General features: G+C 34.6%; 6 protein-coding genes, 2 long non-coding RNA genes and 1 pseudogene across 10 annotated transcripts; 5 read left to right on the forward strand and 4 right to left on the reverse strand.

Annotated features, from left to right (window-relative positions):
- Window positions 1–3362: 3362 nt before the first annotated feature.
- LOC143585846 (uncharacterized) lies at window positions 3363–6057 on the reverse strand. Its single transcript, XM_077067532.1, has 5 exons — window positions 5684–6057; window positions 4288–4420; window positions 3995–4194; window positions 3730–3903; window positions 3363–3630 (listed from the first exon to the last, which is right to left on the reverse strand). The coding sequence occupies exons 1-5, from the start codon at window positions 5882–5884 to the stop codon at window positions 3544–3546; spliced, it is 795 nt and encodes a 264-aa protein (XP_076923647.1). The 5' UTR covers window positions 5885–6057; the 3' UTR covers window positions 3363–3543.
- Window positions 6058–7987: 1930 nt separating this feature from the next.
- LOC143587864 (protein KINASE OF THE OUTER CHLOROPLAST MEMBRANE 1-like) lies at window positions 7988–11789 on the reverse strand. The gene is made up of 5 exons (XM_077069034.1): window positions 11664–11789; window positions 10657–11028; window positions 10479–10582; window positions 9930–10403; window positions 7988–9033 (listed from the first exon to the last, which is right to left on the reverse strand). Exons 2-5 carry the CDS (start codon window positions 11014–11016, stop codon window positions 8067–8069), a joined length of 1905 nt encoding a protein of 634 aa, XP_076925149.1. The 5' UTR covers window positions 11017–11028; window positions 11664–11789; the 3' UTR covers window positions 7988–8066.
- Window positions 11790–12846: 1057 nt separating this feature from the next.
- LOC143586658 (palmitoyl-monogalactosyldiacylglycerol delta-7 desaturase, chloroplastic-like) lies at window positions 12847–14215 on the reverse strand. Its single transcript, XM_077068151.1, has 5 exons — window positions 13904–14215; window positions 13663–13803; window positions 13430–13570; window positions 13227–13333; window positions 12847–13154 (listed from the first exon to the last, which is right to left on the reverse strand). The coding sequence occupies exons 1-5, from the start codon at window positions 14213–14215 to the stop codon at window positions 12941–12943; spliced, it is 915 nt and encodes a 304-aa protein (XP_076924266.1). The 3' UTR covers window positions 12847–12940.
- Window positions 14216–17217: 3002 nt separating this feature from the next.
- On the forward strand, window positions 17218–19133 carry LOC143585855 (uncharacterized). Of its 2 annotated transcripts, XR_013144608.1 has the most exons (4): window positions 17218–17450; window positions 17710–17850; window positions 18312–18793; window positions 18874–19133. It is a non-coding gene; the product is annotated as an uncharacterized LOC143585855 (long non-coding RNA). The 2 variants fall into 2 exon arrangements; XR_013144607.1 differs by having other exon boundaries at window positions 17218–17850.
- Window positions 19134–22009: 2876 nt separating this feature from the next.
- LOC143587875 (PTI1-like tyrosine-protein kinase At3g15890) lies at window positions 22010–24380 on the reverse strand. The gene is made up of 4 exons (XM_077069044.1): window positions 24011–24380; window positions 23557–23704; window positions 22743–23005; window positions 22010–22658 (listed from the first exon to the last, which is right to left on the reverse strand). Exons 1-4 carry the CDS (start codon window positions 24052–24054, stop codon window positions 22028–22030), a joined length of 1086 nt encoding a protein of 361 aa, XP_076925159.1. The 5' UTR covers window positions 24055–24380; the 3' UTR covers window positions 22010–22027.
- On the forward strand, window positions 23772–24105 carry LOC143587885 (uncharacterized). The gene is made up of 2 exons (XR_013144990.1): window positions 23772–23969; window positions 24001–24105. It is a non-coding gene; the product is annotated as an uncharacterized LOC143587885 (long non-coding RNA).
- Window positions 24381–29621: 5241 nt separating the features above from the next.
- LOC143587902 (palmitoyl-monogalactosyldiacylglycerol delta-7 desaturase, chloroplastic-like) lies at window positions 29622–31215 on the forward strand (annotated as a pseudogene). Its single transcript, XR_013144993.1, has 5 exons — window positions 29622–30086; window positions 30168–30308; window positions 30581–30721; window positions 30810–30916; window positions 30982–31215. The product of XR_013144993.1 is annotated as a palmitoyl-monogalactosyldiacylglycerol delta-7 desaturase, chloroplastic-like (transcript).
- Window positions 31216–36076: 4861 nt separating this feature from the next.
- Window positions 36077–38324, forward strand: LOC143587892 (palmitoyl-monogalactosyldiacylglycerol delta-7 desaturase, chloroplastic-like). Its single transcript, XM_077069057.1, has 5 exons — window positions 36077–36464; window positions 36546–36686; window positions 37489–37629; window positions 37740–37846; window positions 37912–38324. The coding sequence occupies exons 1-5, from the start codon at window positions 36177–36179 to the stop codon at window positions 38114–38116; spliced, it is 882 nt and encodes a 293-aa protein (XP_076925172.1). The 5' UTR covers window positions 36077–36176; the 3' UTR covers window positions 38117–38324.
- A 4043-nt stretch (window positions 38325–42367) lies between these two features.
- Window positions 42368–46202, forward strand: LOC143585864 (dynamin-related protein 5A-like). The gene is made up of 8 exons (XM_077067547.1): window positions 42368–42739; window positions 43572–43763; window positions 43838–44044; window positions 44119–44547; window positions 44636–44863; window positions 44934–45129; window positions 45219–45765; window positions 45855–46202. Exons 1-8 carry the CDS (start codon window positions 42368–42370, stop codon window positions 46039–46041), a joined length of 2358 nt encoding a protein of 785 aa, XP_076923662.1. The 3' UTR covers window positions 46042–46202.
- The last annotated feature ends 7521 nt before the right edge of the window (window positions 46203–53723 follow it).

Here is a 53723-nt window from a genome sequence, read left to right on the forward strand (position 1 = left end):
TTTGATTAAAGGATGAATTGATGTATTTTGATTACACTGACATAAATATGTTTTTATTAAAAATAGAATAATTGTATGAGCGAAAATTTTAGGCTGGGGATGAATCTTTAAATGACATGTGTCCCAAGTTAAATTTTTTATTAAAATAGGTATATTACACTAAAAAAGTAGATAAAATTAATATTAATAAATGACAGAATTACAAATTTTGTCATTTAAAAAAAATCAAATTACAGTTCGTGTCATTTTTTTAGTTTCCTTGCAGGCGGTGTACTTAAACTTTTTTTTCTACATGTTATGTCCTTTACGCTAACTGGTTAGAAAAACTCAGTTAAATACCCTCACGTGAGCCGCATTTGAGGGCGTTTTTTTCTTTTCGTCTGTACCTGCAAACAAAATCCCTTATTTGTTTAATTTGAACATTAAACGATTTATCTCTCTCTCTCTAACACACCACCACCTGACAACCACCCGATAGCCAACAAATTCGGCAGCATCTTCATCTCTCTACAAGAAAGCACCACCAAGGCCTTGGTACCGTCTCCGCTGCTTGTGACGACCACCGCCGGGTTAAATACCATATCAGACCCCATCTGTATATGCTCTCTCTCTCTCTGGCCAACAAATCTGTTAAGAAAGAAGGTGTCGGCGGTGTGGTGTTGCGGTGTTCCGAGGCGAAACCTAGATCTGGTGTTTCAATCGACAAACCCTAGATCCGGGCCGCCATATCCATCGTATGAACATTCCCACCCACATATCCACTTGCCTCAAAGTAGTTATGGGTTTGGTGGGTATGGTGAGGTTGAAGTAGTAGACAGAGAAGATGAAGTGGTTGCCGGAATTTAGTGACGGTAAGAAGCCGGCGGCGAAGATGGAGTTGTTGGATTTTATGAACTGGGTATCAATTGGTTTTGAGTTTTGTTGCTGTTTTGAGATTAATTTTGTGCTTGTTTGTTTGAAGAAGAACAATTGTTTGGACTAATTGTTTTCGGGTTTTTGATTTTATGAAATGGGTATTTGATTGTTTTGAGTTTTTACTGCTGTTTTGAGATTTATTTTGTGTTAATTTTGTGCTTGTTTGTGGTGGTGGTGGGTTGAATGGAATCTGTAACGAGGTGGCCGGAACTTATGGTGGCCGGAATTTATGGTGACGGTGGTGGCTTAGAGAGAAAGAAGAGAGAAGTGGAATGTATTATATATATATATATATATTTTTTTTTTCTTTTCTTTTTTTAAATTTAATGATACATTAAAATTACAATTATGCCCATCACATGTCTGGCACATGTCATACTTAACTGAGTTTTTCTAACCCAATTAGCGTAAAGGACATAACGTGTATAAAAAAATGTTTAAAGTACACCGCCTGCAAAGAAACTAAAAAAAAGACACGAACCGTAATTTAGCTTTTTTTAAAGAACAAAATTTGTAATTCTGTATTAATAAATAATATTAAGCACTACCTAATTATCTTTAATGTGGTTTGTCGACCCACATAACAACAAATGTAAATGAGAGGAATGTCGAAGTGTAAGAGAGGGATGAGTGAAGGTTTTGTATGAAAGGAAGGTCTTTAGATTTGTTACGGTCCTAGGAAATTTTTTTCTTTATTAGCTGTGTCATCGTGAATGAGAGAGGGATCTGTGAACCAACCAATAGCATATGGACTAAAACAATTGTTTTTTCATTATATTTTATTAAGAAAGAAAAAAATGGAAGGGAACACAAAACAAAAAGGTTTAAAACAAACGTATAAAACATGTTGTTTAGATCTTTCTAGAGTTTCTTCTATTTCACTAAACTTATCTACAAGGCAGATAAGATATTTTGACATTGTTTGCAACTTTGTATCAATCTCTGGCCATCATTTTGCCAATCATGTTTATTAAACGCTTTAAATAAAACTTGGATCAATAAATAATAAGTATCAGAAACTTTTAAAATCGATTTTTTTTTTGTTAGAATGACTAACACACACACCCATTAATTCTAGTTCTAAATCTACAAGCTTGCTCACTCTCAATCTCTCATCACTTAATAAGAAGCACCACTATGTACATACCGTGATATCATAAGACTAGAGTCCTTCGCTAATTAATAACTTGTCGGTTATCTATCGTATTTAACTGTGATACGAGATAATGAATTGAAATGAATGCTAGATAAACTTAAAATAGTAATATATATTACACTTAAGATACATGCTAGATTAACAAATAATCTCTAAACACTACCTATGAATATCTTTAATGTGGTCTACCTCCCCGACGAACACAAATGTTAATAAGAGAAACGGGCGAAGTGTAACATAGTAGAAAGTTCATGTCCGTGATGAGTGGATTACTAGTACCGAAAATCATCTTTACAATGGATGGTTTGGCGTTTTAATGATCGCTAACTTGTTGACCCAAACTTCGGTATTTTTTTACCGCGTTACTATTTGTGGACCGGATTCTGGATCTATACTTTATGGAAAGTAAATATTATTTCATGTGCCATTATTACTGTTTCTATGGATATAGTTTTGCATTTTTACTCAATACAAAAAGCAAGATACATTGATGAATGATCAGACAATAGCGGTCCTCATGAACTAATCGTTATACACTTTTTACTTAGTTAATTGGTGTAACTTGCTACACATGAACTAATCGTTATACACTTTTTACTTAGTTAATTGGTGTAACTTGCTACATTGGTTGTGGAGGAAATGGTTTCGAGGTTTGTTGGTTGTTTATGAAAGTTTACCGTTTGAAAAAAAAATGTGCTTGTAATTATCACACATTGACATTGGTGTTCAAAAACCTACATAACTTTATGATAGATGGAAAGCCAATTTCCATGCTAATTGAGCAAAGTAATAGCGCCCCAGTCATCGTATTTCCACCATCAAGTAAGCTTAGGTCAAATCAAAGCTCGTATTTCACGCTACTATTTTGGTAATCCATCATAATCTCATTTTCGGCATTAAAAAGGGTACATAGTTATATAGTTTAGTGAAAACGAATTTCCATATTTATAACTTCGAAATTAATTTATGTAAACTTGTAAGTCAAATAAATTTTAGGTAATTAGACACATGGCCCGACTAATGGCATCTTGCCAACCTTGACACTAGCCATCATCAAATTACTGGTGACCTAAGGTGTCTCACTATAAACAAAGTCCTTACCGTGTAGAACTACTATACTTACTACACAAAATAAATGGTTATATTAAATGCGCATAAACTTGCTTAACATGTCGTTATATGAAACGAGCGTTACATGTCTTTGTCAAAACACATTCAAGTTTTGCATAAATAGGCTCAAATGAAGCAACAAAACAAGCAAGCAAAGGCTTGGTAAACCGAAAAATCCAAATATTAAACTGAGGTCTTATACATTACCTTAATCAACCATTCTTCGACGTTTAGAACATATAACCTACTTGCCATTAACCTGGCAAATGCAAATCTCTTGAAACAAAAAAAAAATTTTAAAAAAGTTCAATAACAGATGTCTATCCACCATGCCAAACACAAACATAAACTTCACCTCTTTATTAGAAGATATCAGGATGGAATCGTCCGGGAATGGAGTTGTTTCCCTGGGCTTGTTTTAAATGCATTGTCAACGCATAGTTATTCACCTGCAAACATCAACAACATTCAAGCAACTTGAATATATATATGCATGTAATTCATTTTACTATTTAATAGAAAACATAAGTCAAGTTATAAGGGTTGACCTCAAGTGTCCTAATCTGCTCATGACATTGGGATAATAACTGTTTCAACTGCTGCACCTCTACTGTCCTCTCATCAAATTCTTTTTGGCGTTCATGTTGAATCGCTACAGCACGTTTTAATATTGCATTCTCCCTCAAAAGAACTTCAATCTGTTCCTTGAACATCATATTTTCCTGAAATTAATCGTACAACCATATTAGATAGTTGAAAAGAGTACACACTACACACACATGTATGCTTGTGTTGGGAAAATGGGAAACTTGCCTTTTGAAGGGTTTCTGCAGCATTACCAGCAGCACGTTCAGTTATGGATTTCTCCAAACTATTAAGTACCCGCATGGCACGAAGTCTAGCATCATCAATGCTGGTAGCACTTGTCATTTCTGTCACAAACAATTCAACCCAATCTGCACCATTTTTGGGTGAGTTTTCTGAAGGAACATTATCACTAGCAGTAACCTGGCCTATATAAGTCAGTGAAAGAACAGTATCCGTTAAATGAACAATAGCATACGAAAGCCAAAGTGTAAACCTGGAGATGAAATCAAACAAATTACCTTTATCTATTATTGTGACTGACTGCACTGGTGAACTTTTGATCCCGTTCACATATCCAAGAGAGAGCTCATTGAGACTCTTGATGGCAGAATCTAAATCATTCCCACTCCTTTCTAGTGCTTCTTCCAGAAGCTAAAAACACAGTTATGTCTTTCCAGTTAGAATATTAACATAGAATAATGGTGACGTAATAATAGACACTAAGCTTGACATAACAAAATGTAATTGCTGACTAATTCACAATCACATAAAACACTAAATTAATCAGACAAGATGACCCGCAGGCATAAACACTGTAAGTGACATATGTATACACCCAAATCACCATCACAAACAAACAATAATACAACCACGTCTAGATTCTATCATACACTTTTCTTTAATTGAGAAAAACACAACTTGCTTCAGAAATCAGGACTCCATCACATTCAAACATTGGCTAATCCAGGCTTAAAGTTGATAAACCATATTAAACAATTGCTGAATCTGCTTAAACGGTTAAACCTAACTATCCGTAACCAAAAAATAGCATACAGTAATGAACCATTCTAGACATGTACATAGAAGCGTTGTAACAGTAATTCAATCAATCTACATAATTTGAATTAACAATGAATCAACCGTATTGAATCAACCCAATCACAAGCAAAGGAAACAGAACCAGAACATAACAACCACATAAGTTGAACTAATTAGATAAGACATACGACTACAATATATTAAAAAACACAAATCACCATCACATAGAGTCTAAAAACACACAATTTGATTCAAGAGCGTAGGACTCCCATCACACATCTAAACATCATCTAATCCAAAGCCTAAACTTAATAAAACCAAATTAAACAATTGCTGAACCTAGGGTTTTAACCTAACTATCAATTACCTAAAACCAGAAAACAGTAATTGAGCAATTCCAATTCCATGAATAAATTTGCTGGATTCGTCAATCAATCTACATAATTTGATTTAATAATGAATCAACCGTATCGAATCAACCCAATCACAAGCAAATAAAATTGAACCAAAACATTAGGTTAACATACGATTACGATAGATTTAGAAACCCAAATCACCATCACAAACAAAAATAATAATACAATACTTTTCTCAATTGGTAACCAAATTAAATAATTACTTAACCTAGGGTTTTAACTTTTAACATAATTATAATAAACCAAAATAATATCATAAAGCCCACAACTTACAATCCACATTAATTAAATCAATCTAAACATATATAATTCCAATTCAATTCTAATAGTAATTACTAAACCAGTAAACCCATCAACCAATTACCAATCTACCTAATTTCAATTAATCACAAGCAATAAAAATGATACAAACTTAACAAATTCACAACAACTGAGTGTTAAAAACTAATAAAAACCCTACCTTCTTATCCATATTAGGGAAAACCAGCGTGAGCTTATCAACGAGAGACGGCGAAGGCGGCGAATTAGCGAAAGACGAGAACCGAACAGGAGAAGTCGAAGTGAAGCAGCGAAGTTTCTTGGAAGCCGGAGGCGAAGCAGAATTAGGCGAGGTTTGTAGGTCTTCAAAGAACGATCTCTTCCCACACACAATCGCAGACATCGTTTGTTCAAATCAATCAAATTCAAACCAAATAGATATCCGATTCGATGTGATTGGATTGGATTGAATTGGATCCGATTAGATCAGAAACATCCGCCCGAGAGAATTTTGAATTGAACCTAGGGTTAGGGTTTTGTATTGTTGAGAGCAGATGAAGATGAGATGATGATATTATTATTATTATTATTATTTTCTTGGTGGAGGAGGAAGTGGTGGGTTTTATAGGGTGAAGAGCGCGTGAAAAGCGTTTTAAAAATTGTGCTTTTTGACTAAGTGACACGTTGGATCCCTATGGGTTTTTTTTACTTTTGTTTTGTCATCATAACTATTTAGGGGAATTTATCTTATCGTATTGGTGTTTTCTTGGATCTATGATATTGATATGTTTGTCCACTTATGATGGTTTATTTTTGGGTTGGTTTGCATCGGTTTTTTATCTATTGTGGAGGTAGGATTTCGGTATGGTTTTGATGATCGGTTTTTTCACAAAAACTCTCAAAACTGAGTTTAGGTGAGCTTTTTATGCTTTCAATACAGAATACATAATACATACATAGAAATGAGTAATTAAAATTATTAGGGAAAACAAGTCGTATGGTCTAAGGACATGACGATTTTTTGAAAGCTTTTATGTTTTCTTATTATTGATTAGGCTGTGAGAAACTGTTCTAATATGATAGTTGATTAGGTAAAATTTTAGATCGTTTTATTATGGATAGTCTTATATTCACATGAGAATATATCTACAAGATCATTTAATGCGATTAAATTTATGTTTATATCTGACATGATTTACATTTTTATACTATTTGTTACTCGCGCGTGTACTATGATGTATTAACTTTCGCAAGTGTACTATAAATTAGCGAAGTTAAAATGTGTGTTATCTATATGATTCATACTTATTAGGGTTTAACATTTGGTGTTCTATCTTGCGATTATTAAATTTCTATAATATCAACTCAAAGCAACGTAAGATATGTGCGTTTTGTAAAACATGAGATATGGATACAATATTTCTCGGTTATATGTTTGAATTGGAATACTTTATGCATCAGAAAATGATTATAACAATGCAAGTTAAATAAAGATGAAATCTCTCTACGATTGTTCTTGTTGATTCTATATAGTACATTATTGATGGATATGAAAATTACCGCAATCACATTTTCTTTTAATCGTAAATATGAAACATTCGTTTTGTCTATACATGTAATATTGTTAATAAACTGGTTTTAAGTCACTGGCGAGCGAACATGATGTAGTCACTCATTAATTAAGTGGGCTAAAAGCTTCAACATGTTCTGTGAGTTGTCATGAACATCTAGAGCTATAACATAAAACATACCGCACTCTTATCTTTTGATAAGTTATAAGAATGTTGCATAACATCACTTGAATGAGTAGTTAGCCAATTTATTATAAATCAACCACGAATAATGATTGATCTTGTAATTATAAAGGTATTTTATATTATTGTCATCGATAATATACCATCCATGCATACCAAATCTATCTCTATGATTTAACTCCGCATGTTTAAATAAGGTTTTTTAACTAGTCATACTCATTGTCTAAAGTTCATACCTATAGTTATAGCTATCTTAAGGGGGGTGTTTTTGAAATCCTTATGTAAACTCCTTATAACATTTTAATAAGTTAACAAGTTACAAAAATGTAATTTATTAACTTTAATCTCTCACATCAAAACCAATCTCAAACACTCTATTTCTTTTCAAAAAGTTAATAAATTATAAATTGATGAAAATTAGCAATCCCAAACACCCCTTAAGACACACGATAATTTTTTATTGTTATAATTATTAATAAGAATATTTGTTATTTAGGTATTTATTATTATTATTATTATTATTATTATTAAACAAATACTATTATAACATAGCTCGCGAGCCTACTAGATATGATGCGAGGCTCGAAGGTTCTTGAATCTTTGACTTCTTTCACTAAGATTCAACATCTATTTGAAGATGGCAGTCAGGAGATGCATAACAGGGTCAAACAACTTTCTTGAAGGAACTAAATTATGTATGAACTTTGGATAAACTGGAAGACATTATTGAAATAAAACAAGTTGCTTATATTTACAATAAAAACAGCTTCCAAGTTGGCCATTAGCATTAGTTATAGTTACTTACATCAAACACAAGGTCCATTTAATCATCTAGCTATACACAGGAGCCACAGAACCGTCCCTCGCCAGCATATTCGCAACAGGCGACGGTAACCACTTCGCCTTTCCCCCACCGCTCTGCCCATCTTGACCCTGACCACTACCACCACCTCGTGCCCAACCCGCACAGCCTTTCTTCAGTCTAGCACCCACGCCATGACCCACCATGAACCCAAACTTCAAAGCCGTAAGCACACCGAATGCAATCATAACTGGCCTCACAGCCCAATGATGATCCTCAACATGCTGATACGTATCCACCAAAGTGGAACACGTATCGAACGAAACATGCTCAACTTCACCCGGATCAGCTAGATACGAATCACACTCGCCTTTAAAAACAAATTTCCCAGGAAAACGCACAACTAGACAACCGTTTGGAAGTATTTGTGTAATCTTACCAGTCGCCCATATTCCTTCTAGTTTATGTACCCATGGAAACCGAGGTGTGACCACATTCTCCTTTAGTTTCACAAACTGACCCACAGAAAACGGGTCTGCCATTTGGAGTTGAGAACAGTGTCCTTTCCATAGGGTCTCTAGTCCTAAAAACCCGACACTTACAGTTCCATCACGGTCTATCGAGTGTAGAATGCCAATTACCGAATGGCTTCGGCTTGGCTCTAGTAAGTGCACCCAGTCACCAGCGGCTAACCCAGAAGTGACCCGTTCTAGAGTGGTGATGTTAACCCTTAATGGGTTGTGGATTCTTTGGACTCGAACCAGAACAAACCCGTCTCGATCAGTGTCTTTTTCCAAACCGACTACGGTTCCTTCGGGTACAGCCATGTTTTTGCAATTGTTTGGGGCTTTTCGGGACCGAACAATATCGCCTACTTGCAGATGATCTTTTGATAGAAACCATGTGGAGTAACTGCTACCTTTAAGTGTTCTGTCTGATGATATTCTGTTTTCTAGACCAATCCACTCTCCATCATTAAACACCGCATCGCGTGAACTGCAAAATCAATTTCAATTATTTATAATGAATATGTTGTCCAACAACCAGCAGTAGTTGTTTTTCTGCTGTATACTTGTAATCATCATAACAGTTTTGACTGAAACGAGTAGGCCTGTAAACGAACCGAACGAACACAAACAAAGCAGAATCATGTTCGTCAACTTAACCAAACAAATGATCGAACACTAACAGTTAAACGAAGGAAGTTTTCTTGTTCGTGTTCGTTAAGAAAATGAGCATGTTCCGTGTTCGTTTACAACACAAACAAACAGTTCACAAACGTAAACGAATACAAAAGAACGAATATAATAAACGAACTTAGATGAACAGATATAATTGAGTGGACAACAAACGTAAACTTAAACGTGAACATCAACCTGTTTGGCTAAAAAATTGATAACTAAACAATATTGTAGTCAGTGATACATTAATTTCATAAAACTAGACTAAATTGTAGTGGACATAAATTAATTTATAATGAATATATAAACAAACGAACTTAAAGAAACATAAACTAATGAGCATAATTAACATAAACGAACTTTCACGAACATAAATGAAAGAACGAGACATTGTTCATGTTCGTTCATTTAACTAAATGAACAAAAAAAGTTGTTCGTGTTCATTTGTTTAGCAAATTTACAAACATAAATGAACTTCCCAGAGGACTCGGTTCAATGAACGTTTAGTTCGTTTACAAGCCTAGAAACGAGTCATCTTCGTACGGGTCAGGTTGAACCACAACATCTTTCACACTGAATAAAATGACTAAGAGGTGCTTTCAACCCGTTTCCCGCGTAGCTAGATTTGATGATTTCATTCATTTGAAGTAAAATATAATCAAACACAGGATTTAAATACAAAACATAATCAAACGCGCACATAGAACTTACCTTTCAAAAGCATGCAGAATATCTGCAATAAGCGGACGATTACGAAGTTCATACTCAAAACAGCCATTAAGAACATTTTCAACAGCAGGAGGTAGACCATTTGGAACCTGCGGTTTTTCTCGTTTCACCACAACAGAATTGTATATCTCACCAACCGATTTACCAAACCATGGTTGTACACCTGTCAACATCTCCAAAACACAGCACCCAAATCCCCAGCTATCAGTCTCAACACTAACAGGACCTCTAACTTCTGGCTCCCATTGTTCTGGAGCCATGTAATTAGGTGATCCAAGCTTCAGAGACATGTTCGGATCAGGCAACTGGACCCCACGAAGAAGAAACGGGATCCCAAAATCTCCAAGAACCACTTGATCATGTTCATCAAGAAGAAGATTAGTTGGTTTAATATTCAGCACCAAGACACCTAACATATGCACTTCATGAATTCCTTTAGCTAATCCCACTCCATACCTGCAATATATAATATAATCGTTAGTATTTAATAGTCTTGTATGTTAATCTTTATGAGCCTATTATAAAATCCACCTCAGCACATCAGGCAATGCAAGTTTTCCGCCTTTAAGCTTAGCCATTCGATCACCAACCGACCCCTCATAAAACTTCATGATGATACAAATTTGTGGAGATGCCTGAAAGTAACAGATTTGTGAATTAATCACATAACATGTTATAATATATGATACTAGTTAAATATATAAGTTGCTACCTTTCTAGAGATACCGTGCAACCAGCAAACACTTGGGAGTTTACGAAATCTAAGGAATAAATCCTCAAACTTTACCATAAACTTTGGTATATCTTCTTCTTTTATAGGATGTAGCATCTTAATGGCCACCTCATGGTACTCATCATAATCATGTGAAGATTGATGATGTGTAGCCAACCAAACATCCCCAAACAGTCCATGCCCGATCCTGTGCTTAAGTTTCAATAACGAAGCATTTATTTGAGGATTTGGTAGATTCGGTGTTGCTACAACGGTTCGAAGATGTTCAGGATCACCTTCATAGAGCATATAATCAAAAGAAGGCGGTGTCGGATCTGTTCCTACCTTTTCAGCCATTTGCTTTTAAAACTGCATACACAAAAAGAATACACAGCTGTCAATTAACTAATTAGACGAATTCCCATCGACCTAATAACCGTAAAGATAATATTCATCTTCTTAAATAGCTAAATCAAATAATTAGTAACCATAAATAATTTTCCATAATCACAAACCTAATAACATAATTAACATGTAAGAAGCCTTAAAAGGTAAAAGCTTCTATACTCTATACATCAGTTTCTCTCATCAAAGTCACACTAATCACAATTATAGCACATTAATATGTTATTAATCTCTTAATTCTTCACAGTTTAAGCAAAGTAAGCCATATGACACAAATCAATGATCACCTAACCTGATACTTATACACTGTAAACCCTAACCTACTCACTACTCAGCAAGCATGCACTACACAGTACACAATAAACAATTCGTACGGAATTAAACTGGTGTATCGATGATCTACCATCACATAATTACTATTTTTGAATATTTAGGGCTAACAGTAATAAAACATTCATCAACACAAAAGGAGAGTGTAATTAAACAGACAATCAAGTATAAAATCAGTTCAATTGAACATACAGGAGGAAGAAGATACAATTGATCGGTGTAAGAGTGTGTAATTGTTAAGTGAAGAAAGATCGATTGAAGTAACGTACAGTTTATATGATAATCGGAGGTGTAAAACGCCAAACGATCGAAGAATTTGTGAATATTGTTGCAGGAATGAAGAGTGTACGTTTGGGAGTCGTGAAAGTGAAGTCGGTTGCAGCAGGAGGTGGAAGTCATGGTGCACAAAAAAATATAATACATATATACTAAATCGTCAAAATTTGTGTATCGGTATCGAAAATAACTATCAGTATTGTGGGCCAAAAAACACTACCGCGATTTTCGAAGCATTTAAAGGTGACATATTGGTAACGAAAGTACTTTGTTCAATACTAGTATCAGATACTATTTGCTCATCCATACTGTGAAGGATGTTTAGACATTATTTTTTTGTCACGAATGTGATTTTGATGAGTTAATTCTCGTGTAGTTATTTTAATTTTAACCTAAAAGAACTTCGTTATGAAAATTGGTTAGGAATGTGTATAACTGGTTTTGATAGTGGTCAATATCGCAATCAAAGAAACTAGTTTTGTTTGTGGATTATGTATTTTTCTTCGAGATTCACTTATCTTGTGACAAAGTAAGAAATAAGAGGTTGTTTCTTGTTTTTACAGAGATTAAGTATGGTCTTATGGGTGTGACTATTTGTAAGATGTTTGGTTACGAGTAATTCTGTTTTTCATCAGAGACGAAACAACGAAACATACTGAGATTGACTTATATTTCACTTGCTATCATCGACAACTTGAACCATATGTTCCATTAGCCTTGCAAATTGTTTGAATTTTCATAAAAGCATAATTGGCTTCTCGGTTTATTTGACGCTTTCAATACTTATTTGTTAAATTGCGAGATTGAAGATGAGAGGAAAAAGAGTGGCATAATAAAACTAGATATAATCTTAATATTATATTGGGCTTTATATGTATTGGGTTATAATTTTTAACCACTTTAGCTAAGTTTACCACCATAGATAGCTTTCCTAATTATTGTCGTGTTTCATTTGTTTTCAGTGTAATTATCTTTCTCTAATAACAAAACCCTAGTCATATTCTACGTATATCATCGTCTATATACACCAACCACCAACTAATATCTATATAACATGTATATAAGTATAATTAATTATGTTCGGATTTAGTGAAAACATTTTCACTAAAACTTTTACAACGATTTATTTATTTAATGGCATGTTCACGCCTTCTGTTACAATAGTAATAATAAACAAGTAGAGAATCACACCGATAAGCCTATTATTTGTAAGCAAACACGAATAATCATAGGCAATCGCTTCATGTAACCTATTAAACCTATTGAATGATCATTTGAATTCGCAATAAGAAGCAAACGACACCTTATGCTTGTGAGCTTGAGTTGGTAATTTCACATTGGTGGCCAATCCCACTGATTTATGAAGGCAAATCATATACCAAGACATGTCAATTTGCCACCATTTTAATCCATGTCTAGCTGAGTACTCAAAAGCATGGTGATTGTTATGCCACCCATCTCCAAAGGTTGTTATTGCCATCCACCTACATGTATTCGACACGTCTCGTTTAAACCAACACTATATACGTTTTATGTATAAGAATTTTGAAATATACCAATTGTTTGTAGAAAAATCTTGTGTGTTCCAATCTCGTTCTCCCCATATATGGCCAGCTGAGTTCACTAGGAATGTAATGTGGAAAAACATTGTTGTCCTATCACCCTGCTTGCATTTGTGTATGTATAAAAAACTCTAGTGATACCTATATGACTTAATCTAATAACAAAAATATTATGTGACAAGTTATGTCGAGTTTACCATAATCCAAACGAGGTAGGAGAAACCACCCCAAGCATAAACGAGTGTCCCAAATCCAAGTATATGCAAGAAGTAAGTTCTTTTGATAAATCTATAGAACACTTGTTTTTTCAAATCTTCAACATTTTTATGCTCCCGATACTGGAAAAGTATATTTTCAACAACATTTATACATTAGTAGCATGAAGAAACTTAGATTGATACAAATGACATAAAGTTATATAAGCATCCACCTTCTCCATCATATGGCCACTGTCGAATAACCAACCCATGTGACTATACCAAAATCCGTGAATGGGACTATGTGGATCTTTCTCCGAATCAACATATTGATGATGATACCGATGGATGCTCACCCAAAATATTGGATCCCCCTAAATATATACAGAAAAGCAAGAAACCATTTGGGTAAAAGAAAGGACGAGTCACACCTGTATAGCTTAATGAAAATTGAGTAAAAGAAATAATACAAACCTGTATAGCTTGAACCCCTAAATAAGCACACATGTATTCAAGCAATTTGGGTACCTTGAAACTATGGTGCGCGAGAAGCCTATGGTAAGATATGCTTACACCCAACATTCCAGTTAATAGGTAAACCAAAAATGCAATCCAAAAAGCATCCCAACTGAATGTAAATGGTGCAAAGAGTGCCAAAACATGTAGAAACAAAATACCATATGCCATTTTAGCGTCTAAGGACCTCCATTTTCGTCCCACTAAGAGGTTTATATTCCTTGTTACCATCACATTATTCTTTGAAGCTTTTGCTTCAATTGACGACATTGTTTTATTGTATTAGATGCGATCTTAGAATGAGTGACTCTTGGCTCCTGCCTAGCAGATAATGTATATTACACACTTGCTATTAAGTGTGTGTTGCACGTATTTATATAGAGAGGAGTCCATGCATGAACTATGTACCTATACATATATCATTTGTACAAAAGTCCAATTTGGAGGATGAGCGAAGTTAAAGCATTTAACTCTTAGAGCGGAACATGTCGAATTAAAAGATTACATCAGATCATAGCAAACTACACGGACTATGACACGACTTTAAGTAATAACATAACCTAAGCTCAAACCAATTTTTTTATTACATAAACATGATTTAGGTTTTAAACTTAGTATATAAATTTTATTCTAAATATTAAAAATGTTTGTTTTTTTTAAATAATATGACCTTAAAAAACTAATTAACAATTAAATTTCATTCCGAACATAATAATTTATTTACAATTATTTACAAGTTTAAACAAATAAAAAACTTACGAACACTTTTTTTAATAAAATATATATTAAAACGTTTATAGAAAAACTAAATAGTACCGTGTTTTAGATTTTTAAAAATGGTTAAATGTTGTAAATTATTAAACAAAAATCAAAATATTTATGAAATGAATTGCTTAAGAAGAAAAAAGAAAAATAAATTGAATATGGCCCATATTTATTTGAGTATGGATTTGGGTTGCAACTTATGTCGACATGACAACTATGACAACTAGGTTGTGATGTTTATTGAAATATAATATATATTATTTATTTCACATGCAACTTATTCATAATTTGAGTTTTCAGTAAAAATAGTCTTAGAGGCCCTTTAGAAGATAATAGCTCGGGTCGCTTCTAACCTTTTTAGAATGTAACCTAGTCAGCATTTTTTTAATGCCCCCCCCTCCCGGCGGAATCCAATGTCCCCCCCCCCCCTCCCGGCGGAATCCGCCCAGAGTTCATAAAACATTTAAACAAATTTTAGGAGGGGCTGCAGGCTGCTCCATTAATATTACAACCCCGTGTTGATTTTTTTTTAAACAATCAATTTTATTCAACAAAGCAACATAGACTAGCAACAAGCTACACTATACATGAACAAATGTACATTAACACCCCATTATCACTTCTTTAAATACATCATGTTAATTTCCCAATCAGTTCCATCAAATATTACTCCTATTTATAACCAAAGGAAGGTACACCTTAACATACATACATACACAAAGCCTCCAAGCGTAATGCTTTTACTCTTTCATTTAATCAAATTTTAATGGGAAATATTTAAATTGTACTTCTAGGGCATCATGATTCATTTTCATGCAATATGCCGTATTAGAGTATTCTCAAACCTAATCTTTAAATTTTTGTGAAAAGATTTTATAAATTGATTATGATTGTTGAAACTTGAAAGAAAAAAGTTGGTGATATTTTGTACCCCGTTTATTATTGGAGCAATTACATATGCCCCGTGTTAACTTAACTAATAACATATATCCCAACAGTAAACTTTTACTTACATATATCTCATTCCTTAACCATAAATATTACATATTTACCCATTCAATTAAAATTATCATAAAAATAACTATTCCCCTTTATTATAATAAAACTATGATTTTATTTAAGAGAATTATGTGTATTGAATTCACATATTGACTCCATTAAACAAAGAAAAAGAAATCACAGACTTTGGCTTCAATCTTGGAACGGTTGAAATTACCCGTCAAGAAAACAAACTTGAAACTAATCAGTGATTCTAGAATCGGTTTCATGTGTTTGAGTACTGAATAGTTTTTGTTGTTGACCAATTATTAAAGTAACATCAATTAAGGGGGTGTTCTTATTTTTACCTCCTTACGACTTATCCAAAAGTCATAAGCTTGGTTTAAAAAAGTGCGCTCAAGGCGAGGTGAGGCGAGAAGCGACCCAAGGCGAGCACCTCAACGCTTTTGCCTACCCAAGGCGAAGCCTGTTAAAAAAGCGAGCGCTTTTTGCACTTTTGTGCGAAGCGAAAAAGCGAGGAGGCGAAGGCTTTATGTACAAAAAGCGACCAGTTAACCCATTTTCAACTTAACCTTTATAATTAGTCATTTCTAGACTTTTCACATGTAGTAATAAACTTTTGAAAGTTGAAACACTTTTGAGTAGTATTCTTTTGGAAACACTTTCGAGTAATTTGTTACTCGATAACTTGGTTTTATGCGACTTTGATATTTCGGGCAAGTAATATAGTACTCGAAAAATTGTTCTACGCTACTTTCGGAATTTTATGATATATATATGTTGATGTTTTAGATGTTTAATATATATTATAATTTGGTTTGTATATAATATGTGGCATATAAATAATTAAATATTTATTAAAATAAGGTCGCATTGTGTTCAAAAAGCGTTCGCTTTTATGCTTTTCGCTTTTCGCCTCGGCTTAAGACTTATTCACTTTTGTTCGCCTCACGCTTTTTTAAACCAAAATCATAAGTTAAAACTTTGTAAGTTATGGAACTTTTCAACTTAAATCTCACACACATTTTTAACTTTTCAACAAATAAGTTATAAGGAGTCAAAATTAAAACACTCGTTAAATCGGAATCATTAAATCCTAATTCCTCTGCCTCGTGAATGAAATTCAGTCGATGACGAAAGAGGATGATTCAGTAAAGGCTGGCGGCGGCGACATTGAGTATGAAATTCAACCGGTAAAGAAGGGTGATTCGTTGCTGTCTTGGAGGCTTGACGGTGGCCGCGTTAAGTATGTAATTCTTCTCTGGATGAACAATCAGTTTCGAATTTAGTTCGCTTAGATAGGTTTGTTTAATTTCATTCCTGTTTGGTTCGTAATTTGATAAGGTAATTTCAGGTTGGTTATTCAGAAAACAAATAAGCGATTTCACTTATTTGGGCTGCTCTGCTCTTCCTAGACCGATTAAACCTCAGAACCAAAAAAGGTAATATCTCTTTATGTGCATATTTTGTGTCTACAAAATCAGAAATTTTGTCTGTTAAATTTGCCAAATCAATAGTCTAGAATGAATAGATGGATAACGGGTATGGTAGAATTAAGCCAACATTGAGTGGTTTGTAATATTAATTAATAATATATATCTATACCAAAGAACCTCACAATCATTTCTAATTTTATGTTTTGATCTTGATTGCAGGTCTAGGGCTTTATTAGGCTTTCAGTTCTGAATATGATAAGTGGAACAATCGGTGTCCAAAGGGTTAAAATGGAAATAAAATTGAGGTATATCACTTGCCATCTTATTAATTCTTTAATATTGGTCTATATGATTGAACCAAAAGGAATGCAGCATCAAAATTATTCAATCTGTTACACATTCATTACAAACACAAGATATATAATATGATTATGAGACACACATTGATGCCAACATCTAACCTTAGCACTCACAACAGAAATGGGGTTGTTTGATGTTAGGTTCACTATGTTTTACGCCTTAAGTATGTAATTTTTTAATGCAAAGTTGTCATCTTTTTGATAGGTTTAGCTGAGAGGTTTATAAAGAACTACTACAAAGTTGTCATGGATTTGCCTTCAGTTTTTCTTTTTTGGTTGATAGAAGTACTGGCAGAAAAGGAATTTGTATAGGCAGACTAGCAACGTTGGCATAAATCCGAGATAGGTTAGTCCATAAGTATAGTTCAGTTTTCAAGTAGATGCATTGAATTGGGTAGGATTTCTCATTTTATGTCCATGAGTAGGCCTATAAACGGACCGAACCATACACAGATGGTACTTCTATCAACCAAACAAACATTCACTTTTCAACGTTGGCATGTTCATGTTAATTAATTTAACTTTAACCAAACACAAACATGTAATCGGACCTTTTTTTGGTCACATTCATTCATTAAGAAAAAGAAACGTGAATAAACGAACATAAATGAGCATGAATAAGCGAACATAAATGAGCGTGGACTAACGAAGATAAATAAAGGAACGTGAAAAAACGAACATACAAAACGTCGGTCCATGTTTGTTCATTTAATTAAATGAAAAATAATGTGATTGTGTTCGTTTATTAGATAATTATCATAAATAAACTTCCTATCAAACTATTCATTGCGTTCGGTTCATGTACAGGCCTATCGATGTCATTTGATATCAAACTGAATGTAAAAGACAAATTTACCACACCCTCAAACAAACATAATATTTTATTTATTGATAATAAGTGAAGATAGCCGGTCTCCAGAGAGGTAATAAAGTTCAGCGACAGCCCGGAGTTCTGCAAGGCTCAGTTGAAAAACTGAAGGTAAATCCATGACAAGAACATTTTTTTATATCATTTACTTATTCTGTGATCTATTGTGTGCTACGTTTTCAGAAAAAAAAATTAGAGAAAGGTAAAGAAATTGAAGACGATGAATTAGACCCACTCTTAAAGACATGTATACACCACAAGATACAATAAAGGAGTCCAATATTCATCGAAACAAAGAGGTTGAGTGTGTCAGAATATTAATGAAAGTCATAACAAAGATGGTATTCACTTCATTCGTTTTCATTGACGATGACCCACCAAAGGTTTTAGTTTCACCGAAATTATCATCAAATGATTTAAGGTAAAACATGTTATTGTTAATTTTGTTATGTTCATGTAGATTAGTTTGTGGTTAGTGACAATGTTATTTACTCTTCACAGCATGGAAGGAAACCAACCCTACAACAGGTGTGATCCTTTCTTATGGGTTGATGACAATGACAAGCCACATCCTTTGTTTAACCAAGTAAAAGAAATAACTGTGCAAGCCTTCGACTCATGGTTAGCATATATTAGGAAACTGTTGTGTTATTTAATGTTGGAAGCAATCAATACAACAGAGACGTTCAGCTTCAAATGGATCATTTTGCAAGTATTTTTAGGTTCATCCGTTCATAATATATTTTCCATTGTTTTTGCTTTGTTTGGACTAGCTGGTGCTTTATGTTGCTCGCATTAGCATTTTTAGATGTTTAAGGGTTTGTTTTGCTTTGTTATCAAACCTAAACAACATCCAAATCGACCGCCACTGACCCCCGCAATGCTGGAGTCAAAATACTAGTTTTATATTAAATGGGGATACATGTAACTAAAAGTTTATGGTTGGATATATATGTTATTGACCATGTTAGCAGGGGGGGCATATGTAATTATATATATATATATATTTTTTTGTAATATTTTTTTGAAATTGGTTGTGAGTAGAGTAGAGATAAACAATAATAATAAATATATAAAAAATATTATTTAATTAAACATGAGGAAAAAATATAATGTTTTTTTAAATGCAATTATCATCTTGCTACCTAATAGGCTAATATCAAAGATCTCATCCATTTAAGGTTCTCAAGTTATAGGCCCATCAATTTCATAGGATGCATTTACATGGTAATCGCAAACATTTTTGACCAACAGGAAAGTGTGATTCGATCGCTTATTAAGCTCAAATGACTTTCTTAGCTTCTAGTAACAATGTAACATACATGATGGAGTGCTCTATGCTCATTCTAAATGAGATTTTTGCTTGGCTAAAAATTCAAAAAACATAGCCTTTTCTTATTTTTAAATCGACTTTGAAAAGGCTTTCGATAATCTCAACTGAATTTTCCTAAATAATATTTTGGAGCAGATGAATCTTTCTTATATTTGGAGGTGAATGCATAACTCTTTGTTTCTTTCTCATCCACCAGACTATGGTGTTTATCAACGATCACCAACAGTAGAAATGTTATTCGCTTTCATCATTGCCATGGAATCGCTTCTTGTAACGACATAAAATGCATGTGACCTTTGCATAGCTTGATTGTGGTTGTTTAATGATTAAAATGGTGCGCTATCATTGGTTTGTTATGTATCGGTTTGAGAGAGGAGAGATAAATAAACTTGTTATTTTTTTAATATATGATTTATGTTTTATACTATATAATTTTTTTAATAACTAATTTTTAGAATGGTGTGGCTATCGTTGGTTGGTGATGTGTCGGTTTGAGAGAGGAGAGATATGTAAATTTATCATCAATTTACATAGGAGATATGAGGGATGAGGGTTTGAGTCCTGATTTCACCTGGTTTTACCGGCTTCTTGCTGTCGTGCCATTTGGCGTGCGTGGGGGTCGGATTTTATCCGGTGAATCCCTCAATAGGTGGACCGTTAGGGGCTCCGTCCGTCCGAACTAGTGGCTGGATCGGGCTACCTTTAGCCAATGGGGGCCGCGTACGAAGTACCCGGCGTTAGTTGGTCGTTCAAAAAAAAATTATTCTTTACCATTTTTATCTTGTCAGGCTTGAACCCCTGTATTTGCTTTGTTGGATAATAAAAATCTGAAAATTAATAAACCAAATTAGATACGATAAATCACCGATTTATATGGTAGATATGAGGGGTGACCCTGACTTGTCAGGGTTCGAGTCCTGATTTCACCCGGTTTTACCGGCTTCTCGCTGTCGTGCCATTTGGCGGGCGTGAGGGTCGGGTTTTATCCGGTGAATCCCTCAATAGGTGGACCGCTAGGGGCTCCGTCCGTCCAGACTAGTGGCCGGCTCGGGCTACCTTTAACCAATGGGGGCCGCGTACGGAATACCCGGCGTTACTCAGTTAGTCGTTCTAAAAAAAAAAAGATACGATAAATGGAAATATGGAATTCATAAACTAAATAGTTTCTTTTAACTTTTTATTATTTAAAAATAAATAATTATCAAATTCGGACACTTGTATATTTTACTCCGTTAGTTTATTCACTTGCTATTATGACATAACGACATTATCGGTTGTTGCATTTCTACTTTTAATAATCATTTTAGATCATACTTAAATATCCCCTTGGTTATGCCAAAGTCTTGATAATAATAAAAACAAAGAAATTTGATGATTCTTTCAAGTTTTAATTTCATAAATATGAAAATACCTTTTTTTAACGATCAAATTTTATTAACAATAAGAGACTAGCAAAAATCCCCCACTTGTGGTCCAGTGATAGAAATGTTTAAGTTTCGCAGTGAAGATCCAAATTCAATCATTACTCGTGTCACTTCTAATGGATTATGACAATGAAAGATTTGAGTTAGACTTTGTGAGGTTATCAGTTCGAATTCCATGTCCGCCCGGGTTTTAATCCTACCGTGTGTTATGCCAAAGAATTTTGCTCTTGTGATGACACAGTGGCTGTCAAGCGGCAACCGGCGATATGTTTTCTGAGGAAATGACCAAGCCAAACTCTGAAGTCAGTGTGGATCCAGTTAAGACAATATAGTTTGACCGGAGTGGAGAACAGAGGCTCTCAAAGTTAGGAAGTACATAAAAAACACAAGAAAATTGTCGTTCTTAAAAACAAGAGACTAGGAAGTGACTACTCACCACTAAACACCGAAGTAACATCTTATTACAATACACACCCAAATTATATAACGGTGATTTAAAATAAAAAGTACATCACTGATTCAACTCTAATATGTGACCCCCCCCCCCCCCCTTTTCTTGACCTTTTTGCCCCTTATTCTTGACCCAAATGAACATTAATCTTTTTTATGTTTTTCTAGTGATCAACACCCTTGTGAAGTTAGAAAATGAAATTAGTTATATTATTTTTCAAACCAATCCCTCAATTTCCCATGATTATGATAAGCCTTCTTTGACTTTTAACATAACCCTTTTTTTATATAAACTACCATGTTTGAAAACCAAGGGTAAACTCCCACTTCCACACACAGAAAACTTCACAAATACCAACAGTAATATCCACACTAAATTGTAAACAAAAAACAAAATTTAACAACACAAAACACTTCGAACAACTTATACATAAAAACCTCTTCATCTCTATGTCCCAACATTTTCAATTTCTTGTTTTCTTTCTCTATCTTCAGAAACAAAATCAGAACTATCATCAGCAACAGACACCCCATCATTATAATCACCACAAAACATTTCATCATTCTCCAAACCAACCACTTTCTCCTTAGACTCACCCTTCAACAACTCAACCACTTCAAGAATCGTCGGTCTTTTTTCGGGCTGATTTCGCGCACAAACAAGCCCAACGAGAACAACCCGTTTCATTTCCTCAACATCATACTCCCCATTCAGTTTCGGGTCCGCAATTTCACTAAACTTTCTTTGACACGCCAATGGCAGTGCCCATTCGGTGATAGACCTTCTTGTTGCAGTACTTAGTTTCTCAATCGGTTTCTTGCCACTAGCTAACTCGAGTAAAAGAATGCCGAAGCTATAAACATCACAACTCTCGGATGCTTTTCCTAGCATCGCGTATTCAGGTGCTAAATACCCGAGTGTACCTTTCACTCTAGTCGTCACGTGAGTCGCACCATCTGGGATTAGCTTTGCAAACCCGAAATCCGCCACTTGGGCGTTGAACTCTGCGTCTAGTAACACATTGCTTGCTTTGATATCTCTATGAATAATATGTGGTGTGGCATGATGATGAAGATATCTGGATTATACAATATTTTTAATATATAATCAAGAAACTATAAAAATGTAAGCTTTAAACTTTAATTAGTCATTTTGGGCTTACAAAATTCCTTCTGCAGATCCAATGGCAACATTCATTCTTTTATTCCAATCAAGAAGGCATTCAGCAGAGTGTTGACCATGAAGATGTGACAGTAGACTAAGATTAGGCATGTAATCATACACAATCAAACGTTCTTGACCTTCGGCACAATATCCACGTAAGCTGAGTAGGTTTTTGTGTCGAACGCGTGCAAGGATTTCAACTTCAACTGCAAATTCCATCTCTGCTTTGTTGCTGTAAACCTTCAATCTCTTCACTGCAATCTACAAATTCAGTTAAAAGAATTAAAATATGGATAAGAGAATATAGTATCTTGGTGTTAATTGTTCATAATTAGAGGTGTAAACGAGCCGACCCATTCGTGAGCTACTCAAGATCAGCTTGTTAAAAACTCAAATCAAGCCCAACTTAAACGAGCTCGAGCTTTTATTAACACACATTTTAAGAACAAGCTCGAGCCCCCACTCCACATATCGAGCTCGAGCCAGCTTGCAAGCCAATACCAACTTTCTATTTGTATAATACTTATTCAATATATTCATATAATTACTGTATTATATATAAACATATGAAAAAAATACTTAAATAATATATCATATTATATATAAAAATTATAATTAAAAATATATACGTATAAAACTGGCAAAAATATATAAAAAACCATAACTAAATAACTAATGAATAATAAAAGAGCCAAGCTCGAGCTTTAAAAATACAAATCTAAACGAGCTGAGCTTTAGGTCAAGCCCGACTAAATTAAAATGAGCCGAGCTCGGGCTCAGCTCATAATAATAAAATGGGATTGAAGAATTACTTGAGATCCATCCCAAAGCTGGCCCCAATAAACACTGCCAAATCCACCTTCACCAAGCTTATTATCATAGTTAAAATTGTTTGTAGCAAATTGTAGTTCCTTCAATGAGAATATCCTCCACGTTGACTGTTTCTTCTTGTTCTGTTTACTGCAAAATTTTGAAAAACAAAACCCTAATTCAAATTCAACTAGAAGCAATTCACTTAAATCAAAATCATATATCACAATCATATCACTAATCACTTCAATCATACACTTAACATTATTTCCCCTAAATTTCATAAAAGTCAAAACCGATTGCCGTTGACTTAATTAGCTAGCAAACAAACACTCAAAACATGGAATTGAAACAGTTTAGAGCATAATTGAACAAAAAGTCAACGAAATTAGCTAATTCAGAGTTCAGATTATGTGTTTGTTTAATCAATTCAATAGCGATTTAAGTAAAACGTACCGATCGAGTCCTCCAAAGCAACAAAACATAGAACGTAAATCCATAAGCCGACAATCTTTCTTCAAAGGCGTATAGTCAAATTGACCAATTCAAAGCTACAATTGAAAGAAAAAGACAACACCCACAACGAAAATTCGATAAATTGATTCAAATTTTCAATAAAAAAGGATGAAAACAGGGGTTCTGATCGTGTACAGAGGAAGTAAGGAAGCTTTGGTGAATTGTAATATAATAATAATAATAATAATAATCTAACAGAGGATGAGCCAAGAGGAAGCAAAATGGGAAGCGTGAAAGTATTGAATTGTATTGGTTATGGGAGAAAGCTGACAATTTTAGAGAGAGAAAGTAAGGCTATTGGAGTTCCATGACTTTACTGGTATTGGAGGTATGGTAGGGAACGGGATGCTGAGGTGGCACATATTTATATTTCCATTTTTTCAACCTTTTTTTATTATTACAAGACGGTATGTTTTTTTTAAACGACCAAATAAGTAACGTCGGGTACTTCGTACGCGGCTCTATTGGCTAAAGGTAGCCCGAGCCGGCCACTAGTCCGGACGAACGGAGCCCCTAGCGGTCCACCTATTAAGGGATTCACCGGATAAAACCCGACCCTCACGCCCGCCAAGTGGTACTACAGCGAGGAGCCGGTAAAACCGGGTGAGATCAGGACTCGAACCCTGGCAAGCCAGAGTCATCTCTCATATCTCCCATATAGGTGATAGTGAGGTTTGAACCCCTACCTTTGAGTGCTCTACCATTAAGCCACATCCAATTTATATTACAAGACCGTATGTATATATATATATATATATATATATATATATATATCACACACATATTAATATAAATAGGTTAGAACCCGTGTAATACACGGGTTAGTAAAAAATCTATAATAAAAAAACATGTAGTACACATGGTAATAATAACACAAAAATGAAAAATAAATGATAATATAAACAATTACAAACATTTTTGTTAATATCATAAAATTACCAATAACATAAACGTAATAGACATTAGTGTTTTGTAGTAGTTAACAAACGTTACAAAACTCTAAAGTTTTATATTGGTAAGCTTTCATGAAGACTATATATATATAATATATTGCTTGAAAATCCACTTTTTTATTATATAGGTAGATATTATTAAATCCCAAACTCACATAGGCGACAAAAACCCCTCACCCCCTTCCTTGTCGCTCACGGGGGCGGTGTTCCCGCCCCTTGTCGTCCAGATATATTGCCCACTACAAATGATCTTAGTGGAAATACTCTCAAAACAACATGTCTTTCTCTCTGTTAGCTCACATACTCTTTGGTCCCGCCTTCCTCTTTATCAAGCGTTTTGTATAAAACGTCGGGAGACATTTTGAAGGACAAAATGCCCCGGAGTGTGTTCCTAGATGTTTCAAAGTTTGATTTAATGTACATTATTCAAATTTATTAATATTTTTGAGATTTGTCATCAGAAAGTTTTGGTGTTTCAAATACTTTACTGTGAATATGACATGAATATAATTATCATATTTAATTTGTTGTAGTTGTTAAGAACATGGAATCATACGAAAACTAGAAAAAGGTAAGAAAAGTAAACGTACTTGGAAATCTAATGAACATTTTCTAAGAAACTAATTAATGAGGTACTTAACAAATAATTACCGACTAGTATGGGGCCGATATGCAACACGGCTTACAGTTATGTATGGGGTTTAGATTACTAATATTCATCCTAACAAACTAAGTTAATTTTTAAGTGTTCTTAAAACACTTGTATATTCATATAATTTTCTTTATACTTTTTATGAGTGTTATCACTTTTCCATACATTATGATTCAATATATATTGAAGAAACAAAAATCGAACTAGTAAGTTGGGTCTAAATGTCTAATGATGGCGCTTCCACATATCATATCTGAGCCAAATGTCGTTAGGGGTCTTTCTTTGACCAACCTCTGACGTGAAAATCAGTGGTGGGGTAATAAGAGGAGAAGATGATGACATGCTATGAAAAAGTATATTGCTGAGTGACGAATGAACGTACGTGTCTTGGATGTTGTCATTTCAATATATACTAAGCATGGTTACCTATTACTGTCAATGTATGATAAGTCTCCCTTCTGCATGAAAACCAAATTTCGACAAAGAATCGTAAGGTATCCATAATGGACGTGCAGGAAGTGCTTGTGATTATATGACTTTTAAAGTACGATACTTAAAATTAATCTTGTGATCACCGTAACTCTGTTTATATATCTTATTCTTGGCCAATATTTTAGGGCGTGTAGGGATCACATTATTGTATTAAGTATTCATGTTGACGAATTGACGTTATTTTGAATCTTAGTAGTCACACTTCAATAATTGGGGCTAGAAAACAAATATACAAAATGTGAATAAGATAATAAAATGTATATTATGATAAATTTTGTAGATGTGTTAATCATATACACAATTCTCGTACATAAACATTTTAATCATATAAGGAATACAATTTTATATACTTTAAAATAGTGATTGATAAGAAACATTAATTCGGTCTTTAGATGTGTACAAATAATTTGCAGTCTGGTATAATGAATATATAGTAGGTGCGCCTAACAATCAATCATAAAACTATATTTATTAAAACAATTCCAAAATGTTGTTTTCTATTCCATACCTTCTTTGTTTCTTATAAAGACACATCGAACCGTCGAATCAGAAAAATTGGGAAACTTTTAGGGTAATACATAATCTAGAAAAATAATTAACTAATAATCAAAAACGTCTTCAAGAAATCATGCGGACTTCTCACCCCGGGATGACAAAAAAACAATGAAGAAATGTGACGTGTTCGTTGGTATGGAATAAAGAAAGGATGCAAGAAACATATAAAGCTAGGTATGACATCGGTCATTAAAAGCAACTAGTCTTCTGGTCAAATGGCATATGCATGATTATTAAGGCATGAGATCATTGATGTCTTAAAACCATGTGTAGTGAGAGAGTTGTGGGTGACGAGGCCCAAAACTCTCCCCTACACTGCCCCCTTCAAAGTTATGGGTTTCAAAGTTATGTACATAACTTTAAAAGAGGTGGCGTTTTAGAGAGAGAGAGAGAGAGTGGAGGGGATAATAATGATTGTATGAGAGTTATGGACTTTTTACCACTTTTTACAATTACAAAACTCTCAAACTTAACAGCCACATGTCGTAAAAAGCCCAAGTGTAGAATGTTTTGATTACACATTGTCTATGTTTGAACCCTGACTCTAATGAGTTTTTTCACATTGGTAGGTTTGTATGAATGATTTACATTTTGTTTCAAAAATGCTAACTTGGGTATTAATGATAGTTTTAAATGTGGTTGAGAAAACATCCATCACTAAAAACATAAAGGCAAAGTAGGAGTCAAAGTTTTAATAAGGTGTAGATAGATTGGGTTTTGACTTTACATAACCTAACTAGTGAAAATAAACCAATCCAACTACAATGATGTTACTGATATATTTGAAGTGATTAATTTGGATTTATAACAAGAAAACGAATTGACTGTTGGGAGTTAATGAGTTATAGGCGGAATTTGGCTTGAAGACAAGGGCAATTTGTCATAGTTTTCTACAAACTATTTTGTTTTGTAAAATTAAATTAAATCAACCACAACTGGATCATCAATGACAATGTCAAGAACTTTTGTAAATAGAGAAATAAAATTGGTCTGTAAAAATAGGTAGATTCACGTATGGTAAAAATAACAAATAATTTCAAAAGTTTAACATTACAAACAACTTTTTTAAAAGCTGATAAAAAGAGCATTTGCGACTACAATAAGCGTATGAACAGCGAACAACTAATTGCAGAAGCCAAAACCGTTTGAACTATGTTCTTTCGAAATTTCAAATTGGAAATAAAATTGATTTAATTTGTTTGTTCAAATCACGGAAACTAAAATTGATTTAACGTGTAACCTAATACGGAGTATAAGTATACTGAAAAATGAAAATGGAACACAAGTAAATGGGGGCCTTTGAGCTATAAATTATAAGTGAGATTGAAAAAAGGCCTGGTCCAATTATAAGTGCAAAATCATATTTTTAAACGTTAACCGGGCTTATGTGAGTATGGCCCCTAACATCCAAGTGGATCCGCCCATGTGGATTTAGATATTGCTTTTTCAGTTTTTTGTTAGAAAAGTATACGCGTATATTATATTCAAAAGAAATCTATAGTGGGTATCCATTGGATAGGAAACTAGTGAAAACCAACTTCATTATATTGAGTGATAATTGAGTATTTATCCATTCAGAAAAACAAGTGTTTATTTGACCTAAATTGACGGATAACCAAGCTTAATATATATTTATATAGGGTTAGGTTATTATAAAAACACTTTGTTTCCTAAAAAGCCTAAGAATAATTATAGACCATTGGATCAAGGCATCCAAGGGTTGAGATTAAAAGTTAAAAAAAACCCACATAGTTTCCAATTTTGCCTTCCACCATAGTTTCTCAGGGCAAAAGTGTCCAAATATTTTATTGTAATATGGAACTACCATTTCTTCCGTCAAAATAAATGAAAAGGAACACGATTATGATGCTATTTTATAGGCTTTTTTAATTTTTTCAAAAACATCAGTTCCATAACTTCAAAAACTTGTATGATACGATGTTTAATCCTTGAATCAAAACACAATCAATCCCCTAAATCACGCTATTAATTGCGTTTTAGTGACTGTTTTATTTTTTAAAACACTTTTATAAACTAACACACTATAAACAAAAAAATAATTATTATCACAACCATCGTGAAACACAACATTTATAACAAAAAACTATGTATGCAATTTAATATGAACTAGAGCACCATTACGAAGAACCAATTGATTTAAACAATACACGTATCAACAATGGTAATCAATTGATTTACAATTCTCGCCATCCATCAAATAATTTATGCTATTGTTTGAACTATGAAAAAAAATTGTATGTTAGTTTTTTTGAATAATATAAATCACGTTCAGATTTCCTTGATCAGTTGATTGTAGGAAATCAACAGTTATATAAATTTAGAATATAATTAAATGAATTAGAAAATTACCATACAACCCTTGAATGTAAATATAGTGTAATGACACATGTCAATTATCAACTGGTTCTTACCATTTTCATGAAACTATATATTTTTATTTAATCCCTTTTCTAAGTTGGATGTCAAAAAGTTGTAAGATTTACCACATATAAATCACATATACATGCACATCGTAAGATTTACCCCCCTCCCCCCCTTCGTAGAACATAGGGAAGACATCGTACTATCAAACCATATTCCGTAGGAACAATACTGTTTTCACATTAGAGTGTTGGTTCAAAATAATAATTACTAGAAGTTGATGTACTTTTGTCTCAATAGTACTAGTCACTACCGCTTGCAACGGAAAGAATAACATCATCTTATCACATGTGGTGTGCAACAAAAGTATTCTTGGCTTATTGTGATCTTTTGCATAAATAATAATCTGAACCGTCAACTACAAATCGCCACAAAACCTTATCACCTTCGCCACATAGCTTTCTTTTATCATTACGTGTTTAGCCACATTTACAGGATACCCTCACAAAACCAACCAATGGCATCCACAGCACCACCTCTTACCGCCAAATTCCTACCTAAACTCCCACCGTCCAAGCGGCGGGTTTTAGTTTTACATACAAAAACCACCATCATAACCACCAACGTCCACAGGAGAACACATGCAATACGAATTGTAAATACCGCTGCAAAAGGCGGTGGAAATGGAAGAATTATGTTCTCAGACGTGGTGGTGACACGGCCAAGGGACGTGCTTAAGGGTAGAAAATGGAGTGCTGTGGACATAGTGACCGCGGTAGCAGTGGCTGCGATGCACTTGCTATGTGTTATGGCTCCGTTTACGTTCAACTGGAGAGCTTTATGGGTTGCAGTAGGGTTGTATGTCGTGACTGGACTTCTTGTTATTACTCTCTCGTTTCATAGAAATTTGTCACATAAAAGTTTTAAGCTTCCCAAATGGCTTGAATATGCATTTGCATATTGTGGTGTTCAGGCTCTTCAGGTAAATATTAATATCAAATATGTTATGTTTCCGATATTCAAGAGATTAGTTTTTGGTTATTATAAACGATGAATTCTGTAGGGTAACCCGATCGATTGGGTGAGTACGCATCGGTATCATCATCAGTATTGTGATTCGGAGAGAGATCCCCATAGCCCGCTTGAAGGATTCTGGTTTAGTCACATGAGTTGGTTGTTTGATACCGACACCATTACAGAAAGGGTAAGTGTAGAGCTATACTAGCCGTATGAGTGGTCCATATTATGATGAAAATTTCATTCGGCCATGTATAAAGTGTTATACTAAGTTTTATAGTTTTACTAAAACTGACTGATATGACACTAGGGTATTGTGTCAAAAGTCACATGGACGTGACATGTCTGTATGAGTATTATAACCTCATACGACATGTATGATGTGGCATGCATGCTGGTGTGCCTATTTGGGGGCGGTGTATGTAAGTCATTACCTGATTCCTTACGTTTTTGTTATAGTGTGGAGAACAAAGCAACGTTGGAGATTTGGAGCAACAACCATTTTATAGATTTCTTCGAACAACTTACATAGCACACCCAATTGCCCTCGCTCTTCTTCTATATGCAATTGGAGGATTACCCTTTATCGTATGGGGAATGGTACATTTTTTGTATGCTTTTACTTCGAATATAAAATCATAACATAGCCACTAGAAGAATGTATGCATGTTTGTTTGTTTAAAAACAGGGGGTGAGGATAGTGTGGGTGTATCACATTACATGGTTTGTGAACTCAGCTTGTCATGTATGGGGACACCAAGCGTGGGACACCGGTGATCTTTCTCGTAATAATTAGTAAGAATTTGTGGTATTGATCATGGGTGACTGTAAAAATAACCGATGAATATGGAATTGAGCAGGTGGGTGGGGATATTGGCATTTGGAGAAGGATGGCACAATAACCATCATGCATTCGAGTACTCGGCTAGACATGGGTTAGAGTGGTGGCAGGTAGATATGACATGGTATATGATTCGTCTTCTTGAGATTATTGGGCTCGCCGTTGATGTTAAGCTACCAACCCCTGCTCATATTCAAAGAACGGCTTTCTCTCCGAAGACTTGATATATATGGCACTAATATTATGTTGAAAACTGAAAACCGTAAGACCCGTTAATTGAATTGCACATAGGGTATAAACTATGATTAAAAGCAGTAGGAGAGGAGAACATAGGCGCTTACATAACTGTCTTGTGTATCAAGCAATGGGCGCGGTTGTGCATGCGAGTCTTGACATATTGTTTGTTCCGAAATGAACAACCTTAACTTTAGTTTAAGATCTTGCATTATAACTTTATTGTCTTATTTTGGTTTTTAACCATTACAATTATCAAAGTGTGTGACCATTTTAAAGGAAATGTTGAACGTGTCCTATTGTGCAAAGTGTTTGAGATAGAAAAATAAGTAGATAAATAAATAAAAATAAGTTAGCCTTTAACTTAGGCGGTAAAGGAACCAAAACGTGAATTTTCTTACAAGGTTAGGTTGATGAAGGGTCGACGGAGCCGGAGCCACCCCTATCAGGGTCATTTTTGTTCGGTACCGAGATGGGTAGTGTTCTTGTTGGTAGTAAATCCATACCGAACCCATTCCGTCCACCCTAATGGGATGGCTAAGGCAGTGTTGGTTTGATCTTAAGGTATGGGCTCGAATCCCTTATGGTGCATTCCTTTATTTCTTTGGTTTCTTACAACTTTGTTCATTTGACAACTTTAATCCTTTAGGTTTAACAGTTTTGTTTAATCGATCACAAACTTCAACTAAGTAATTAATAAGATTATTAGTTAACTTTTATTTTTATTTATATTATTACTATAATGAACAAAGCCAATACCAAATGAATTTCCATCGTTCCTCAGCCGCAACATTCAGGCTTAATCGCTACCGACCGATAATTCCCGTCACGTTCTCACTGCAAAGTCTGCAATACACGGGTTAAAAGCAATTATTTTTTGTTATTTTATTATTAGCAAGTATTGTAATTGTGACCCACAAAACTACTAAATGTGACAAGAAAAATAAATATGAGAACTTTAGTATGTAAATTACCAAATATGACGCAGTGAATTACTGAACGTGACTCGAGTGTGATATTAAGGTATAATGTTAACGTACTATTGTATATGAGATTAAGGTATAATGTTAACTTTTGTATATTGTAAAGTTATTGTCGGGTTACTTGACTTAGGTATATGTATTCATTTAAAAACATTTAAAAACATGTGCAGTCAAAACTTTTCAAATAAATGTTTTGTGTGACACGTGGCATCTCAGTCAATCGAATAATTTTGCAAAAAGTTAAGTAGTATATAATATCACATAACCCTCTTTCGGTCATTACAAAATTATTAATATTTTAATACAAATAAAAGAATAAATTAAAAGGGAAAAAAAACTTGACTGGATAACTCTCCACCTCTCCAGCATTTTGTACAAAATGTCGGCCTCCTAAACGCCGTCCAAAACGCCTTGGGGTGGTGTTCCCCGACGCTTAAGTCAACACTCCACCCAAAATTTTGTCACTGCAGATGATCTTATATATGGTTACACAACTATCCAATAACTCAGGAAGACCGGAAAGGGCTTGGGGGATAAAAAGGACATAGGGATTTCACAAACGTAATAATGATTTTTGGTACTTTATTTTAACCCATGGTAATGTTTTTTTTCAATTAGTGACGTTTTGAATTTTGATTATTATATAAGTGTTGGTTTAGCTTTAGACCGGAGCAGATGTTACGCGAGACGTCTAGAGGCAAAAATACAAAGACAAAAATACTAGATCGGGTAATACCTATCCGAACCCGATGGAAAAACCCAAAATCTGACATAAATTGGACGGGTAATATATACCCGACCCGTTAGTTTTTGGGACGGGTTTGGGATTTGTTTTGAATTTTTTCGCGGGTTTGGGATTTCTAATATACCGGATTACCTGATCCGATTACCCGATAACATAAACCTATTTACCCGATTATATACCCGATGTAACCGATATAGCTTATTATTATATATATACTATATTCCAAATATATTATTTGTCGAAACTTATTTATGTCAATTATTTGAGACAATTTATCTTTATGGTAACAACCTTTGTAATCGATTAGTTATATTTTGTCAAAACCTGGTAGAAACCTAGCGGGTTTTAGCCGGGTATACCCGACGGATATTTTATCAAAACCCGATGGGAAAACCCGAAACCCAACAGGTAATTACCCGATTAAAACTCGACGGGTTGAAACGAATTTTCATAACCAGGTATGAGTTTAGGAATACCCAAACCCGACCCATTGTCATCCCTAGTATTAGGGCTTAGACTCTCTCCTTATGAAAATATAAGCCTAAAAAAACACGTGAGGTAATGGGTGACATTAAGTTTAGATATTATCTTTTAAGTTAACATCATAATCATCAATAAATGCTATTTGGATCAATGTTTTCAATGCCTGAAATTCTCAAGCCGCCCACAAACTTGAGTGAACTAAATTGATAGCTTCGTCTTCTCTGCAACCGGCCAAATTATAATTAAAAATATAAATGGTTAATTATATATAGGTTCTTGAGTAATAGACCATTAAAACTCTGAATTTCCTTACTAGCCTAGTCCCCTCTTGATCTATAAGTTATCCAAATTTGAAAAATAGAACTAGCTTCAAACTTGAATTATTAGCTTTCATTTCTCCATTATTTGTTAACTTTTTGTAAAACATTCACCGTTGGAGTATCTATCTCTAACTCTATGTTTATTATACTTACCAACACATATTTTATTTTTCCTCCTTTTTATACATTAACCAAAAAATATAGATGCTTGAATATGAGCCTCTAAATATATAGATGTACTTTAGTTTTCAATAAACTTTTATTTATCTAAAGAAATTCTAATGTAGTGGTGTTTTTTTGCTTTTCTCTAATTTTCTTTTATTTTATATAAAATTTGTGGATTTAGAGACTTCAATGTGAATGCACTTAGCGAATAGTAATTTCAAGAATATGTATTAATATTAGAGAAATAATATCATAACACCATAATATTAACAATAAGCGCTTATAAGCTATTTTGAACTAAAAAGAAACTTTAATAAAATAATAGTTTTGAGTCCAAATTTGAATTATGAGTTTAAACATATTTAAACTTATAGGGTCGAGATACTATACAATAATGTCTTAACGTACGATAGGTACGCGAGACGCTCAAAGGCAAAACTACTAAAACACTCAAAATGTTCAACCAAAAGCTTACAACGCTCAGCCAAAAACTAAAACGCTCAAAAACGGATTTCGTGAAAAAAGTAAAAAATTAATCGATTAACGATCCAAAATTGTTTATATCGGTGAATCAATAATTAATTGGATATATATTGATAATTTTGAAATCTTGTGATGTAATTTCATTAATCAATTTCATGAAATATAAGTATTTTTGTATTTTTATACGTTAAACAATTATTGTATTACATATTTTGTCTAAAGTTATAATTGTGCAATGATATTATATTTTGAAATTAACGATATATTACACGAATTAAATGGAATTTAATTGGATATGAAATTTGAAGTATGCTTTTGACTAAATAAAAAGATATTTTTTAAGCTTGAGATGATTGACCAAATTTTAACCTACTCTCTTATAATCGCCAACGGTTTACGGTAAAAGCATATTAATATACCATCAATGAGCCAATTATCTATTATCTAATATAAGTCATAGAGAATGTCGGCGCACAAGAAGGATTTTCAGTTTTTTTTTTTTTTTTGTTTTCCTTTTTCAAATTGATCCTTTTATTGTTTTTTTCACAAATCAATTTTAAGATTTTTTATTTTTTTTTTATTTTTACAATTTGACTTTGTTATTGTATTTTTTTCTTTTACCGACCAATGTTGCGTAATCTAATAGCCCTAATGTCTCGGCCCGAAAATGCTTGGGTTTCACCAACACTCTATTTTTTTGTTTTTTTAGTTGTAGCACTGCAACTAATGTAATGACAACTGACCGATGTCGTGTAGCCTCATCGCCTCAACGCCCGGGCCCAACGATGCTCGGGTTTTACCAACATCCGAGTTTCATTGACTAATGTCACACCATTGGGCCACATCAATTTTTTTTTGTTTTTTTCCTGTTTTAGTTCCGAAACGTAATGAACGTGATCAAAATCGACTGACCATGTCAGCACCCAAGAACCATAAAGCTTTGTTTTACCAACACGACAACGTCATACCCATGTTTTATCGTTCGGACAATCGTCTATTTATTATTTATAACTTAATTTGACGATTTTATTTGGGTTTTTACTTTCGGTTTTAACCAACATTGTTTATACCATAACGAACGTAACCGAAACCGATTGAATTCACGTCGACTATCTGTCGTAACGTTTGGATTTTACCAATGATGACGTTTTACCAATGCCCCGGTTTCAATGCTCGGGTTTTATCAACTGCTATGCTTAGGTTTTAACAGCTGATTTCGTCGCGCAACGTGCGAGTAATTAACTAGTTATTCAATAATCGATACGCTTTGGTTTGACAAGATAACCGAATGCTACCACCGCCGTCAATCCCTCCTCAACATTTCCATAAATCTTGATAAATGATAATGCCTGCGACTTTCCAACTATTCCGAAGCCGTCTTAAAATTCTTCACTGACAAAACTAAGTTTTCGGTTCGGATTCAATATAGATACGCGTTATACTAAGTTAAAAAATAACCTTATTACAACCCTCCAAATAAAAAATTATGTTTCGCCACTTTTTCGTGAGTTAATTCCAAAACATAGGTAGGTAACACTAAAAATAATAATAATAATAAAGTTATGTCCATATAAACTTTGCCACGTGGATTTCTTTACAATATATTACGTGTTTTGTAGTTTTGCAATTTTCCCCTTCGTCACAAAATCGGATATAAAAGAGACACTTTACATTGATAAGAATTGAATCACCAATGGAATCAACAACAGTGCCACCTCTTACCACCAAATTCATTCAAAATCCAAATTTATCGTGAAGACATGCATCGCAAGTTGTAGGAAGTGATGGAAAGGGAAAAATTATGTTCTCGGACGTCGTGGTGACACAGCCAAGGGAGGTGTTTATTGGTAGAAAATGGAATGCTGTGGACATAGTGACCGCGGTAGCAGTGGCTGCGATGCACTTGCTATGTGTTATGGCTCCGTTTACGTTCAACTGGAGAGCTTTATGGGTGGCAGTAGGGTTGTATGTCGTGACTGGACTTCTTGGTATTACTCTCTCGTTTCATAGAAATTTGTCACATAAAAGTTTTAAGCTTCCCAAATGGCTTGAATATGCATTTGCATATTGTGGTGTTCAGGCTCTTCAGGTAAATATTAATATCAAATATGTTATGTTTCCGATATTCAAGAGATTAGTTTTTGGTTATTATAACTGATGATTTTTGTAGGGGAACCCGATCGATTGGGTTAGCACGCATAGGTATCATCATAAGTATTGTGATTCGGAGAGAGATCCCCATAGTCCGATCGAAGGATTCTGGTTTAGTCACATGAGTTGGTTGTTTGATGGGGAGATCATCGTAAAAAAGGTAAGGACAAAAAGGAGATGGTTGTTTGTTTAAATCGACATTTGACAAAGTTATACGGTACCTATAACATTTTTGTCATATCGTATTTTCCATATGAGTTGGTTGTTTTTGACTACACCATTACAAAATGGAGAATTCGCGAGTTGTCCGTAATAAAGTTAAATTTCATTTATGTACCCACAAATCAAGAGTTCCAGAAATGTCTTTTCCAAACACGTCGTTGCCGCCTCCGTTTTTTCTACTCTCCCGACGTGTTTGTTCTCTAATCAAATAATGTCAGTTGGCCGCAAACAGGTCATCCCGACGAGTTTTGTTGAAGAAAACAAGTCATCCATTGAGTTGTTGATAACACATGACGTCTACTTATTGGTCAACACGTCATACCTTCTTAAAAACACGTCGCTGACGACATGTTTGGATGGGACATGTCTGGAACTATTGATTTATTATGACCTAAACGGAATTTCTCTTTTATGACATTGTGAAAATTTTCCCTTATAAAGGGGTAAGGTCCGCAAGGACAAAGTTATACGCACACTAGTGACATAGTATCCATATATATATTTGGCATTTGACAAGCTATACGGTTCGTATAACTTTTTCATCATATTATATATTTCCTATGATATGACGAAATGTTCAAATGATCATCATATAAGGTGTTATATAAGCTCTTATATTGGTTTATTTATATCTATAACTTTCCCCAAAGTGTTTGATGTGACAATGTGGCGTATATAATTTCTTTGAGCGAATTTCTAACATTAGACGTTTAATTACCCACCTCACGTTTTTGTTATAGTGTGGAGAACAAAGCAATGTCAGAGATATGGAACAACAAGCATTTTATAGATTTCTTCGAACAACTTACGTTCTACACCCAATCGCCCTAGCCTTTTTTCTATACGCACTTGGGGGACTACCCTTTATCGTATGGGGACTGGTATGATACTTATATGCTTTTACTTTGAATTTAAAATCATAACACCATAGGAATTAGACTATTAGAGCGATATATGCATGTTCGTTATTGCTATGTATGTTTGAAAACAGGGAGTAAGGATAGTGTGGGTATATCACATTACATGGCTAGTGAACTCTGCTTGTTATATTTGGGGAAACCAAGCATGGAACACCGGTGATCTTTCTCGTAATAATTGGTAAGTATTTATGGTTTTGTTCACCGGTGACTATAATAGTAATCGATGAACATGTAATTGAATAGGTGGGTGGGGATACTGTCATTTGGAGAAGGATGGCACAACCACCATCACGCATTTGGATACTCGGCTAGACATGGCTTACAATGGTGTCAGATAGATATGACATGGTATATGATCCGTCTTCTCGAGATTATTGGATTGGCTATTGATGTCAAGTTACCAATACCAGCTCATATTCAAAGAATGGCTTTCCCTACCAAGACTTGATCTATATGGCCATGTAAAATGAAAACCACGAGAAGACAAATTCAATTATACATAGGGAATAAAATATAATAGTAACAATACTTGGCTTGTGGCAAATCCTTGTGTGTTTAAAGTTGTACGGTTGTTAATAAATCATTTTGAAGTATTGTATATGATATACTTAAAGTATCATTAAAATCTAAAATAGTGGCACAAAATTTAAATGTAACAAAAACGAGTGGCACTAAACGACCTTTTTTTGTTGCATATGATATTAAGATATATTGTTAAGTATGGTATAGTTGTCGGCACACTGAGTTAAACTTTTACTCGGGCGTATGTTTTGTTACACGACTATCTCGGAAGACTTAGAAGAGCGGCCGAGGTGTAAAAAGAACAAAGGGTTGTCATAAACATACTATTGACTTTTCTGTATTTTGTTTGACTCATTCTAATGTTTTACTCGGTTAACGGAATGACGTTTCTAATTAATGCATTGATATAGTAGGGGTCAGTGTGGTTGGCCATCAGCGACGGTTGTTGGCCGGCTAACAATCAAGAGGTGGTGGTTGTGGTGGTGGTTTTGCTGGGGCGCCGATGATGGCGAGAGACAACTGGAAACAATCCAATGATAGATTCTAATTCATTTGCGAATCATGATTAAAACTAAAACTCAAAAACCTTTCATAGATAAATTATTACAAGTCCAATTATCTAAGATATGTAAATGACAAGTTTGGTGCCGCTAAGCCACCACTGGGCCACTTGGCGGCACCTTACTTGTCCATAACATTTTTTTTTGTACCGTAACGAATATAACTGAAGCTGACCGAACAACAATTTTTTTTTTTTTTTGTTTTAATTCCGATAATGTAGCGGAAGTGATGGAAACCGACCGAATTTGCATAGCTTTACCATCTCAACGCACGAGACCGAATACACTCGGGTTTTACCAAAAAGTTAATGCCCAAGTTTACCGACCGGTGCCACTCCATTGGTTCACTCAGTGTTTATATTCCCCCCTTTTTTTAGCTATGGTACCGTAACAAACGTAGCCAAACCGACCGAATTTGTGTCCAGTTACCGCCTCGATGCCCAGAACCGACAACACTTGGGTTTTATAATCGTCCGGGTTTACCAACCAAACAAATGTCATTTTAATAATTTATCTTTTTTATATGTTAATTTGACGAATATATTTTCTAGGCTTAATGTGAAAGTTTTACCAATGATGTCTAACCATAACGAACATAAATGTTACTGACTGAATTCACGTCGAATTACCAGCGTAACGCTCGAGTTTTACCGACACGCGGTTTCAACGTTGAGGTTTCACCAACTGCCCCGACCCAACGCGCCGAGTATAATCCGTAACAAATTTCATTTCCTTTTGAGAAACTCGTGCGAAAACCAAGTCTTGAAAACATATAGAGGTGTTAAAGTTTAAGACAACAACTAGAGTAATTGAAATATAACAAAGTATTAGTATAATAAGTAATAATAATCTAATGCCATACTTAACGTATTAAACCTCACAACCATAGACTTTGCCGTGGATATCTTCATAATTACGTGTTGAAGTTTTGCAGTATTTCCTCTTCATCGGGTATAAGATAGAATATTACTTTTTTTCCCTATGAATAGTGGCGAAATTTGATTGATGTGACTGTATGACTCATATGATGTGAAAGCATGTGTTATCCCGTATGATGTAGCATGTATATAGTTTGCAAAAGTCATAAGAGTTGTATAAACGTCATACAACCAACATGATAGCAGATATGCTGACGTGCATATTTAAGGGTGGCGTATATAATTTCGTTCACCCAATTCATTACATTGCACATATGATTACCCGCATTGCAGAGAACATCTCTATGTCAGAGATTTGGAGCAACAAGCATTTTATAGATTTCTTCGAACAACTTATGTTGTACACCCAATCGCCCTAGCCCCTTTTCTATATGCAATTGGTGTTAAATTGGCAAGCAAATATCAAGAACCAAAACATACCGATCGTTGAACAACTTTGTTCGACTCTTTCTTATTAAGAAGAAAACGACAGAAAGATTACATATATAAAACAAAGAAACTAAATGGGTTTATATAATGGGGAAAGTGAATACGGTGCTGTCACACGCCTAACCTTACACGTAAAACCTTCCAAAACTACGTCGTTTTAATTAAAAATTACCAAAATTGAATTTGAAATGCCCATTTCCCTTATTCCCTTACTGTTTTCATCTAATTAATTAAGATTATAATTGGTAACTAAAAATCGAAATTATTTTAGTTACTTTTGTTTTAATAGAAACTGGAAACAAATAAAAACGAAACCCTAAGGTGTTATTTTTCAATTAAAATTGTCAAATAGTCTAATACTATTAAGTATGAATATGTTTTCTGATTTAAGAATTTCATTTAAGAATACCCCAAGTCCTAATCCTTTCCAAACACATCTACCGGCTCAAATTTCAAATTAAACATTATCTTTATTTTAAACAATAAAATAAAACTAATTAAACAAACTTAACCCTTGAGTATTAGATCTCCTCCAAACCACCCCTTCGAGATCAACCGAACCGCCCTTTGATGTTGTAATTTTTATCAATTGGGGACTACCCTTTATCGTATGGGGAATGATAGTATATATGCTTGTGTGCTTTAACTTCAAATTTAAAATTTCATTACCATAGATATGACTTATGAGAACAATAGATGCGTGTTCGTCACTTGTTCAATTACATCAATGTATGCTTGTTGGATAATAGGGAGTGAGGATAGTGTGGGTGTATCACATTACTTGGTTGGTGAACTCTGCTTGTCATATTTGAGGACACCAAGCATGAGACACTGGTGATCTTTCTCGTAATAATTGGTAAGAATTTGTGATTTGGATTATAGATGACTATAAAAGTAATCGATGAACATGAAACTGAACACGTGGGTCGGGATACTAGCATTTGGAGAAGGATGGCACAACAACCATCATGCATTTGGGTATTCGGCTAGGCATGGGTTAGAATGGTGGCAGATAGATATGACATGGTATATGATATGTCTTCTTGAGATTATTAGGTTGGCTATTGATGTCAAGCTACCAACACCATCTCATATTCAATGAATGTCATTCCCTCCTTAAACTTGATTTATGTGGCTTTGAAAAATGAATACAACGAGAGTGGCGTAATTCATCTATACATAGTGTACAAAATATCGTCAAGTCACTGCCTATATAATCAAAAGTGTTACGCAAGTCTCAACGATTCTGTTTAGGATGTTATGTCGATCACGTTCTCATGTGAAAATGTGGTTCAAAATTAGGATTATAACATAAATAACCATATACACTGATGAAACTACACAGATCAAGAACATCAATTAATTGTGTTACTGTTACATCTCCTTAATCTATTATATATCTCATTTATATAAACAGGGTTGAAACTATGTTATTGGTCCGGTGTTAGGTGACACTGATATTTTTCACATGTTATATTTGTATCCAAACATTCGAGTGACATGGTATATCTTCTAACGAAGAGACATATGAGAAAGCTACTATCACAATTATGACCAAAGATTGGCAAAGAAATTGAATCTGATGACATTTAATCGGGTACGTTTCGATTATTCTAGAAAACAAACAAACAAAAAACAATTATAAAACTGCAATGTTGAAATTAATTAAAAAAAGAGTGAAACTCCAACTATAATCGTCTTCAATCATGTCTGATTTGGTTGCTCGATTACGGTTGTCATTACTTATAAACGAAAAACATAATAGGTGGATTAACAACAGTCGATTAGGGCTAGAAATGATAACTTTAGTGGCTAATGATTAGTCTGTTATATCTAAAAGTATATTTGTTCTATAACTAAATTTTTTATCAGAATTTTCGGGTTGACCTGAAACCCATAAATCAGACCCAAGAACCAACCCGAATAACTTTGGTTCGGGTTCGGGTTCGTCTTTTCAAAGGTTCGGATACGGGTTTTCCAAGTGAGGCTTCGAATAAAAGAGACAACCATACTGATCTCTTTACCGGTTCAGCCGGATAATCCTAAACCCGTTCCGCCCTAAACCCGATCCATCACTCGTGAGCCAACTATACCTCTCTCGCCAACTCTTTAAAACAAACTTCTTTCTTCAAACGGTTATATAACCACTCACTTCCGGTTACTCCACTAACAAACTCCATACTAACTAACTAACTAACTAACTACCACCACCATTTTCAAACTCTGAAAACCTTACTCACTCGATCAACAATGGCGTCCACTGGCGTGTTCATGAAACCACCAACTGCATACTCAACAAACACCGATACCTTCTCTGCTTCTTCTTCTCCGGTATCACTAAACCACCACCATCACAACACCACTGATCACTCGTCTTCTTTCTCCAAGTCTCGCTTTGACGCCTACAACCGCCTTCAGTCTGCCGCAGTTGCGTTTGGCGAAAAGCTTCCGATTCCTGAGATCGTCGCACTCGGAGGCCAATCCGATGGCAAAAGCTCCCTTCTCGAAGCGCTTCTCGGCTTCCAGTTCAATGTACGTGAGGTGGAGATGGGAACATGCAGGCCACTTATTCTCCAGATGGTTCATGATCCTACTGCTCTTGATCCTATATGCCGATTTCAGGTCAATTCATTATTTGAATTAATTGTATATAATCGTACTTGATTGAATTTGTTGCTGCTTAGTTAGGGCTTCTAGTTTCTGAATATTATTGATCATGGAGCTGTAGTTAGGGTTTAGTATTAGTGTGATTAACTTATTATTGCTGAATTTTGGATATTATTCTGTTAGTGTTAGTGTGATTAACATGTTATTCTGAAATTTTTTGGCATACAGAGAATGTGTAATTATGTCAGTTACTCTTCTGCATAATCATACAGAATTGAATTTATTGCTGCTTAGGATTTATAGGTTCTGAATATTATTGGTCATGCAGAGAATGTATAGTTAAGTGTTAATAAGTATAAATCACGCTACATGATCATAATCAACAGTTTTTGTGTGATTATTGCTCAATTTTGGATATTATTCTGTTAGGGTTAAAAGAGTTTGATCAATTGGTTGATTCATGAGGCTTTGGTAAGAATTTTAACATGTTACTGTTCAATTTAACTTTCTGATTTCAGGCTTTCGATATTATTCGGTTCTTCTAAATAATCATATAGAAATTGAATTTCATCACTCATTGCTGCCTAGTTAGTGTTTAGAGTTTCTGAATATTTTTGATCAAACAGAGAAGGTGTAATTAGGTCAGTTCCTGTTTTGATTAATCATATTGAATTGGATTAGTGTTGGATGAGTTTCAAATGGTTAAATCACGAGGATTGGGAAACTGTGTAGAAACTAATGTTTTCCTCTTCAAATAAGAGATTTAGTGGTTATTTTTTTTTATTTTTATTTTTTTGTGTGTGTGTGTGTATATGAATGACACTAAAGTTTGAAAGTAACATGTCAGGAGGAGGATTCTGAGGAATATGGAAGTCCCATTGTATCATCATCAGCAATTGCTGATACCATCAAATCAAGAACTGATGCAATGTTAAAGAAGACTAAAACTGCAGTCTCTTCTAAACCGATTGTAATGAGAGTTGAGTATGCTCATTGTCCCAATCTCACCATTATCGATACTCCAGGATTTGTTCTCAAGGTAGTTTATTCGAAACTCTGCTTTTGTTTTGAGAAAAGGGCCATGTTTCTAATAATCTGAACCACATTTGATAGGCTAAAAAGGGTGAACCAGAAAGCACACCAGAAGAAATTCTCTCAATGGTGATATCGTTAGCTAGTCCACCTAATCGCATCCTTTTATTCCTCCAACAAAGTAGTGTGGAGTGGTGCTCGTCTTTGTGGTTGGATGCTATTCGTGACATTGATCCAACCTTTCGAAGAACGTTAATTGTTGTCTCCAAGTTTGATAACCGGCTTAAGGTACATAAATAATTTAATCTAAAACTACTTGAAAAATAAAGCATTTAATGGCTATCTTGGTTTTATTTCTGCAGGAATTTACTGAACGGTGGGAAGTTGATCGATACCTGAGTGCAAGTGGCTACCTTGGAGAGAACACACAGCCTTTCTTTGTGGCTCTACCAAAAGAAAGAACTGCAGTTTCAAATGATGAATTCAGGAAGCAAATTTCTCAAGTGGATTCAGACGTTATACGCCATCTGAAAGAAAATGTTAAAGGCGGATATGATGAACAAAAATACAAATCCCACATAGGTTTTGGTCGTCTGAAAGATTATCTGGAATCTGAGCTTCACAGGAGGTATAAAGAAGCTACACCTGCAATATTAGCTTTGCTTGAACAACGTTGCAGTGAAGTCACTGCTCAGCTAAACATCTTGGACTCCAAAATACAAGCAACTTCTGATGTTGCTTACCACAGAAGATCTTCAATGCTGTTTGCATCCTCCATCTGCAACCATGTGGTATGAATTCATTCATTCATCATTCTTAATTCAAGAACAATGGTTTAGTAATTTGGATATAATGAGATTGTTTTCTAAAATGCTGCAGGGAGCATTGATAGACGGATCTGCAGATCCTGACCCTGAGCAATGGGGAAAAACAACAGACGAAGAGAAATCTGAAAGTGGTATGGGGAGTTGGCCTGGAGTAATTTCTGATATAAAACCACCAAATTCGACCTTACGCCTTTATGGTGGTGCGGCTTTTGAAAGAGTTATGCATGAATTTAGATGTGCTGCTTATTCAGTTGAATACCCTACTGTTTCAAGGGAGAAGGTAATATCATGAATGTACTTGAAAAGTTGAAATATAATAAACATGTTGAGCTGACTCATCTTTTTGACAGATGTCAAACATAACACTTGCACATACTGGCAGAGGAGGTGGAAGGGGAATTGCAGAGGCTGCTGCAGAGATTGCCCGAGCTGCTGCCAAATCATGGCTTGCGCCACTTCTTGATACTGCCTGTGAACGACTTGCTTATGTGTTAACTAACCTCTTTGATCTTGCCATGGAGAAAAATCAGCACCTTCACTTTGAAGGTAAGAGCTTTAATGTTATTTTATACATACTAGTATATATGCAAATGAGTGATTAATTAAACATAAAAAACCTGTGTTTTGGTTTACAGGTGGGAAGAAAACTGGGGATATGGATGGGTATGTCGGTTTTCATGCTGCCTTAAGGCGTTCTTACAATTGTTTCATAAGAGATCTTGTAAAACAGCGCAAGCAACTTGTTCGACAACACTTGGATTCAATCACAAGCCCATATTCTCTAGTGTGCTATGAGACTGATCTCTTATACGGGCCAGGTCCAAACTCTAGTTCCGGTTACCGGACATCATACCTTGATCTTTCAGATCAAGAAAACATACCTCCAGTGAATAATAATCAGGAAACAACACCTGGGAGGGTTCTTAAAGCAGCAGGAGAAGCTGATAAACTATCACCTGACCGAGCAAGGGAACAAGGAAACTTCATTGAAGGTGGAGCAAGAAAACGCCATCCCAGAATGCTAGGTGACAGCAAAATGTTGGGTAATCAAAAGGGTTCACAACCAGGGTCAACCTACGACCAGATATGCTCATTAGCTGCACAGCATTTTGCACGGATTCGTGAAGTTTTGGTTGAACAGAGTGTGACTACAGCTTTGAATTCAGGATTTATAACCCCATGGTATATATGTTTGTTTCTAAAATGAAACCAATTACTTATATCGATGTTGAAACTTATATATATATATATTACTTTTGTGTGTTTTTCAGTCAGGAAGGTCTAATGGTAACACTGGGAGTGGACTTATTTGCTGTAAAAGATGAGAAATTCATGGATATGTTCGTTGCGCCTGGAGCAATTGACATTCTTCAGAGTGAAAGGGAGTCTCTTCTGAAGCGCCAAATGATATTACATTCCTGTTTGACTGAGTTTAAGTCAGTCGCAACGTCCCTTTGAGGAAACGCTTTCATCTCGTGAGCAAATGAATATCTGGTTCATATTCCATGCAAACATATATTTTGATTCTCTTATCTACAAGTTGGTTCGTATTACATACATATATCGACTGATTCTCCTGTGACGTGAGAAATTGTGTTCATCTAATAAGCAAAAGAATAATAATACCTACATGTTTTCAGTGTATGCGCCTGTGCTGATGAAATATTACATACCCTGTATAGTATATACTTGTACTGGTTCATGTAGAATTTGTTGTTTGGATGTGGAGAGGTGGTTCTTTGACTTTAGGTCAGTTCCAGGTTGGTGGGTTGGTTTAACTTGTTGGACTGACACTGAGAATATGGGCTGCAACTTATGGGGCTAGATGTGCAAGTCTGCAACAATAATATTAGTTCTGACAACTTCTGTGCTGCAAGGCTGCAACCACATTAATACAACTGTTGTTATAATCAAATTTAAACCGAAGTTTGAATTGAATAATGTTAATTAGAAAGATGTGCATATTGACTTAACAATGCCAGTTAACTTTAAAGTAATAATGATAATGAAAAAAAGTTTGGCATTCGGCTGACAAGGAACGATTCGGTTGGGGGCGTCGGGGGTTTACGAAATAACTAGAGATTTCCCTGCACGAGTTGCGCGGTAAATTTGGTCAGTAAAACTCAGGCGTTGTAGCGGCAAGTCATTGCGAATTCGGTCCGTGTCAGCTACATTCCTTATGGTACCGAAACTAAACCTAAAAAATAACTTCGTCAACATATTTTTTAAAGTAGCGGCACTCATATAGCCATTTTTTCTAATAAAATTTAACATATTTAAAACGATGTCGATTCGCTCGGTAAAACCCAACGTTGTGGCTGCCATTAGAGGCATATTCAGGCGGTATAGGTTATGTTAGTTACGTTACCATAGTTGAACCCGAAACGTAAATTCGTCAAACTAACATATAGAAAGATTAAAATATATAAAACAATGTTTATTCGGTCGGTAAACCACGAGCATTGGTAAAACCAGAGCGTTGTCGGTAAAACCAAGATTTGGTAAAACCCGAGCGTTGAACCCGATCGTTGTTGGTAAAACCCGAGCTTTACGGAGGCGAGTCGACTCGATTTCAATAAGAATAAGTTATGCTCGTTATGGTATAAACAACGTTGGTAAAACCCAAGTGTTACGATGGCGAGTCAACACGAATTCAATCAATATAGGGTACGTTCGTTATGATATAAACAATATTTGAAAAACAAAAAAGCATATATCACATATCTTGCAAAACAATAGGAAAACAAAAAAAAACTGTAAAAATCATAAACAATCTTGTGACACCGTCCTTTGCATTTAATCTATTGTAAAAAATAATAATTACCAGGTAGATTTGTATCTATGTTTAGCATGTACTGTAATAAGCAAACGAAACCCCACACGGTGGCAGAACGAGACCTTTATATATATATATACATATATATACTTGAAAGTTATGCAGGTGTACCGACACGAATTTGATAGGTATCGTAACATAAAAAAAAACCTGCACAATGGAACGTCTATGCGAAGTCGGTCGATATCTGATTACGCCACCAGAACAAAAAAAAATCGCCATCACTCGTGTACAACATATTAACGTATTTAAAACAACAACAACAAAAAAAAGAAAACCGTGTGTCCAACAGCGAACCAACACGAATCAGACAGTACCGACGATAAATAAAAGTGTGCTTTGCGGCGTCGAATTGACTAGAGTTCAGTCGCTATTCACATTGCTACAATGTTAACATAGAATTCGGTCGTTATCAACACTAACGGTGCTAAACCAAAATAAAAATAAAAACAGTTGTCAACATTAGAGTGGGCCACATGTACCTATCAAAAGTCTCGCCTCTATTTAATTTCTAAGGGAGTAAGGGGTTCTGAACATTGACAATCACCGGATATTGCCTACCAAATCATAAACATCATTCATAATTTGAAATCAAACCATTGTACAATTACTATTTATTTATTTTTATGGATTTTGGCGGTGTTTTTGACGGCGCGAGAGGATCCTCTTAAGTTCTTTGCTGATGAGCAGTGTTTGACACCGGCCCCAATGGCCACGTCAGTGCTTCTTCAGTAAATCAGCATCCAACCCAAAGTCGGGTTGTTCACAAACCGAGCGAAGACTTGTCCGTTGCTTGGCTCGTGTACAACCGAACCGAACTGAGCGGCTGAAATTCCAACCAAGCAAAAATCGAATCGAGCATATTTCGATCGAACATCGAGCGATTTCGAGCATTATTTATTTCTTTTTCACTTTAAAATTTTCAACAAAAAACAAGTTTAAAGGTTGTAAATTATATATTTTTATAAATAAATTAATGATTTTAGACAAACGTGTAATAGATTGTAAATTTTAATAAAAGTAAGTTTGAAGTGAGATAAAACGATCATGTAAACAAACTTTTAGTATTCTAAAACTTGAAGGGAACAAATAAAACTATAAAATTGACGGAATAAAAACAATTTAAAGGGGTTAAAAAATTTGTAAGGTTATATTTATGTGTTTTGTCTATATATTTATATATTTGCTCATTATAATTATATATATAAAATAAATTTAAAATATTCAAGCCAAACTGAACCAAGTAGACCTTTCCTCGTTGCTTGGCTCGTTTGCAAACCGAACCAAGCAGAGCGGCTCGTTTACAATCGAGCGAGCGTCGAGGGAGTTCAAGCAACGAACGGTTTGAACGGCCAAACTAAAAGTTGAATCGGTAATGGGTCATCAAAAATCTGATAAAGTTGAAAAAAAGGTTGGGTTAAAACACCCATGGTGGGACTGGGGACATTGGGACAACCTCATACGGATAGCACCTTTACCGGTGCAATTGTTTTTTGAAGTTGACAAGTCACAACTGTCAAGTTTTTTATTATCTGGACAACAAGATTTGACTGATCCATCGATTCCCTTAATTAGTAAACAAATTCACATGTTTCTATTAAATTGACGGTTAATTAATGCCTACTTATACAAGCTTGGCAAGTTCAAAACTCACATAAACTATAGCAAAAGGCACCTTGCGCGGTGACACAGCTAGCACCGGTGTCAAACGTTGAACAATCCTTATATATACAAGGACACCGTTTTGGATAGGTGGATGCTTATTTGAAGTAGTAGATCCAGGAAAAAAATTCACATGAGTCGAAAAAGGGTTGATGCAGAATTCCGTAAGGTTCATGCATGATATTAACATGTATATACCTTTAAAAAAAATATTGCTGGAATCGGCCAAGCTCTACACCTTTGGTGTAGGTCCACCAATGCTTTAATTGAGGAATTCAAGGGCCACGTACAAAGCACGTATGCCTTCTCGTTTGAGAAATCATGTGGTTAAATAAGTTATGTCTAATTGTTTTATAACATACTAGTTTACAAACCCGTGTCTTACACGGGTTGAACAATGAGAACGGTATAACTCATAAATTTTAATAATACTTATGTATGAAATTACGTATTACCTATAACAATGAAAAGTGAAAAGTTAAAAACCGTTATAATTCCCCAAATTTCCAATTACTTTTTTTAATAACTTGAACTAATATTTTTAACATCATACCGAAGCGGCTTAGCGTTGCATTTACCTTCATGTGTAGAATTTGCCAATAAAAAAATTCATGTGCTTAAGTGCCTTGCCATTCAACACGTTGTCAAATCTGATGGTTTATTTGTGCTGGTTTATATGCAAATTTTTAGAAGCAAACGATAGATTAGTTGCACTACTAAAGGTATATTATTATTTGAAGCAAATGATAATTGGTTTTAGGTTTTTGATGACCAAAGTGTTCGGTTATGGTTTCGGTTTTAGGCAACAACCAAAACAAACAGACCCATGCTCACCCCTTTTATAAGAATTATATAGACCTCTTTAGAAACCTAACATTTAATTTATTAAGATTATTGATCTTTATAGGGTAAGTCACTAAACCCTTTTATCATTAAAACCTTACACAAAACATTATAAACACAATAACCCTATCTTTCTATCACATTCTGTAGAACACATTAACCCTATCATACTATCGCATTTGACAAAACACATACATTGTTACATATAATTAGATAAAAAAGAAAAAAAAATGTTGTGTACTCCAGGGGCGGATCCAAGGCGTCACTACGGTGGGCCGGTGCCCATCATCCAATTGCGGAGTGCCGCATTTACGTGTACACATTAGTATATTATAACTGAACAATTAGTCCATGTCCACCATCCAGCTGCGAGTGTTGCCCACCGTGGTTACCGTCATCCACGAATTTACATGGAGGTCTTGACATGCGGCGGCCTGGAGGGTCCGTTGACCCTCGGGCAACCCAAACTTCCATTGATATGCGTTTCTAAAAAAGTTGTTATATAGGAATTGACCCCTTGAATTACTATATTCTAGAGATGTTGAGTAGAATAATGAAACAAAATGAACAATTATTTTTCCGGCAAAGAAGGCGGCTGTGGATACGTGATAAGACGATAGAAGAAGAAAGAGAGATATTTTTTAAAATGGAGTAAAAGCATCTATTTCCAAGAAGAAAATGACGAAAGTGTTTGATTGTTATATTCAAATATATTTTATTTTATTGCTATACATAAATATTTTATTTTATTGTCATACATGAATTATGTAGTATTTGTATATATAGTTTAGATAATTGTTTAAATTAAAAAAAATTCCTTTTTAAAAATTAATTTGTAACCCTCTGATTGTTATTAACTACACGTGAAACATGTATAAACCAATCATCCGTTTAAAAGTTTTTGGTTTTGTGACAAAAGATCGTAATAATGAGAGTGGTGCTTGGTGATAGTGTAAAATAATGAAAGAGGTGCATCCAAAATGCAAATGATGGTGTGTAAAAAGACCAATTTACCCTCTCAAGTGTCCCGAAGGTTCATTCCGCTCTGGGCCTCTAAAATAGTTGGTCGGCTATGTTCTCTTTAACCCGACCCATTTTTTACCCAATCCACTTTTGTGCCCACCGTAATAAAAATTTCTAGATCCGTCACTGGTGTACTCCACACAAACACAAAACTGAGAGGAAACAAAACAAATAATTTTTTTTTTGTCAATCTGGTTATTTTGATGTTAGTATATTAAATTGAATTCCATAGTATTGCTAACCTTTTTTCATTAATAAATATGGGGTATAAGAAGTTACGAACCATGGACTAAATGTATTATGTACTTAACATTTATCCCCAAATGTGCAAGCAGCCTGAATATAAGTAAACGAAATACAAAGGTTTAATAAAAAACAATATTACCCATCTGCATGAATTATGCTTAATCTAATTGTGAAAATTCAGCATGAACAAATACATACAAATTATATCTATTGTACACCAAACCAAATCTGAGGTACACATAATTAATTTGACATTTCATCAAACAATTAGAAGATATAAATCAACTGTACAAAATTTCATAGAATTAAGAATTAAAAGGTACACAAACACTGTATCAGAAATATACAAATCTTGCATTTCAACAAATACTTAGAAGGCATCCGAACGTTGAAACGTCTAAGGTAACATAACAGATGGGGAACACATGTATTTTCAAATACGAATTAGAAACCTGAAATCAAAGTTAAGATTACAGACATGAATGGTTAGGATTACAAATAGCAAAGTTAAGAAACTGAACAATGACGGAGACAAAGAATGAAAAGCGGCCATCTTCATCATCAATGGAAGCAACCCTAATTTCGCTTAGTGAGAATACATTTCTTGAGCAATTGAGAAAGTGAATAACAAAGAACAAAGCCAAACTGAAATCAGATCCCGTTGATTAGGGATTTTAGGAAACTCAAATTGGAAAGTAGATTATTGGTAGGATAAAGAGGCTGTGTGAAATAAGACTATTTATTGATTGACAAACAACAACGCCAAGTGACATAATTATTGTCTAAATAGATGCCAAGTGGCACAATGAGATTTTTATATATTATAATAGTAGATACGAGTAATTATTATTTAGAGTCTAGATTAACTTTAGCTCACAATACGATTTTTTAGATAATTGGATATAATTTTTCAAATTGGTAAAATAACTTTGTTTAATCAAAAATTTATGGTGTATCCAAAATTTTGAATATAAAACGAATAGCTGAAATTGATAAGTAATAATTTAATTAATGATTGTTGACAAGTTATCTACCCGAATGTAACTAATAAATGCTGTGCTCATATAGTCCTATGGTACATTAATTTGAGCACAGGGGCCTGGTAGAAATCAAATCAATTAAACTCGTGTTTATTTTTAGGCAATGTCTAGAGGGGCGAGTTTAAGGGGCGATGGACCAATGTTTTAAAAATAGGTATTTTACTTTTACGATTAAAAAATGGTAGGTATTTTACTTTTACGATTAAAAAATAGTACAACCGGTTGAACCGGGTTATACCGGAAGGTTCAACCGATTGAATATTTTACCTTATAATTTCCTAATTTTAATCCAAAAATAACCAAAAAGTAAATAATTCCGTAATAACCCAAAAGTTAATCCATATTAAAAAAGTAACGCAAAAGCACCCAATTTTTTAAAAATAGTCATAAAGTTCACACGTTTGAATGTTAATTGTTGGGTTAAAAGTAAATTTGAAAAAATATAGGCCACATATATCAAAAAATTCGCTGACATAAAACCGGTATTTTACACAAAAACTGCCGGTTTGATGTTCCAGCAAACCGGACTCCAAATACCGGTCTGTTGTGCGAAATCTGGTTCGACCGGCCGGTTTGAACCGGTATTTTAAACACTGGACGAGGGGCGATTTTGAAGAAGACCCCCCCCCCCGGCGCGCGCGGATAATAGGGGAGATGACTATTTGTCGCCTCAAAGTGAATAATAATAATAATAATAATAATAATAATAATATGACCGCTGAACGGTCAAAAAAATTAAAAACATAATATAAATACCAAATTAATTCAACCACTTTCACTAATTTATATAACAACTCAAATATAAATACAAAACCAATTCAACCATGTTCACAATTTCATATTTTTTCATCAATTCAAAACCTATTTCCACCAAGTTTTTTATTTTGCAAAATGAATTACCCAAACACTTCCGATATATAGGAACAACTAATTGAGGATACGAAGAAGATTGATCAGATCAACCAACAGACGTTGGAGGAGGAAGCTGAGGTCATAATCGCAATGTGGGCCATCGCCAATAAGATAGCGCTTGGCTCTACTAGTTCTCCGTCGTGCCATAGGCGATTGTATATCCTTCGAGATCGTGAGGATGCGAACGCTCGTTTGATATAAGACTAATTCAACGGTAGACCTAGATGCGACGGCGTTAAGTTTGAACATCGTTTTCAGATGTCTAGCGTTTGTTTTTGCGCATCGCTGGAGATTTGGAGCGGGAGTATACGTATTTTTAACAAAAAAAACTGACGCAAAAGGATATTTAGGATTCAATGACGTCTAAAAGTGTACTTCGGCGCTACACATCCTCGCATACGGTAACACGACCGACATCAACGACGAGTATTTAAAGAAGGCTGAGAAAATGACGCGAGACTCGTTGGGGAAATTTTGAACAAAATTTAAATTGTTTAAACTAATTGTGTAAATTGTTTAAATTATTTATTTTTTAATTTATTTTTTTTTCTATCATTTATTTTAAAGAAATAATACAA

The sequence above is a fragment of the Bidens hawaiensis genome, unplaced genomic scaffold, assembly GCF_021521415.1.
Source record: "Bidens hawaiensis isolate Kalapana, Puna unplaced genomic scaffold, B.hawaiensis_p1.1 tig00001575_1, whole genome shotgun sequence".
NCBI classification, from domain to species: domain Eukaryota; kingdom Viridiplantae; phylum Streptophyta; class Magnoliopsida; order Asterales; family Asteraceae; genus Bidens; species Bidens hawaiensis.

Excerpts from the sequence above, each read along its gene's own strand:
- LOC143586658 (XM_077068151.1), bottom strand. The coding sequence starts at position 14,215 with ATGTCGTCAATTGAAGCAAAAGCTTCAAAGAATAATGTGATGGTAACA. Across the intron at positions 13,571-13,662 it reads GTGGCCATATGATGGAGAAG|TATCGGGAGCATAAAAATGT; the intron begins GTGGATGCTTAT and ends ATACTTTTCCAG. Across the intron at positions 13,334-13,429 it reads CCTACCTCGTTTGGATTATG|GGTGATAGGACAACAATGTT; the intron begins GTAAACTCGACA and ends AAATGCAAGCAG.
- LOC143587892 (XM_077069057.1), top strand. The coding sequence starts at position 36,177 with ATGTTCTCGGACGTCGTGGTGACACAGCCAAGGGAGGTGTTTATTGGT. Across the intron at positions 36,465-36,545 it reads GTGGTGTTCAGGCTCTTCAG|GGGAACCCGATCGATTGGGT; the intron begins GTAAATATTAAT and ends TGATTTTTGTAG. Across the intron at positions 36,687-37,488 it reads GGGAGATCATCGTAAAAAAG|TGTGGAGAACAAAGCAATGT; the intron begins GTAAGGACAAAA and ends TTTTTGTTATAG.
- LOC143587875 (XM_077069044.1), bottom strand. The coding sequence starts at position 24,054 with ATGGATTTACGTTCTATGTTTTGTTGCTTTGGAGGACTCGATCG. Across the intron at positions 23,006-23,556 it reads AGCTTTGGGATGGATCTCAA|ATTGCAGTGAAGAGATTGAA; the intron begins GTAATTCTTCAA and ends CTGAATTTGTAG. Across the intron at positions 22,659-22,742 it reads GGATCTGCAGAAGGAATTTT|ATATCTTCATCATCATGCCA; the intron begins GTAAGCCCAAAA and ends TGTATAATCCAG.
- LOC143585864 (XM_077067547.1), top strand. The coding sequence starts at position 42,368 with ATGGCGTCCACTGGCGTGTTCATGAAACCACCAACTGCATACTCAACA. Across the intron at positions 44,045-44,118 it reads AGTTTGATAACCGGCTTAAG|GAATTTACTGAACGGTGGGA; the intron begins GTACATAAATAA and ends TTATTTCTGCAG. Across the intron at positions 44,548-44,635 it reads CCTCCATCTGCAACCATGTG|GGAGCATTGATAGACGGATC; the intron begins GTATGAATTCAT and ends AAAATGCTGCAG.
- LOC143585846 (XM_077067532.1), bottom strand. The coding sequence starts at position 5,884 with ATGTCTGCGATTGTGTGTGGGAAGAGATCGTTCTTTGAAGACCTACAA. Across the intron at positions 3,904-3,994 it reads CTGCAGAAACCCTTCAAAAG|GAAAATATGATGTTCAAGGA; the intron begins GCAAGTTTCCCA and ends GATTAATTTCAG. Across the intron at positions 3,631-3,729 it reads AGCAGATTAGGACACTTGAG|GTGAATAACTATGCGTTGAC; the intron begins GTCAACCCTTAT and ends TGATGTTTGCAG.
- LOC143587864 (XM_077069034.1), bottom strand. The coding sequence starts at position 11,016 with ATGGCTGAAAAGGTAGGAACAGATCCGACACCGCCTTCTTTTGATTAT. Across the intron at positions 10,583-10,656 it reads ACGGTATCTCTAGAAAGGTA|GCATCTCCACAAATTTGTAT; the intron begins GCAACTTATATA and ends TGTTACTTTCAG. Across the intron at positions 9,034-9,929 it reads ATTCTGCATGCTTTTGAAAG|TTCACGCGATGCGGTGTTTA; the intron begins GTAAGTTCTATG and ends TTGATTTTGCAG.